The sequence below is a fragment of the Podarcis gaigeae genome, assembly GCF_964106915.1.
Source record: "Podarcis gaigeae genome assembly, chromosome: 12".
NCBI classification, from domain to species: domain Eukaryota; kingdom Metazoa; phylum Chordata; class Lepidosauria; order Squamata; family Lacertidae; genus Podarcis; species Podarcis gaigeae.
This window is the reverse complement of record NC_139688.1, coordinates 35734725-35806813: the sequence shown is the minus strand read 5'-3', so window position 1 is coordinate 35806813 and position 72089 is coordinate 35734725. Positions and strand designations below refer to the sequence as shown.

The 72089-nt window shown below is 42.7% G+C and overlaps 1 protein-coding gene across 1 annotated transcript; it reads right to left on the bottom strand.

The window, feature by feature from the left end:
* Positions 1-27212: 27212 nt before the first annotated feature.
* NPY (neuropeptide Y) lies at positions 27213-44943 on the bottom strand. The gene is made up of 4 exons (XM_083706185.1): positions 44822-44943; positions 43016-43203; positions 29743-29823; positions 27213-27511 (listed from the first exon to the last, which is right to left on the bottom strand). Exons 2-4 carry the CDS (start codon positions 43201-43203, stop codon positions 27487-27489), a joined length of 294 nt encoding a protein of 97 aa, XP_083562311.1. The 5' UTR covers positions 44822-44943; the 3' UTR covers positions 27213-27486.
* Positions 44944-72089: the final 27146 nt, after the last annotated feature.

Below are 72089 nucleotides of genomic sequence, written 5' to 3'. Positions count from 1 at the left end.
CAATCACTCAAGACCCCGTTACCTTGAGACTCTGACCTTCCCATAACTTCACAGGGCCTTTGTAGAACTAAGATTCCAACACCCTCAGCATATTTAGAGGAAGATATCAGGGAATTTCCCATGTGGATCACAAATGTGCACATGGATGCAGTCAGGTAGGGGACATCACACAGTATCTGCTGATTTGCCCCCTGTATACAACGTCCAAAGGAGAATTTATATCACCAATTCTTAATTGGCTTCCGGGTCGATCAGCACAGGAAGTGACAATTGAACTCCTAACAGATAAACACACCAGGTAGCCAAATTTGCGCCGGCAGCCCAGAATCTCCGTTCCAGCTAGGTGAATGCACTCCAGGTTTTAAAATTTGATGTTGTAAATTTCTTTTTATGTTGTAAACTGCTAGAGGCCACGTTGTATGATCTTAGAGGGAAGTTTTCCTTTTGTTCTGTATCATCCATTGTAAAGGCCTTTGGCTATATACAATAAAATTGACCAGACCGTGTTGGGGAAGGCTAGTTTGGCATTACATGCAGATGAGGCAGGTGAGCAACCTCAGTAGCAAGCTATTGTTCTGCAATCAGCAGAAAGAATTCTTTAAAACTTTCCCCTGTAGCATGCAGTGTCAGCAATGACTTTGTAAATGCTGACAAGAGGAGAGAGAGAGAGAAAGAAAATGAGCAAGCAAGCTAGGTATATGAGGTGACAAGTGGCGCAATTGCATTTGGATAACTGCCTTCATTTAATTACCTGTATTCCTTCCCACCTTTCCTTTCGATAAGCATAATCATTAAGTGCTGAAAGAACAATTCAGGTAGATATTATTAGTATGAAGCTGACCAGAGTTTGCTCCCACTTATTCATATAGATAGGAATATCTATATGGGGCGGGGGGAGTCATGCTCCTGAAATTTGCTTCTAAATTTCTCCCTGGAGGTCTGAATTACCTGGCCTCTATTTCTGAAGTAGGATCAATGTGCTACGAATCCTAACAAATCATTCTTCCAGATATACTGAATGCTGTGTCTGTGCCATTATGCCACCACTTTCCCATTATTTTGGTTATTTTATCACCTCTACACAGAAGAAATGTGTGCAGTGGCGTAGCGTGGGGGGTGCAGGGGGGCGGCCGCACCAGGTGCAACATCTGGGGGTTAGGGTTAGGGGGCGCAAATCCACGGGTAAGGGGGCGCAAATCCACGGGTTAGGGGGCGCAAATTACTTGCCTTGCCCTGGGTGCTGACAACCCACGCTACGCCACTGAATGTGTGTGCATATTGATACTCCACCCCCCAAACACCACCAACTATTCACAACATTTTATATGTGTGGGGGGGTGCATGAAGATTTTTTGTTTTGTTTATTTATTTATCCTATAGGCAGAAGCTACCCAAGTGGTATGCAATTAGATAAGACAAGATAAAATACAAAAATGCAGACTCTGAAAACAATAAAACAAGTACTACGCTTTAGGGAATGCCTTCTTAAACAATAGCGTCTTTAGCAGCCACCTAAATAACAAGACATGAAGCACATCTCTAATTTCAGCTTGTAATTTATTCTAGAGGGCTGGAGATGCAATACTAAAAGCCCAACATCTAGTACCAAGTTCACTTCTGGGACATGTCATACTCTTTGCAGTACTATCTGAGAAGCACAGTTGCTTGTAATATTGCCTTAGTTAACCCAGTTCTGATTTGTTTAGGGCTTTAGAAATTAAAAGTAAATCCCTGAATTGCGCCTGGTAATATATTATCAACCAGAGCTGCTCCCTTAGCAGAGGCGTTCTATCGTGTTGATGGAACACCCCAGCTGAAAACCCAGTGGCTGCATTCTGCAATGGCTGTAGTCTCTGAGTTAAGATCAGGGGTTATTACAGCACAATGCAGTAATCCAGACTTGAGACTACCAATGTGAGGACCACAGCGGCCAAGCTATATCTCAGCATGGTCATCAACACTCAGGCATTTTAGCAATGTTCAATTGTGCATCTGCACACAGCTGACTCTCAATGCAAACCACTGCAATCAGGAGATGGTTAACAGACGATGTGTTGTTTTTACACCAGCTGTGGACTCCTCAGAGGAGTTTACACCAAGGAACTCCTCAAGTGGCCACATCCTGACCATCTGTTTTAACTGTCAGTCCAAATATTTCTCTGGTAAATAACACACCTCAGTGTTCCTTTAGAACAACGATTAGCTCTGATCACGGATAGCATAATCACGATAATAGCGCAGAAAGCAATTTCTCGGCTTGGTGTGAAATTATAAAGAATAAATTGCGTAATTGGCATAACCAAGTGACCTCTTTTCTCCGAGTGGTTCTTAGCTGACAAGTTTGGAGAGCCATTAATTATCTGTTTGTCATCTCCGCCTCCAGCTGAGGCAGAGCTTGGCAGATGATGGCGTCGAAGTGCAAGGTGGGTGGCGTAATTTGCATTCACTGTTGCCGTACCTCTTAATTTTTCCTTTGTCTTCCCGTAAGTCTGAAAAGATATTGCTGTGCCGCTCCAGAGACTGGCCCCTCGGAAGCTCGTCGCAATCAACCAGTGAGTCAGTTTCATCAAATCATTGCCATTCAGAGCAGAATTGTTCCCTGCGTGTGCTTATCCCCCAGTATTTTACATCTTGCTTTTTGAAATGAAACAACATGTGTGCTGGAGGCATGTAATTTCTGCTGATCAAGGCTATCAGCCCTGTGCTAGTCAGGCTGCTCACCACTGAAAACCTGAGGAAGACCCCATGACTGTCGATCCTGACCTTTGCTTCTCTCAATTGCCTACATCATTCATGTGCAGAATCATTTTATTTTATACATATTAGTTGCACCTGGGGTGGGTAAATGTTTGTCTGCCAAAGACCACATTCCCTCAGGGCTAATTTGTTAGGGGGTAGTGGTGGGCGGAGCCAAATCTAGCTATGGGCGGAGCCAGAACCAGTGGTGGGTGGGGTCAGAACCAATGGTGGGCAGGGCCATCTTTCTCTCTTTCCTTCTGCCACCCCATTCTATTTCTCTCCCTCCCCCCTCTCTATCTCTCCCTCCCTCTTTCTCCATGCCCAGAAGACTGAGGAGGGGAGAAGGGGAAACAATTCTGCTTGCTAGAAGTCTGAACTAGTAGGTTGCAGAGCAGCAGGTTGCTCACTCCTGATTTACACTTCTGTTCCTTGGTGTGATGGTCTGAAATAATACAGGAACGGAGACACAGCCGTCATTCAAAATTCAGATTTCTCTGAATTTTTCAGTGTAGTTCTCCAGCCAAGTGATGTGTACAAAACTCCATGTACAGGGCTGGAATACATGAGCATGAAAATACAGTGAAAATAACATCGAAAAAACAGCACGATGTTAGAGAAATCACTTTGTAGGAACATGTGTGGTAGGAAATATTGCGTAGAAAGGTATAGGAGGGAAAATTCGCTTCTGAATTTTCATGAGAACCCACCCCCTCCACACACACACACACAATGCAAACTGATACAGAAAGTCTGGGAAAACGAGAAAAAAAGAGAACCCAAATTTGGCATATTTGCCCATCCCAGTCCCTCTTTTTGTAATGGAAACTTGTTTGGGTCCTACCCTCTGCAGCAAAAGAAAAAATGTTCCATCAATGTTCAAAGACTATATTGTATCTGGCTGTGATATAGTCATCACCAGGCTATTCATCCCCAGTTCGTTCAACTTTTCCACGTTGGGTCAGTTTAAACTAACCCATGTAACTGAAGCACGCAGCCTTGCTTTCCACAATGTGTAAATGTTCTTTAACTGCTTTGTAACACAGTACCTTAGAGGGCTGAGTGCAATTAGGCCTCCTGCTGTAACAATCATTGAACATCTCTGGTTGAAGCCCCCAAAACTATTAGTTTCACGAGAGGCAAAGTAATTTTAAAAGCTTACTCACAGCAAGAGGCTAACAACAAGCAAGATGCAAGAGGAATCAGTTTCGGAATATGATTTATGCGTACCTGCCCTAAATGAAACAGTGATGAAAGTCGTTTAGGGAAACACATGCAGCATTTTGCAACCACTGACTGCAGAGTAGTCACCTGAAATACAGTCAAATTGTTCTTATAATAATAATAATTTTTTTATTTGTACCCCAGCCTCTCCAGCCGGAGCCAGGCTCAGGGCGGCTAACATCATAAAACTAACACAGTATACAAAGCACATAAAAACATAAAAGCAGGCAATCAATTAATTAAAATACATCTTAAAATTAGTTCAGAGCAAATTAAAATATGGACAGATGGCAGTCCATGGGTAAAATTGAGAGTAATATTCTCCAGGGCCCACTGTTACCACTGGTCTTATAAAGGAGGCTGAGACTTAACAGGGCAACCTCACACCTAGACACAAATTCTTCTATTAAGTTAGCTTTTATTGAACAAAATAAACAATAAATAATATACCTTTTATAAGGGGCAGAGCACGTGAATGAGCAAGCCAGAATGGGCAAGAGGTCACAGCACCAAAAATACTTATTGTATTCATGGACAATGTTATCCTCCTAGTTCACAAGAGACAAGTGTCTCTATGGGTGTATTTCATTTATTTATTATCATTTATACAGCATATAGCTCTCTGATATCTACCACAGCTGTGTGAAATAGGTCATTGTCATTATTATCTGCGAGAGAGGGCAGAAACAATAAGGATATATCTTCATCTGCAAACATATATCATTATCTTTAAAGACCATTTTGCATGCGTCCAGTAAGTAAGAAGGAGACACCCTTCTTTATGAAGACCTAAGGGAATATTGCAGAGAGGACAAGAATATAGTCTCTTCAACATTGCAAACAGTTGTAGACATGGCAGAAGAGCTTAGAACCTAAGAGTAGAAAACTAGGGGAAACCCAGAGGAAGGTCCACTGATCAGAAGGATTCCTGTAAGCTAAATGCATAGGACCCACCAGGTCTAATCTGAAGTGAGATCGGCCTAGGGCTCTGTGGTGCCTATACTTCTTGTGAAGTTTAGTATATGGCAGTAGTTTTCAACCAGTGTGCCGTGGCACCCTGGGGTGCCTTGAATGGGGGTCAGGTGTGCCAAAGGCACCACAGGCTTCTGTCCCTCCTTCCTTCCTTCCCTCCCTCCTCTGATGCCTTCTCATGTCTCTGACTTCAAAGGCTTGTGTGGTTGATTGCTGCAGTGGTCCTGGCTACAAGCTACCCACGTGAATGGTGCCTCTGGGGCTGGCCAGGGGGTGCTGGTTGCCGGCAACAGAGGTGGCCTCAGAGGAAGCAAGCAGGCAGGTGAGGATTCCGAAGGAAAGGGGAGAGGAGGCTGAGGGTATCTTCCATAAGGGAGGGTGTCCAAAAGCAGGGTGAGGGGCTGACGGCTTGGCATGCAAGGGGTGACATAACTGAGACTCTGAGTGCAGTTCCCCACAGGGGAGCCGCAAAAAGAAGTTGGTCAAGGGAGCCGTGGACTCAAAAAGGTTGAAAACCTCTGGTTTATGGAATGCAAATTGGGCTACAGCTAGAGGAGTAGGCCAATGAAAATCCGTGGAACCCCCTGTTCCTTTGTGCCTTCATTATTCTTGTGGACTACCCAGTCTTTTGCCTGCTTACTCAGAAGTAAGTCTCACAATGTTTAATGGGGCTTCCTCTCTACTATGTATGCTTAGGATTGCAGCCTGAAACACGGTCTAATTAACGTGTTTTTCCTCCCAAAGAGCCACCTAGGTAAATAATACGCCAACCCTGATAGATTTTATTGCCATAAGATTGTACAGAACGCCATTAAACATCAAATTGCGCAGCAAAAAAGATGTACTTGTCTTGTACGGGGTGAAAAACTATGCCAGCATAACAGTGCGGTAGGCAATGCAATGCATCAGGTTTTTAGACATGAAATGAGCATATTGTTCAAACTGGTTCCAGATGAGCATTGCTACTGTGGAACACCATGTGTGAAATGGGGTGATTTTTCATTTTAGCAAACATTACAAGGTGTTTTTTTCACCCATTTACAATGCCTTACACAATAGCTACGAGCACACAGGAGGAACAAATTAATTTCGCTTATGGCTACGTAAATTAATTTTTTTATCTTCTCCTGCTCACTCCTATTATGTATGCAATCATTTATTTTGGAGATTGCAGGGGCAGTTCTTACGTGGTGTTTTTCTTCTGTTGTATGCCACCATTCAGAACAGTTAAGAGGCAAAGGCAGCAGTGCATTATGCACCATAGGCATACTGTTAATGACTCCTATTTGCTCAGCCGGGGTAATAACTGTGTTGTCGCAGCTGACAGGAGAAGTTGGTCAGAGTCTGATATTAGCTCTAGGCTCTCAGCACTGGAGGTGGGGTATAAACCCTAAATTAGTGGAAATAACACAGTGCCTTCTAGATGTTCTTAGGTGCAAGTGGCGCTGTGGTCTAAACCACTGAGCCTCTTGGGCTTGCTGATCAGAAGGTTGGCAGTTCGAGTCCCCATAACGGGGTTCTAAAGCACACCAGTGCAAGTAGATAAATAGGTACTGCTGCGGCGAGAAGGTAAGCAGCGTCTCCATGCGCTCTGGTTTCCATCACAATGTTCCAGTGCGCCAGAAGTGGTTTAGTCATGCTGGCCACACAACACGGAAAGCTGTCTGTGGACAAACGCCGGCTCCCTCAGCCTGAAAGCGAGATGAGCACCACAACCCCATAGTCACCTTGGACTCGACTCAACTGTCCAGGGGTCCTTTACTTTAGACTACAGCTCCCAGCCAGCATGGCCAATGGTCAGAGATGGTAGGAACTGTAGTTCAGCAGCTCCTAGAGGGCATCATGTTGGCTACTCCTGGTTTATATGGCTTCTGAAGGTGAGAAGAAGGAATAAAAGGACAATCCACTATGCATTGGAACCTTGGTCTTTTATGCTTAGGGACCGTTCACAGAGTATTTCATACCCCACAGGCAAGTGGGCAAATAATATTTTGACCAAGACCAAGATGTAGATGGAGTGAAAGTAGGTCAAAGTAGGACAACAAGAAAGATGGAAGCCACGTGAGGTTTTTAAAGTGTGACATAATTTATGGACAGCCCCTTATAACCCACAGCTACATTAATGAAAAGTGTGTATACATCACTTCTAATACATCCAATCTCCCTCAATTAAACAAAAGTAGTTTGCAGGCATTCCTTTATGAGCAATAGATGAGGGCCTTTATTTTTGCACCATGGTTCTAAAAATGAAACTCATTGTTGCTTGGTATGTTTTCCCCGTTCAATTCATCAAGTACTCTGAAGCTTGCGGCTGGATTACAAATTAAATTATCTGCTGCAGAAAATGAATTTTACACTCCTATAATAAAGAAGAAGAGAGTGGAAGGGAGAGAAGGAGAAAGGAAGCACATTATAATTTACCACCACAGGCAGGTTCATTTAAGTATAAAAGAGATGGGGTGGGTACTAATAATAATAAAAAGAAGTTTTGAAAGAAATTTTAAGATAAAGAAGAAGGAGAATAAATCAACACAGGAACATTTGCTTAATTCAGATATTTATAGTCCTATGTTGTTGAACTACAGCTCCCATCATGTTTGACCATTGGCCATGTGGAGGAAAGGCTATTGTTTAGGGTTGACATATTTCAGTGTTGAGCTATTGGGGGGGCAAAGTTATTGATCTTCTTTTTGCAAAAGCTCCTCCCCCCCAAGAAGTTTTTGAGCTATTTTTTTAGGATATTCATCAAAAAAATCTACACTTCCGATATGGGTTGCCCTACGCCCGGGTTTTCCTGGACATTTTTATCGACCTTCGGAATTTCCACCCAGACACTATTTTTGATGGACGAATACCAGATATGTCCAGGAAATTCCAGACATATGGCAGCCCTAGGGTTGTTTTCAACTTGATGGCCCATCTCCAGCCTATTGCTACTCTGAGTGGGCATTCTCCCAGCTATCTGAATACATTGTGATTAGGTGGGCAATGCCAGCTGTCATTCAAGAGACCCATCTGGGTCAGATACTCTTAAAAGTGGACTGTAGCCATACAGCCTCTTGTCCAGGCCCGGCTCACCTATGCGGCAGGGTGAGGCAACTGCCTCAGGTGGTGGATCTGCCTGGCAGTGGCAGAGCTGCATAAACACACCGCCCCATGCCACCACATGCACAAACGCTGCCACTGCCTGCCTCCTTTTACTGCCTGGGCCACTTCATTTGCAATTTTGGCTAAGGTAGCAAAACATCCTGGGCCGGCCCCAGGGTCGTAGCGTGGATTGTCAGCACCCAGGGCAAGGCAAGTAATTTGCGCCCCCTAACCCCTAACCTGCCGCCGCTGCCAGCTTCTTCTTGCTGCTGCCTGGCCTGGTCTGGTGTGGTTCTCTCCTGCGCTCAGCGCTGCGCTGGGCGGCCGCTGCACTGTCCCTCCCCCAGATAGTCCCTCGCTCTCGACTTCCGGAGGCGGCGCGAAACAGCAATGGCGGTCCTCTTTGCGCTGTGAAGAGGGGCTCCGCGAAAAAGGGTCGTCCGCTGCGGCAAAGCGGAGACCCATCAAGAAAAACCGCAGGCAGAGTGAGCCTGCGGCCGTGGGACTCGGCGGGCGCCTGGAGCCCCCCCAGAAGCTGTGAAGGAGCCTCGTAAGAGGCTCCGGAACGTGAAAGGGGGAGCGGCGCTGTGAGTTCATCGCTCTTTTCGTGGAAGCAAAGCCGCGCTGCTGCTGCTGATGAGCGCTGACCTTTCTTCTTGAAATTATCGGAATTGGAGCAACATACCCGTGAGTAAGGGTCCTAAATTTTCCAACTAAATTGAAGAAATTCGGCCGAAAGCGGGAGGCGAGTAACAGGAAGTCCGCCTTCCGACTCTGCTAATCAGATCAAAGCAAGGGCTCGGAAACGAGCTGAAGTATTTAAAAAGGGATTGTTAAAGTGGAAGAAAGGGTGCATTGAGAGACTCTGTATTTTGAAGCCAAAAAGGAAAAGAACTGTGGGTTGTATAGACTTTTATTCTTTAGAACTATCCTCCAATCTTTGGGCTAAACGGGGGTGAAAGAGATAACCCCGTCACCGGGCTGCCAGTGCATAGAAAAAGAACTGTCAAACTGCTGTCAAACTGACGATATTGTTGCAGAGATCGAAATTGTTGCATAGACTGAGATACTAATATTAAACATTGTTACATGGACTTGTATTGATACTTTATGGCTGGATTTTAAAAAACTAGAAGTCCTGGAAACCTTCCTTTTGTGTTTTGGAATTACTAAACTCAATATGGGGAATTGAGGAACTTCAATGGCGGAAAATAGTTCCTTTCTTTTTCGAAGCTTTGGAATACTCCCCCTATAGGACTGTGGAAACATAGTTGCATGGGAACTGAGTTTTATTGAAATTTTTCGTGGTTTTTTTATTTATATTTGGGACTTGTTTTTCTCATGGGACAAAAGACCATTTGACCTTGAACAGAGGCAGGTGTGGAATGAGCGGCACAGGGAGAACAAGAGCAGCTAAAGCTAAAGATAAAGAAAAAGAGAAAAAATCTGGGCAACTTTTGCAAACAACTCTAACTCATCATCGCAGATCATCTGTCCCAACTGTGCTGACAGCACAGGAGGTGGAACTAGTGCAGCCTGCTGCAGAAGACATGGCAACTGGAGGATCTGAAACAGTTTTAAAACAAATTTTGGAACAATTGGCAGTCTTAAACCAAAAAGTGGACAATCAAACATCAAAGATTGACCAAGCTACATCCTCTATTGGCAAATTAACTGAACAGGTTTCGCAGCACACTCAGGCAATTGAGAAATTGCAAGGAGCTACGGCAGAAAACTTTAAATTAGCTGTGGAAGCCAACCAAAAAGCAGAACAGGCGAACTTAAAGGTGGATGAAATTAAAGGAGAGGTAAGACCTTTGAGAAGGCAGGTAGGGGAACAACAAGCCTATCTGGCATTGGTTGAATTGAAGAGTAAAGATAGTAATCTCAGGATAAGGGCTATCCCGGAATTGGAACAAAATAATTTAGAGGGATTTTTGACACTTTTGTTCACCAAATTCTGGGGAATTGAGGAAGAAAAGGACTTTAAAATTGTGACAGCCTTTAGACTGGGAAAATCAGTAAAGAAAGATAAGCCCAGAGACTGTTTGGTTGCTCTGAGATCAAGAGAAGAAAGGGATAAGATACTAGGCCTACATTTTAAGAAATCTTTGGAGGTAGAAGGTAAAAGGGCCGAAATTTACAGAGATATACCCAAATATCTCTTGGAACTTAGGACTACCTATATAGATTTGACCAAATTGTTGAGACACAACGGAATTCCTTACAGGTGGGAGTTTCCACAAGGACTTTCATTTACTTACAAAGGAAGGAAAATAAAGATTAAATCACCTGAAGACCAGCAGAAGTTCCTACACGACCACGAGGAGGACCTGCAAAAAGGAGCCGCAGCTTCTTGGCCTCCAGCACCACCGGGACCATCTCCAAGAGATATACCACCAGGACCAGGACCAGCATTACCTCCCCCGGGATCGGGAGGAAGCTTAGATACCCCATTGTAGAACCCGTCAACTGATTCAGGATGTCTCTGCAGCTTCTTAGTTGGAATATAAATGGCGGAAATTCCCCGGAAAAAAGAAGGAAAGTCTTTCACATTTTGAAAAAGGAACAATTGGACGTTATCTGCCTACAGGAAACACATGTGACAAGGCTCCATAGAAAAGTGTTAATTAACAAAAGACTAGGCCAAGAATTTATTTCTTCGGACAAAGTTAAGAAGAGAGGAGTGGTGATTTATGCAAAGGAGAGCCTGTCACCGAAATTTTTATTTAAAGATGAATACGGCCGAATTTTGGCGATTGAAATACAGACACAAGGAGAAAAAATTTTGATATTAGGAATATATGCTCCAAATGAGGGAAAGTCGGAATTCTTCAGGAAGCTGCATGAGACCATGCTGGATTATTTGGATTATAGCAACATCATTATGATGGGTGATATGAATGGGGTTGTCTCTGTACATATGGATAAGTCACAAAGTGCTAACATATCGAAAGACGGCAGACTACCCAAAACTTTTTTTGAAATGACAGACAATATGGACTTAGTGGACATCTGGAGGGTTAAGAACCCTCTAGGGAAAGAAGGGACTTTCTTTTCTGAAGCTCATCTGACATGGACACGAATCGACCAAATCTGGACAACTAGAGGACTGGCACCTAAGATTAGAAAAGTGGAAATCTGCCCAAAAACCTGCTCCGACCATAGTGCTTTGAAAGTGGAATTGAGACTTAACACAACCGGTACCTTCAGATGGAAAATGAATGACACCTTATTAAGAGATCAGGAGATTGTGAAGAAGGCCCAAAAAACCTTAAAGGACTATTTTGAGATAAATTTGAACACCACCGTGGAAAAAAGAACAATCTGGGACGCAAGTAAGGCAGTTATGAGAGGGTTTCTAATACAACAAAACACAATTAAGAAAAGGCTCTGGAATGAAAAGAAGGAGAAGATATTGGAGAAAATAAGAGAAGGAGAGAAAAAATTAAGATCTAGGCCTAAGTCGAAGGACGTGTTAAGAGAAGTGAAATTCTTCCAGGCGCAATATTCAAAACTGATAAACCAAGAGGTGGAATGGAAAATTAAACAAATGAAACAAAGATCCTTCGAATCGGCGAATAAGTGTGGGAAACTGCTAGCTTGGCAGTTGAAAAAGAGACAAAAGCTTAATACGGTTACAAATCTAGAGATTGAAGGGAGAATGGTTCAGAAACCTGAGGAAATCAGAAAGTGCTTCCAGAGGTATTTCAAAGAACTTTATACACAAGGGCCGCAAAAAGCCTCAGAGGTGGATCAATTTCTAAAAACTAATGGATTACAAAAAATACCCCTGGAAATGAGAACAAACCTGAATTGTAATATTACACAGCAAGAAATTGAAAGTGCCATTCAAAATCTTCAACTTGGCAAGTCCCCAGGCCCGGACGGCTTAACCTCCAAATATTATAAAGTTTTAAAGGACTATTTGATACAACCTTTGATGGAGGTTTGCAACCAGATAATGGAGGGAGGGAGGGCACCGGAAACGTGGAAAGAAGCTTTCATCACATTGGTACCTAAATCAGAGACTGATAAGACCCAACTTAAGAACTACCGCCCCATCTCACTCCTAAATGTGGATTATAAAATTTTTGCAGATATTTTGGCAAATAGACTTAAAAAAGTACTAAATGAAGTGATTCACAAAGACCAGGCTGGCTTTCTCCCTGGTAGGCATTTGTTTGACAACACAAGAAACATTATTGACATTTTGGAACTTCTACAAACAAATCTGAATACCAGAGCGGTTTTGATTTTTGTTGATGCAGAGAAGGCCTTTGATAATATTTCTTGGATGTTTATGAAGAAAAATTTGGAAGGGATGGGAGTGGGGCGGGGGTTCGAAAATGGTATAGAAGCAATCTACACAGAACAAAAAGCTAAATTGATAGTAAACAATGTGGTGACAGAGGAGTTTAAAATTGAAAAAGGGACACGCCAGGGGTGCCCCCTATCCCCCCTATTGTTTATTTCAGTCCTGGAGGTGTTGCTAAATATGATTAGAAAGGACCGGTTGGTCCAGGGGATTGAGGTCGGAGTGAAACAATATAAATTGAAAGCATTTGCAGATGACTTGGTATTAACACTTCAGGAACCAGCCTCCAGCACTAAAAGAGTGTTAGAATTAATTTCTGATTTTGGTCGGGTGGCGGGGTTTAAGTTAAATAAGCAAAAAACCAAGGTTTTAGCAAAAAATTTGACAGTTACAGAAACAGATGAGTTCTCTAAAGAAACGGAGCTGAATGTGGTTAAAAAAGTAAAATACCTAGGGGTGTACTTGACCTCCAAAAATTTGAATTTGTTTAAAGATAATTATGAGAAATGCTGGTCAGAAATCAAAAGAGACTTGGATATATGGTCAAGACTGAAACTTTCCTTGTTAGGCCGAATAGCTGCTGTAAAGATGAATGTATTGCCGAAAATGTTATTTTTGTTTCAGGCCCTACAGATCGTGGACAAGGTGGAATGTTTTGGAAAGTGGCAGAAGGATATTTCTAAGTTTGTTTGGCAGGGCAAAAAGCCCCGAATAAAGTTTAAAATATTAACTGATGCGAAAGAAAGAGGGGGATTTGCCCTGCCAGACTTGAGGCTATATTATGAATCTGCAGCCTTCTGCTGGTTGAAAGATTGGATTTTATTGGAGAACACTGATGTCCTGGATCTGGAAGGGTTTGACAATGCGTTTGGGTGGCATGCATATTTGTGGTATGACAAGGCCAAAGTGCACAAATTGTTTAAAAACCATATTGTCAGAAGAGCAATTTGGAGGGTCTGGATAAAATACAAAGACTTATTGGAGAGTAAAACTCCGAGGTGGCTCTCACCGGTGGAGGCCAAGGCACGTAAGAGACCCAACATGGAGGCCCATTGGCCTAAATATTGGGAAATAATTGAAAAAACTGGAGACAATTGGAGGTTGCTAAGTTTGGAGAAATTGAAAACTAAGGTACGAGATTGGTTGCACTATGCGCAAATTCAAGAGGTATTTAAAATAGATAAAAAAGTTGGATTCCAGGTGGAAAAATCGAAACTAGAGACTGAATTGTTAGAGCCAAAAAGTAAACTACTTTCGAGAATGTATAACTTGCTGCTTAAGTGGAATACACAGGATGAGACAGTCAAATCCGCTATGATAAAATGGGCTCAGGATGTGGGGCACAACATTATGTTTGCAGACTGGGAAAGGTTATGGAACACCGGTTTGAAATTCACGGCATGTACTGCCTTGAAGGAAAATATTATGAAAATGGTATACCGGTGGTACATGACCCCAGTCAAGTTAGCCAAGATATATCATCTGTCTGACAACAAATGTTGGAAATGTGGAGAGGCGGAAGGGACATTCTTCCATCTCTGGTGGACCTGCCCGAAAGTGAAGGCCTTCTGGGAAATGATCCATAATGAACTAAAAAAGGTATTGAGATTTACCTTACCTAAAAAACCAGAGGCCTTCCTTCTGGGCATGGTGGACCAGAGAGTGCTTAAGAAGGACAGAACCTTTTTTATGTATGCTACCACAGCAGCAAGGATCCTGATTGCAAAATACTGGAAGATACAAGATCTACCCACGCTGGAGGAATGGCAATCGCAGTTGATGGACTATATGGAACTGGCTGAAATGACTGGCAGAATCCGAGACGCGGGAGAAGAAACAACTGAGGAGGATTGGGAAAAGTTTAAGGACTACTTGAAAAAACACTATAAGTTGTATGAATGTTAAAAAAAAAAAAAATGCACCTTTCAGGAAATTCTAGCTTCAGCAAATGTAAGTTATTGGAATGAAAATTAAGACACAAGAATTCAGAGGTAAAATAATGAAATAACTTTATTGTGTTAAATATAAAACGTATAAGAATTGAGCGACAGTAAAATTGAAAATAGGGAACATGATAAAATGGAAGTTACAATAAGTTTTGAAATAAGTTAACAAATTGCTGATGCTTTATAAGACAGAGAACGCAGGGTTCGGAGGACGAGGGGAAGTCCTATAGAATAGAAGGAAAAAGAATATGGAAACTTGTTATCTATACCCTATTTTCTTATAACCACTCTTTATTCTTTTTTCTGTATTTCTAAAAAGCAATAAAAATATTTATATAAAAAAAAAAAAACAGATAGTCCCTCGCTCTCTCCCCCCACCGCACGCCTGGCACCCACCCCCTCCACAGTGGGCGGCAACCCGGCGGCTCGGATCGGATTCGCACAGCCAGCACTGCAGTGAGAGAGAGTGAGCCAGGTAGGGGCAGAGAGCTGTGAGTGCGAGCGCGCCCCCCAGATGTTGCGCCCGGTGCGGCCGGCCCCCCCTGCACCCCCCACGCTACGCCACTGGCCGGCCCCGCTCTTGTCCTTCCTCTCAGCTGACCATCAAAACAGCCACTTGAGGAGACCCAAAACCTGGTTGTAAAGCATATGGGGTAGGATGGGTGAGCTTAGACTAGGCTATTTCCATTATTTTCTCGAAGTAATCTCCTGCCTCTGCCAACTGTCCATCTTATTTCTGTTTACGTCATAATATTGGCTGCTGGGCTCTTATCTACATTTTTGACAGACTGCAAAGGATTTTTCCTCTCACATGCCTAGACCCTTTTGGTGTTGTGCTTGAAATGTGTGTCTGAGTCGGGGTCTCACAGGGGAAAGCAAACTATGTTAGACTCAGGGAAGAGAAGACTTGGGTAGGGCTGGTATTTCTTCTGTCTCCCTTCCTAAATACCTGCTTTGGACTCCTCAGAAATCATTCCCATCTCAGGGTACAGATTACTGAGGGAAATGTCATGGCTGCCTTCTTGATAGCCTCTGACAGTGCTGGCCTACCCAGGCTGGAGGTAGTGGAAAGAAAGGAATTAAAGGTTTTTCTCCCCATCCATTGCAACGATATTGCGATAACCATGAAGAACAGGGAAAAGCAGAAGCATTTCTGACACAGGAGGAGCTGCAGCAAAATGAGCCTACCTTGGCACATGAACAGCATTTCTGGTTCAGCCAGATAAGGTAGTCCGGTTGCAGCTGGAGTTTTATGCAGTTCTAAATACGATTCATCACTTCAATGTAGATTTATCTTAAGAAAAACAGTGCATCAAACACATAGTTTACACATCAGACGTCATCATACCATTTTCTTCATTCCTCAGTGTTGGTTTGGAGGCAGGACACAACAGCAAATTACCACACCACCCCCCGCACTCTGCCAGCTATAAACGTAAAAAGCACTGTTCATCATTTCTGAGAGACTTCGCTCACCCACTCAGTTTGACTGATGTGCTTTGCCTGAAAAGAGGCATCCCAGTCTAGCCGTGGCTGCTAACGTTCTGTGAATAATTTTCATTTTCTGCCCTTAACATCAGTTGATTGGGGATCCTGTCTGTAGCTTCAGGGGCTTGTGAGAAGCGGTGCGATAAGGAGCAGCCCTGACGTGCTAACTCGCAGCCAAATTAATAGCAGTTGTTGGGAAATAGTTTAGGCGGTGACTAACTTTCTCACGGCGACAAGCTCAAAGAGACTTTGCGCCATCAATTTCCAACAAAGTTTTAGCATACGGTTTCAGTGATAACCCACGCTCATTAAATAATCTGAGTTTTCTATAAAAAAAACAAACCCACATGTCCTTTTGAATAGAATATGATGTTTCTGATATTAGTTTCAAGCCTGTGAGATCTGCCTGCGCAAGGAGGAAATTAATTTGCATTTGTCCTGGCTCCCGGAAGGCACTTAAGTCCCACCTTTTATCAACAACAGAATGAAGAGATGATGGTGCCTGTATCACACAAACCAATCACCTCCGTCTTACCAGATTTCCCCTCCAATGTGTCTTCAAGCATCTGTGGTAGAAAATATATACATCTGGATCAAAGCGTGTTTGAAGAGCAAATAAATATGAGAACAGCAGCCACTTCAGTACTTCAACATTTCCGCTTGCTTCCATGCTCTTTTCCCTCATAAGCAAACAGTTTGCTCTAAGACATAAAGGCACTAATATTAATGGAATCTGTAAATTTCCACTGGGCAATTAATATTAGAATCCAAAATCTTGCAGCGTTGTCTGAAATACACCTGTTATAGCTCGGAATCTTTTTCTGAACATGAGTCCACATAAAAGGAGGGAAATAATGAACTCGTCCATTGCCGTCCTCAGGCTTCCATAACAGGTTAAGTAACTTTTGAAGGAAATCCTATCCCTTCTTAGCCTCCTTTCCCCCCTGAGCCAAATTGGCCTTGGATGCTCTTTTAAGCTTTCGCCCATTCTTGGGATCATTCCGGTAGCTCCTCTTTGTATTTGTCCAGGTTGCCTTTATCATTTTTGTACAGGCGTGATTAAGGCCAAGGCTGCACGCAAGCCTGTGCTGAAACAGCAGCTCCCAACTTATTTATATTTTTTACTCCTTTTTATGTTGCCCGGATTCCCATGCAGTCCGGCAGAAGTACTTATGAGCTGTTTCAACACTGATTGAGGCATCAGTCTTGCCCCATCTCCCATCCATCAAGCAGTGTCTCTGCCTTAAAAAAAGTGCATGGGCATTCAATCAACCAAATGTTCTTTTGCCCCCTTGTTTATTGACTTTCACCAAGGAAAGGGAAATCAATGTTAAACAGTTGCAAAATTGCTCTGAAAATGGGAGAGAGGGAGGATTAAGAAATCTGAGTGCGTAAGGATTTGCTGTATCTGATTGGGTAAAGAGGAACACAAAAAAGGGAGGCGTGAGGAAGTCAAGAAAGGAAGTTAATTAAGTATGATCGAAAAAGTTGGAGTTTTTATGTTTTCGTATTTGGCTGGGTGGAATTTTTCTTTACTGTATTTTATATTTTTGTGTTTTGATCTGTTCTGTGTGTTACTTTTGATTATGCTTTATTTCTTTTTACATTTTTTCTACTTCTGTGGTGGTTATGTACTTTTATTTTTTGTAAAAACCTAATAAATATATTAAAAAAAGAAAGAAATCTGAGTGCGAAGCCAGACACTGCTGTGCACAGCCAAATTCCGAAACGAATTGGTGGAACTGTTGGGTTTTTTATGTTGTTGACCCAGAAGAGGAACAAGTTTGTATGTTGTGTAGTAAGTACACCTCTTGAGCAAATCCATCTCAGCTCAACCACTTGAACCAGAGTAGGCATTTTTAAAATATTAAGACTTTCCTGTCAATTCTGCAACCAAAATTCCACCATCCCTTTTCTCCCTGTATTGTTCCCATCTTATGAGTCTCCAACCATGGCAAAAGAAAAAAAATTCAAATCCAAAAAAAAAAAACCCAACAACACCAAACCCCACAGTATTATTATGGATAGTTGCAGAGCAGTAACCGCCTTAGTCTTTTGCAGCAAAGTCAACACTGACTCTTGTGACGTGTTACAGAACTACTCTAAACTTTCATGGACTAGGGCTTATATCACAAAAAATTAAGTGTTTACAATGCCAGTGTTGTTATGACTAGACATAACTGATAGTGGTGCTGAGCTAAAATTTCCTGAGGTTCCATTCTCATTGTGAAATTTGCCATCTTAGGGGTGGGAGAGATGGTTATAAATGAGCTCTTCCTTCCCATTACTTTTCTCCATCTGCTGCTTTAGTACCTTTAATAAAGAACTTGAAAGGCATTGTTATGTATTCAGTGGTCTGTGTTTGCCCGAGCTTGAGTCTGAACTAAGGATTCTGAGCTCCTGTGTTCTGATTCGATACATGATGTCCAATCACAGAACATTTCAGGATCTGGGCCACTGCCATTGGCCCTTGAACTCTGAGTCATGATTTGCAGCTTGGAAGTTTAGGCAGCCAATCACGTTGGGAGTGGGAGTGGCCCAGGCTTTCAGAAATGTATGTAAGCAGTTGCTTTGCCCCTGTTTCCCAGTTATGAAGTTTAATAAAGGTTCTTGCTTTTCTCACTGTGTCTTGCCATGTGGCAACCCACCTGCACTCCAGGCAGCTTATTCAGTGCCTGATTCCAGTCAATCCAGGATCACAGAGTGAACATGATGGCACAGGTAACTAGGTTTGGACTATGTGGTAACACAAGGCAAACAAAGTCTCCCTTTCCTCTCACTTTGAACCAAGAAAAAGGAATGAAGCCGTGGGGCTTCATTCTCTACCAGTGCTACAGGGTAGAATGTGTTTGGGGAGATGCATTTGAACTCATATTCAGATACACAACACATTGAAAGGAATGCATTACAAACAGATGGCAGCCACACTCGGATGAACATCTATGCTTTATCAAATATGGGTGTTATCCATCCATTACGTGCAGTAGGATTTGCATTCATATGTTCCTCCAGATGCACAGTCCCCATCAATTTCCCTTTACAATTAGTCAACTATATGCAACTGAGCTAAGAGGGACGTGGGTGGCGCTGTGCGTTAAACCACAGAGCCTAGGACTTGCCAATCAGAAGGTCGGCAGTTCGAATCCCCACGACAGGGTGAGCTCCCGTTGCTCGGTCCCTGCTCCTGCCAACCTAGCAGTTCAAAAGCATGTCAAAGTGCAAGTAGATAAATAGGTACTGCTCCTGCGGGAAGGTAAACGGTGTTTCTGTGCGCTGCTCTGGTTTGCCAGAAGCGGCTTAGTCATGCTGGCCACATGACCCGGAAGCTGTACGTCGGCTCCCTCGGCCAATAAAGCGAGATGAACGCCGCAACCCCAGAGTCGGTTACGGCAGGACCTAATGGTCAGGGGTCCCTTTACCTTTACCTTTTATGCAACTGAGCATCAGGATGAAGGCACATGGACCCCGTTGTGTTGACAACACTGGTGCATTGCCACTTCCTCTGATTTTTGCATTCTTTCAGTAGGAGGCACAAAAATGGCTGAAAGGAGGATGTCATTGTGTGAGGGCAATCCATCATCCCTGTTCCAGCTCAATGCAAAGTAGGGCTGCTGCTGTTAGTCTCACATGTTTTAACATGCACTTTGGATGATACAACATCTCCCAATTTCTATAAAGTTAAAAGACAAGCATACATTGCAGTATTAGAGGCTGAAATTTCAGTCTCACTGCATATCAGTCTCACTTTTATTCTAGCCCGCACTTTTGGAAGGAAATCCATATTATGTTTGTAATGATTCTGCAGTGCAACATCACTTAACAGTGTTATCTCATGAGCTAGTTAACATTACTAGGTAACATTAGAGGTAACATTAGAGGATAAACCACACGAGACTTGGATCCATTGTGGTTTATGTCATTCATTAGTCTTTGACTCTTGGTTGTTGGTTGCCGTCATGGATTTTAAAGAGCTGGGAGAAAGTTTGATCTATTCATTGATTTGTTTTCTACCTTCAGAACCACTGCAATACAATGAGAACAGGTAAAAACCACACACATTAGGGAAAAGAAGTGGAGCTTTCTTTTGTAATTAGGTTTCAGACCGTAATAAAGCAATCCTATACATGTCTGCTCAGAAGTCCCACTTAGTCCAGAGGAAGACTCACTGGTTAGTGGATATTGGCTCGCTGTTAAATATTATCAAGGCTGGGATTAAGATGAAGCATCCTTCTCTATGGGACTTGCCAGTGGCTGCGCTGCCATTTCAAAGATCACTTTCCATTCTTTTTAAAAGAAAGAAATGGAGCGATGCAAATGAAATTATTCACACCATGGCCCCATTATTTGATGCCTGTCACTTCAGCCATTCAACGGCAGGCCATCTTTTCCTGTAATTGCTAAGTGGAAAGAGCAATAATTTTCCATCACAACTCAGCAACTGATTGAGCTGCCTGCATAATTGCTGTTGAAGTGCCCAGCCACTTTTGTATCATGATGACAGTAGCCATAGACATGATTCTTCAGTGCTTCTGTTCTGTACTTGCATCATCAATGAATCAGGGTGCTTCACAATTGAATTAAAGAATACTAAGGTCAATCCAACAGCCAGTGGAGAGGACAAAGAGCTACGAGGAGTTACTTCTTAGGCTGCTGTGAGTTACAACAAGGGCGGGCCCATCAGGGCCAACCCTACCATTAGGCAGATTGAGACGCCTGTCTCAAGGGGCAGTTTCTGAGGGATACAATGGGGACAGAGCTGTGTGCACTATAGAATCTGTCCAGTATATCCTAAGTTAGATGGCTGTCCACAGGTGCTGTAGAGCATGCTGTCCCATCACCAGCATTGTGGGAGACCAGTTGACATCTATACATGGGATGTTTGCCTCAGGCAGCAAAATATCTTGGGCCAGTTCTGGGGCTATTTGTCAACTCTGTGCCTTACAGCACAGTTCTTTGTAAGTCTACTCACTATTCTGGAACCATTGGAAATCCACACACAGTGGATGCTTGGTAAAGGCAGTATAGAGATCCCTAAATACAATGAATAAATAAGGCCCACTGAGTTCGAGGGCGGGCCTTACTCTCAGTAAAATGGATCTACGTTTTGAAGTAAGTTAAGCAATGCACATTACTATCTATAAAGGCCACCATCACCCATACAACCATTCAGCCCAGAGTCTAAAATTACCTAACTGCACTACTGATTGTAGCCTTAGTTAAGCATGAATTAGTCATTAGGATAAATACATTATAGCAGAGTCAAGACTTCAGTTAAATTAGGGGATGTGCTGTAATGTAATTTGGCCAGCGTCACTGCCTCATAGTGAAGAGTGTGGGCTTCTTCATGCATGCACTTGATATCTCTTCCGTCATAGCAAGAGATAATGGCTCTTTAAACATAACAGATAGTTCCTTAAGGAAGAATCTATATAAACTGAAACATGTTTAGTTTGTAAAGCTTAGTTTTATTTTTAAAAAAATTAAACCACTTTAAGAATACTTTTGATCAAATCAGCTGCCAAAAAAATGATAAAGAAATATAATTGTAGAACTCCTCAATTCTGCTTCACTTTTGATTGAAGTCACCAAATTTGCAAGGCATTTAACAAGGGTGAAGAGGTTAGGTAGAGTTTTATCCATGATCATGCATGACATCATGGGCACTATCCAGTAGGTGCTTGTGGCTATCATGCAATTACAGTCCATGAAATATTCACAGCAGTGCTCGTTGGTAGAAAAATGGCATTTTCCCAGCAGCAATACTCCGGTCTGAGTGCTAGGTGGAACAAAATCTCCTGTCACCTCAAACAGAAATGCAACATTGAGACACCACAGCATTCCTTTTGAGAGAAAATGTTCAAGTGCTCCAAAGCAGCTGAATAATGACTCATTTTTTTGTATTAAAATGAATAATCTGAAAACGCCTGAATTATTTTAATGAATAACTCATCTTTCAGTTATCTATTAATGATTACATTGGCTATTCTTTTGTCAAGAAAACTCCTTCTAGAAGGAGAACGCCATGCCCTGTTGCATCACTAATCCAGAACTATGACCAAAAATGCCTTAATCTGGGGTTTTGAGGTACATTCAGAACACCATCTGAAAATAAATCTGGTATGTTCAGAGATGAGGAATCCCTCTTGTTCGCCTGGCTGGGGAGGGATGGATTTGTGCATAGGTGCAAACTCTAGTACGTGGGGACAGGACGGAGCCCCCCCTTGAAGGCCTGGGCCTTGATGGGCCTCCCTGTGGTGGTGGGAGGAGTCACCAGGCCTCACAGTCCAACATCACACAGATGTGTCACATGTGTGACATCATGCACACATGGTGAAGTGCCTGCCCCCCCAAAAAAAAAATCTTGGGCGGAACTTGCTGCCTCTGGATGTGTGCGTTTGTGTGAAAACTAGCCCACTATACATAGGGGCCCTACACATCCCTGGCATGTGGCCCTTGAAAAGTTGCCCAGAAGTGAATGTGGCCCTCCCGTAGAAAAAGATGTACAAATCAAAGGATCTTTGTGCATTCAGGCAGCTTCCTGTGATGCATAAATGAAAGAGTTGCCGTACCAGACGATGTTGTAGAAATCAGTGCGAACTCTCGTCTTTTTGTCCTATGCTTTTAAATGGTTTTAAGAATTGTCCGTGCTGTTTTTAATAGGATTGTTCATTTATCTATTTAAAAATATTTACAGTGTGTGTTTAGTTCTGTTTTCAATTATGCTGTGAGCCACCTTGGGTGTGCACTGGGAGAATATAAACAGAATAAAGAAATGAAATTATAAATACAACAAATATAAATCAACTGTGTATATTTGGGTAGAGGTAGATATAACAGAAACATTTAGTTTTGCAGCTTGTATTGAACACCCCCCCCCCAAACATTTAGCAAAAAGATATTCTGAGATGGCAGCAATTGATAAGGTCTGCAGGTGGCATTTTGACAGATCTTCTACATACCATGTATTGGACACGTAAGGGGTTATTATGTTGGCTGAAGAATGGAGGAAGATGGCTTTTGAATAAGCGGATCAGAGGCTTCGGCTGAATTCCCTTAGGAAAAACAAAATTTTGCCCAAAAAGCTCCAGAAAGTGGCTGTTAAAGTGATTGCTGCCCTGCCCTGGGTCAACTGCCCAGTGAGGACCCGCAATCAGTATGCTCTGCCATCCCGTCCCTAAGCTGTAGTGTGGTGATGGATGCTAAGCTGAGTTGTCTTCCGCCATCTGGCTGACCACGCGCAGCTCACTGGAGTAAAGAGAGCAATGTGGTGAGCCACCACAAGGTTAGCAGAGCACATAGGAAATATAGGGACAAAGATGTGGATTACAGTGGCACCTCTGGTTATGAACTTAATTCGTTCCGGAGGTCTGCTCTTAACCTAAAACCGTTCTTAACCTGAGGTACCACTTTAGCTACTGGGGCCTCCCACTGCCGACATGCACGCAATTTCTGTTCTCATTCTGAGGTAAAGTTCTTAACCCGAGGTACTACTTCCGGGTTAGCGGAGTCTGCAACCTGAAGTGTTTGTAACCCGAGGTGTTTGTAACCCGAGGTACCACTGTATACTCATGTCTGGTGGTGTCAGGATACTGTCAGAGGCTCCCGACTGGTTGCCCAGGAAAGTATAGAGATAAGGAAAAGTTTCTTAATGTCCTTTTTTATTTCATTCTTTACAGAGAGAGGCTGTAGAACCCAGCCTCTTGGATAACGGTGTTGTCCCAAGTTAATCTCCAACCCATCCCTCCCACTTCCTCATTTGTCACTTCTACGGGTGCTGCTAAGTCCCCTCTGTCTTTGAGCTCTTTGCTCTCCTACTTTTAAGACTCGCCAGGTTCTGGGAGATGGAGGGTCTGGAATGCTTTCTAATGACAACGTGTCAGCCAGGTGTTGCTCTGGCTCTCCCATGATTTCCCAATTTCCCCTGTCATCTGCTTCTGAGCTGCTACTTCCCTCAAACCCCTGTTGTAAATCTACACTGTCTTCCACTTCCTCCTCCCTGTAAGGGTCAGGATGGGGAGGCAGTCTCCACCATTCCTCCTCTGCCCAGTCCCTGAGAGATAGATGCTTTGGGACTAACTTATTGAGCTTTTACAATAAATAATTGGGCACCGTATACAAATGAACCCACTTACAGTTCTTTTGGGTTGGTAGAAAAAAAATCAGAATTTAGTCGGGAGTTTTGTTAACTGAGGCTCAAACATTAATAGCAGATAAATGGTGTGCTCTGATCATCCCAACCGAATCAGAATTGTTTAGTAAAATTGGTATAATCTGCCAATAATGGCAAAATGAAAGGAAATGGTTCACTTAAGGGAAGGTAGATAAAGAAATGAGCAGTGTGGGAATCAACGCTGCCCTTTATTAAGTATGTGGAATGATAACATCAAATAAAATCATTTAAAGCTATTCCCTGCTGTCATAATTGATCCATTGTTACTTCAATCATTTATTCATACAATAAAAATTTTATTATATATGTGTTGTATTGAATACATAATTTTAATGTTGATGTAGAATCATCCAGAAGGGAGCAAGTTGATTTTTGAGGGAACATTAGATTGTACAGTAGTGTGTAACATGTTATATGCAGAGTTTTTTTGGTTTTTGTATGTTTATATAAATGAATCAGTAAAAACCGAAAAGTAGATCATCTGTGATAATTGCCCACCTATCAATTTCACTGTATGTACAATTTCACTGCGACACCATGGCCAGTCATTGAGAAATAGACATGTGCTGCCATCATGCATGAGCTTAATGCAATTCCCTATGGAGAGCTGCTCCTTGGGAAGAACCCCTTGCCTTCCATAAGAGTCCTCACTGAGATGGAATGAAGGCAAGAATATGTTGCTTTCTTAAATAACTCAGAGCAATATGGCTGAGTACCTGTTACATAAGCATAACTCAAGGTGTAATCCATCGTACGTTGACAGAGCAGCCATGAAGCGTGTATTTCACCACCACCACACTTCCTCAGTATGCATGTACTGAAATGCTGGTCTGCCACGAGGAATGGGAGTCCCACACGCACCTCCCACTGCACATGTGTAGGTGAGAGGAAGATCTGAGAGTGTCAGGAGGAGGGGACGGTCTTGTTGAGCCCTGTGCTGATCTCTCCACTTGAGTGTCTGCCTCCATGTGGTTAGGGAACCACTCTCTAATTTTTCACATTTGGAAATATCGCAGAAACCTTCCCAGTTGTGGCATTCCCGGTTGTATCTGGAAATGGCACCGTTTTGTAAAATCTTTTTGATTATGCATTGTGAACCTCAAATAGTAGGAGTGTTTGATTGAGCAAGGCCTGCAACAAAACATTGCAGGGAACACTTTTCATGTATAGGATCTAGCACATGGGTAGGGAAACTAAGGCCCGGGGCTGGATCCGGCCCAATAGCCTTCTCAATCCAGCCTGTGGACAATCCGGAAATCAGTGTGTTTTTACATGAATAGAATGTGTCCTTTTATTTAAAATGCATCTCTGGGTTATTTGTGGGGCCTTCCTTGTGTTTTTACACGAGTAGAATGTTTGCTTTTATTTAAAATGCATTTCTGGGTTATTTGTGGAGCACAGGAATTTGTTCATTTATTTTTTCAAAATATATTCTGGCTCCCCACAATGTATCAGGGTCAGTGGACCAGCCCCCTGCTGAAAAAGTTTGCTGACCCCTGATCTAGACAGACAACTACCCGCAGTCTGCCTACTTCCACGATAGCCCATTCAATCTCCCCTCTGTCCCCTCTATCTCCCCTCCCAGTAGCAGACGGTGGGGCAGCAGCAACCACCTCACCTCCCATCACCAGCACCATTGCAGCTTCCCAGGAGGGGGAGAGGGGAGTAGGCAGTGAGACCAGAACACTGCAAACGCACCAAGGGAGCCAATCCATGCTTCCACCAGTGCATTTGCACAACAACAATCTCACAGCCACCTTCCCTCACCTCCAGGGAAGCAATAGCAATGCCAGTGATGAGAGAGCAGGTAAACGCCCCACCTTGGGACCACAACTGCTTCTCACAATAATCAGCCAGAATTCCATGGCTGCTAAATATGCTCAGTTCTCATGGGATGGTTCTGGTTGTCCCCCTGCATAAGGTTGCTTTCTAAAGGTTTTTTAAAAACTTCTGCAGACTTACAGTTCTTCTGGTCCTGGTGCTCCTTCCCTCCTTTTCACAGATGGTGATGTTTTGGCTAAATAAGGTTCCATGCTTAGAGAATTGTTGGAGTAGGCGGACTGTTTCATAATAAGGTAAAAGGTAAAAGGGAGCAGCGTTTGTCCACAGACAGGTTTCCGTGTCATGTGTCCAGCATGCCTAAACCGCTTCTGGTGCAACGGGACACCGTGACAGAAACCAGAGCACACGGAAATGCCATTTACCTTTCTGCCACAGTGGTACCTATTTATCTACTTGCACTGGTGTGCTTTCGAACTGCTAGGTTGTTAGGAGCTGGGACAGAGCAATGGGAGCTCACCCTGTCGCCGGAATTCAAAACCCCAACGTTCTGATTGGCAAGCCCAAGAGGCTCAGTGGTTTAGACCAGAGTGCTACAGGAAGATAAGAAGAGCATTACTGGATCAGACCAAATGCCTATCTAGTCTAGCATCCTGTTCCCACATGCCAACCACATATCTATGAATATCCCTCCAGCAGGACATGAAGGCAATATCTGTTTGATATTCAAAAGCACATGGCCTCCAATCCTGGTGGTTGTATGTATAAATATAGAAGCCTCCCTCGATTTGGTGCCCTCCAAATATTTTGAACTACAACTCCCATCAGCTCCAGACAGCACTTGCTTGCCTGCTGGGAATGAGAGTCTTGAGAGCCATCAGGTCATATGGAAGCCCATCAGCCATGAATGGTAGTGCCACCAGGGTTGAAGGAAGGAAGGAAGGAAGGAAGGAAGGAAAAAGGAGGGGTTACCAGGATCCTGGCAGGCCATACTTCAGGGCTGGTGGCCTATATTTAGTTCCATTTAGTTGTGGAGATCTGCACTAAATGTTCAATGCTTTGAGCAACACAAATATTTCCTAAACTCATCCTTCTGTTATCTTAAATAAAAAATAAGGATTCTTTTTTTCAAAACAAAGCAGCAATAGGTTTAGAGCACTTTTTCAAATTGGTTTTGATAGTCTAATTCACTGGCTCAGGGAAAGTTTCTGTCCTCTAAAAATGCTATCAATATTAAGAGATTTGTCAAAGCAATAAATAATATTCTGTACACTGATTAATAAAATAAGCACTTTCCACATTTTTTTATTTTTATTTTTTTATCTCAGTTGCATCATGGGCAATAATTGTAATGGAACAAATAATGTTCTATAAAATAAATATTAAAAGTGAGTCCCAAGGCCAGAAAAATTGTCAAACAAATGTCACTTTTTACAACTACTGTACTGAAGTTGGTGCTATGATTGTTGTTCATGCTACTTGAGACAGTAAAGAGGTTGTAATTCATTTTTAATAGCTTTTAAAAAAAGAAACCCTTGCCCATTATAATGGGCCTTTTTTGACACACACATTTAAAATGTTACCATTTGGAGTGCACAAGTAATTTATTTAAACAAATGTATGTACAAGGAGAAGGAAGGGAGAACTCTACAGAATTCAGTACGATGGCTGCATGCATTTGGCGGGTGTGATACTTCCAGCTGGTCTTCTTAGCAATGGGACATGAAGTGAAAACTAGGAAAAATACTGAAGGTGGTTCATTCCCATCACCACATGGAAGGATCTTCGTACCTGTAGCACAGAGAAAAACATATCCTGGTGGTCAGTGAGAGAATAGAAATATTTAAACTCTTTTTCAGGACTTCTATAAGTTCACTCAAAGACATATATGATGAGTTACCATGTGCAACCCAGTTCATAGACAAGGAGGGTTACAAGTGAGATTTGTACACCAAATAATGAAAATAATAGTTTTATTTTAAGAATGTTCTAGGTTGAATCCAGTGAAACCTTCCATGAACAGAACAATTTCTGCTTACACCACAGAATTTCTCTTCCTTCTCCACCCTCCCACATGCACTGCCCTGAATCTGTTCTGGTAGATTTGGGAAGTACCCAGAGCACATAGGGCCCAGTACCACACAGAGGGAGAAGAAGTTCTGTGGTGTGAGGGGGAGATGTTTTGCTCACACAATGACTTTGTTGGATGCAGGGACAGATGGATGAGGAGCCCATGAAGAACTTTCAAAGAGGAGGATGCTGTTCAACACAGGATGAGCCGAGTGTCTGAAGCTCTGGTGTTAATTTCCTAGGAAGGCATGGAAGACACATTGCCTGCCCATATATATCATGTGCCATCTTCCTGGAAAGGAGAGTCCTCCACTCTGATTTAGGCGTCTGAATTTAATCCTACTGTAATGCAGCCAATCCAGTAAAATCATTGGTTTATATACCATTGAAGAAGACCACAAGGTTGAAATGCACCTGGGAACTGAATTGTTGCTTTTTTATCTTTAATTTACTTTAAAATATTCATAGGTCACTTCTCAGGGCAATTCCCATCCAAAGTGGCTTTCCAACAGCAAAAGAAAAAAGTAATAAAAATAGAAGTCAGCAACATGAATAACAAAAAACAACAAATGTATTTGAAATCAAAAGACCAATAGAACATAGCATTGCTCACCATATTAATTGGTGACTAGACTTATTTCTCTCTGTCTGTGTTGCAGATAATCACATTATTTTGTTAACAATGTGTTGAAAATTGGATTCCGTGTGTGTGTGTGTGTGTGTGTGTGTGTGTGTGTGTAGTATTCTAGTTTTGCCTTTAAAGTTTGATTATTTGCAAGCTGCAGTAGATGGAGTAAAAACTGTTGAATTATATTATAACGGATTGTTCCTTGCACTGAAGTGAATCTCACTACTGGCTGGTATCTGACTAAGTCTTCCTTAGTGTAGACCCATTGAAACCAATGGACTTAAGTTAATCAGATTCAACCAATTTTAAACATGCGTTTTTCACAGAATTCTTGAGCACTTGCTTAGTTCTCGGCCATTGAACCCACTGGCTTAGCTTTGGCAGAACATCATCCTGTTTGAATAAGGTAGATGCATGATGGCTTGGATGAAATTATATTCAGAGAGGGGGGGGAGACAGAAGATATTTGCAATTCATTAAAGCCCAGTTCTTCGTGTAACACTCTGTATCACAATTGCAGAATCTGTTTGTACCACAATTGCAGAATCTCTTGTATCTATAGCTCTATTCTGGCATTATTTGGTTCAGTGTTTGTCAACATAGGACAGGCATAGGCAAACTCGGCCCTCCAGATGTTTTGAGACTACAGTTCCCATCACCCATGACCACTGGTCCTGTTAGCTAGGGATGATGGGAGTTGTAGTTCCAAAACATCTGGAGGGCCGAGTTTGCCTATGCCTGACATAGGAACACGGAGTGAGGTCATGTTGAGTAGACCCCCTTCGGACAATGTATGTTCCTTCCTCAACAACTGTGTGTACAGCATGGTCGTACATAGGGTGGAGACCATCGCATGTATATGTTGTATGCATGAAGGCTTCCCAGAGATCTGGAACCCTGTGGTTCTAGATCTTGGAGAACCCTATTCAAACAACTATGCATGCAAAGTCCCAATTCCCTACAGGCATTCATGGTTGTTGGGGGAGAAGCATGCAATGTTGTGGGTGGGGTAATTCATCATGATCCTACTATTTGGTCTCACATTGATGAAGATTTATGTAAACTTTTTGGCATGTAAAATTTTTTGAATGTAAACTTCAACAAATTCTATAGTAACTCCCTCCCCTCCCCCCCAGCCACCGCCCTTTAGCTTTAAAGCAGGGGTCCAGAACTGGACACGGTTCTAGAATGTACAAAGTAAAAAAATAACCTCTTATTTGTTCAATTTTTATTTTTTTTTTACAAAAAGAAGGGTTGGTAGTTTAGAGCAAGGGCTTAAACAACTCAGTGATAATAATGATCACAAAAAGACTTTTATACATACCTAGATCTAGGAATATTTTCTGTGCTTTCTCTCAACAAGAGGTCGGAGAGCAGTGTCTCTGGGCTGGATCGCTTTCCATACCTGTTGAATCAGTTTTGTTTTTAAAAAAGAAGTATCTTAAAAACAGATTAAGTTGAAACATTTCAATGTAAAAACATGACAAGAATTAAACCAGTCAAATGTGTTATGTGGTGCTTCAGCCACACAGCACTTTCCTCAAATTTCCCATATAATGCAATGTGAACACACATAGAGGTCATAGTTCTGTGGTAGAAGCACATCTGCTGCTTGTAGGCCATCTCCCTGGCATCTCCACTAAAAGAATCAGATAGCAACCAATGTGAAAGACCCCTGCCTGAGAGCCCAGAACAGATGCCCACCCAGATGTTGCTAGACCAGAAGACGATCATCTGGTGGGGTGAAGCCACAGCAATAGCCTCCTGGCCGTAGCATTGAATTCTTGTGCTTTCTTCTCCACCCTTCCCCACAAGTCACAAGCTGTTATCAAGTTGGTTCTAATAATCTGCACTTTCGGTTTTGTCGTTATCCTAGTGTGGTGAGCATGGCTAAAGAGTTAGTGCAAGTCAGCTAATCTGAGTTTTGCTTCTTTGAATTACACTGGCTGGTGGGGTAGCTATTATAGCTTGCTAACAATGCGTTGGGTACTGTGCAGAAGACAAGTCATGCATTACTAAAAACCAGTGCTTTTTTTCAGGGTGTATTCAAGGGTATGCAGTACCGGCACCTTTTTTTTCAAGATGAAAAGCACTGGTTAAAAGTGTAGCACTTACTGTAACAACTTCATGGTAAGTACCAGCACTTATACTTCTAGAAAAAAAAGCACTGACTAAAACCACTTATCAATTTTCTTGGTCTAATCCCCTATAGAGCTGAATTTATTTATTTTTTAGTGCGGGAGTGATGGGTAAAAGAGAGGTTTTTTTAAAAAAAGACAATACCTTATTCAACAAGGGACACTTTGTTCAAAGACGTGACACAGACAGAGGAAAAAACTGAAAGCGTCTAACTCACACAGATAAAATTCACAATGATCCTCGGTACATAACAAGCAGAATGCTAAAAAATGTAACTGCTTAAAATTTCCAGAGGGCACAAAACACTACAGCTTGACTTTTGTGTGCTTCATTGTGTGAGGAATACAGACTGTGAAGAGTGTTGGGAGGGCTACACAGTGTTGGGAGTTGTGTTCAGAAGGCTGGCTTTGTACTTTTCTCAGATAAAGCAAACTTTCTTCAACACCATCGCCTCCCTCTTACTAAACTGGCAGGGGGAGGGAGTGGCATTCTGTGGTTCTCCCCGGTGCCAAAATGTCTTGGGCTGACCCGACACATGACTCTCCCAGCTCCTCCACCATCTTGCAGCTGTTCTCCACTTTCCAGCAGCGGCTGCGTGAAGCAGCTGCTCCAAAATCACAGAACTGTAGAGTTGGAAGGGACCCTGAGGGTCATCTAGTCCAACCCCTGCAATGACGGAATATGCAGCTGTCCCATATGAGAGTAGGATAGTACGTACCCTGGAAACGATCTCTTTCAGCTTCTGCCTTCTGGAAGAAGGTACAGGATTATAAAGACTAGGACTAGCTGCCTGAGAAACAGTTTTTATCCAAACGCGATTTTGGTTTTAAACGCAGTGTAAGGTAGTCTCTGTGGGAGTATATTGTATTTAATTATGGGGTATCAGAGTTTTTAGGGAGTTAACCAGGCTGGGATGGCAGGCTTGTTGGTTTTTGAATGTCTGATGTAGATTTTTTCAATTTTGTTGTTCTGTATGGGACAATGACAATAAAGATTATTGTATCGTATCAAACCTGCAACCTTGGCATTATCAGCACCATGCTCTAACCAACTGAGCTATTGCTCACTTCTATTAGAACATATTTGCCCTGTTTTATTTGTTGCATTAAAAAAAACCCCAAACCCATCCTTCCCTCAAGGAGCCCAGGCCGATCACATAATTCCATCTTCCTCACAACAAGCTTGGGAAGGAGGGAGGGAGTCAGGGAGGGAGGTAGGTTAGGTTTTGAGTGTGTTACTAGAAGTAATATGTATGCCATATATCATTCAGCCTTACAGAAACCAAAGTTTCCAGAGAGGGAGCAGAGGCTGAAAGACGGAATTTTAAAACCCTCTAGACTTTGGGGGGGGGTTAAAGTGTGGCATACCTGAGAGGGCAGAAGTACAAATTATTAAACATGTACAGTGGTACCTCCGGTTACGTAAACTTCAGGATGTGAAAGCGGCAAACCCGAAAATATTTTACCAGGTTTTGCCGTGCGGTCCTCAGGTTGCGGAAACCTCAGGATCCAACCAGACCTCTGGAACGGATCCCATCCGCAACTGGAGGTACCACTGTATTAGAATTCCCGTGGTACTGTAGAACAAAGTCTAACTAAGCCCAATAAACTGTCTCCAGAGGACTAAAAAAAAAACCCAGTCAGAAGATCCTGGGGAGCTCAAAAACAGGACAAGATGGTGATAAACATCCTCTGCTTGTATCATTTGACCATTGATGGACACGATCATGTAAATGGCACAGGAAGGCCCATAGCTCAGTGATACAGCACATGCACTGCTTGAAAAACATCCTAGATTCAATCCCCAACTTTGCTAGGTAGGCTCAAAAAGACCTACAGTGGTACCTTCGTTCCTGAATGGCATAGTTGCCGAACAAATCAGCTCCCGAACACCAGAAACCTGGAAGTAAGTGTTCCTGTTTGTGAACGTTTTTCGGAAGCCGAACGTCCAACACGGTTTCTGCTTGAGCTCAGATAGCTCCTGCAGCCAATGGGAAGCTTATATCTGAAACCTTGGAGAGCCACTGTCAGTCTGGGTAGCAGATAATACTGAACTACAGGGACCAGTGGTCTGACTCAATAAAATAAGTCTTCTTTCTGCATTTCCAAGAACCTATTTTCAGTATTAAAAACAAAAAAATTCCCCATTGCAGTTGTACATACTAGCTTCACTATAACAAAGGCATTCCCTTTTGCATTTAGCCAATGAGATTTCTTTATGCCATACAGACAAAGCATTTCTGAAGTGAAGAATCTGAAGAGAACCAGCTGCTTTAATCAGCCACCCATACAATAATTTAATGAAGCATAATGCTAAACTCAAATGTTCCTCTAGCCCCAAATGATCTGAGGCTTGCTTCTGCTTCCTTTCTCCAGTGAACTGAGACATGGCCAGAGCTTCAGCGGTAGAATGAGTTAATATCCTTAAGGAAAATGCCTGGGCTTTTTATATTAGTTTACCAAATTAAAACTCTGATCCTGCTGCCCATTATGAGCCAAAACCCTTGTTGATGTCAATTAATAGTACTTCTGGATGATGTCTTTCACAATAAAGAGGAGATTCAGCTGCAGTAAATATAATGGAATTCAAGCAAAATTGCCACCCACTCTTGCTTGAATGCTATAAACCAGGACCCCAATTTAAAAGGAGAAAAACAGCTCTAATACCATGAGACTCGGTTCATTTGTTAGGTTGCATCTTGCAGTCCCAAAACATATGTGTTCTCTAGAATTTCCCCCTCACCATGAGATTTTTTTAAAAAAAACCATAATAATAATAATAATAATAATAATAATAATAATGTATTATTTATATCCCGCCCATCTGGCTGGGTTTTCCCAGCCACTGTGGGCAGCTCCCAACAGAACACCAGTAACAATAATAAAAAAGCAACAACATCAAACATTAAAAGCTTCCCTAAACAGGGCTGCCTTCAGATGTCTTCTAAAAGTCAGATAGTTGTTTGTTTCCTGGACATCTGAAGGGAGGGCCTTCCACAGGGCAGGTGCCACTACCAAGAAGGCCCTCTGCCTGGTTCAACAAGGAGTCTTATGGAACTATTTTTAAAAGAACAAACTGGAAACCTACCTTTACCTGTGGGTTGTTGTTTTTTTACATCATCTCATGAGTGAATAACCCTAACCAACCCTTTGTCTGTTGACTCGGAAAGAAATCCTATTGAATTCCATGGGGTTTACTCCTCCTAGGTATCTCGCTGCTTAGGATGGCAGCCAAAGACTGTTTTGATTTCTAGTTCTAGTCTTTGATTTCCAAGAAGAACTAATGTTGGCAAGATGCTTTTACTAGAGGTGGATTCAGATGATCATGTTATTTGTGGAACGATTGCCAGGGATCGGGGCGAAATTTGGTTCGCTTCACTATGCAATTCACAGTTCCTGAACCAACAGGCCAACTGAATGTGATGCAGCTGTGCTTTCCAGCTCACACTCTGCCTCCACTGTCTGAGGCAGCAAAGCTTCTAAATTCCAGGACCCAAGAAGTGGGTCTTGCCTGGGGGCTTCTCACAGGCAATTGGCCGGCCACTGTGTGAAAAGGATGTGGGGCTAGAGGGACTATTGGCCTACTCCAGCAGGGTCTTCTTATGTTCTCTCCTCTGAATGTTACGGTGCAGTTCTCTAACCCAAAGATTGTGCATAGATCAGGAAAGAGGGAGCACAAAAATGCATGTTGCAACACACCAATATACCGTATGTTTTGCTCTATAAGGCTCACCTTTTCCCACCTAAAAAGAAAGGGGAAATGTGTGTGCGTCTTATGAAGTGAATGCAGGCTGCGCAGCTATCCCAGAAGCCAGAACAGCAAGAGGGATTGCTGCTTTCACTGCGCAGTGATCCCTCTTGCTGTTCTGGCTTCTGAGATTCAAAATATTTTTTTTTGTTGTTGTTGTTTTCCTCCTCCAAAAACTAGGTGCATCTTGTGGTCTGGTGCATCTTACAGAGCGAAAAATACGGTACATTATGTTGCAGAAAACATGTGTTTTAAATGGGCCTTGAATGTGTGGTATGAACGCAGCCGACGTCACAAATCCAACATCACTGACAGGCACTGCTGGAGTTTCATGAACTGCTAGAGTGCTGCTGAGCCACGTCACATGGGGAGAAGGAAGAGGCTGTGGGGAGGGCTGAAAGCAAAGCTTTTGAGCTGCAAAAATCTGCCAGTGTGCTTTTTGTGGGGCACACTCTTCTTGTTGCTGGTAAGGGGTATTTGAATGTTCTGTTGTAAGAAACGCTTTTGAGATATTTCTCATGGTGTAAGATATTTGGCACATAGAAATCCCTCAGAGGGTACGTTCACAATGTACACACCAGAAGGCCCTGCATTATGGGGATTAAATGGGTTATTTCTGTTAGAATTCCTGCTCCATGGTTGCAGTCATGGGATTGTTGTCTATCACATGATGGTATATGTTTTGACTCCACAGAGTGGGAAGTGACGGAGACAGGATGTTTGTGTTCCTGTGTTCCGTGAAGTGGGACTATTGTCCTTTGTTCTTTTTCTCTTTGCTGTCTGATGCTAGAGAGAGAGGGAGCCATGCTGCAGTGCTCCGTGTGTGTTTATATGTAAATAAAATAGGTTAGCCAAAATGCTGAGTTGCTGAGGTCTGTCACGCAATTGTCATGATGCGCAAACTCTGTGGATCCCTAAGTGTGCCGGTGTCTGTTGGCATCGGTCGCTGTGATATTCAGGATGAAGAAAGCTTTCGAAGCTCCGGAACGAACGACCAGGAGGGAGAGAACATGCCAGTCAGGCATGTGTCTCTGCCAGAGTCCTACTCGAGTGTAGGCTGAACTCCTGACAAGTTCTGTCTGTTGCTGGTCTGGCTGTTCCTCAGACACTACAGCCCTAAGCCTGTATAGGTGATTCTTAGAAACCAAACAAGGCACAGAGGATGGTTGGAAAGCCAGCTTCTCCCCTCTCTCTGTTGCATCATCTCCCACTGTGGGAAAAACTCAGATGAGACATGAATCAGACCAGAGGCCCATCGAGTTGCAGCTACCAACCAAACACCCATGGGAAGCCCACAAGGAGGGCATGAGCAGAGTGGCACTCTCCCACTCAAGATCCTGTCATCACGATACCACCTTCAACACTGAAGGCGGTTTATAGCCATCATGGTTAGTCACCACTGAGAGCCTGATCCTGCCCCCCACCTCCTGCAGTTTTCCGATTGCCTTTTTTAAAAAGCCATCAATGTTGGCAGCCATCACTGCATCTTGTGGCAATGAATTCCATAGCTCATCTATGCCCTCAGTCTTCTACCATTCAGCTTCGTTGGGTGGTCTGGGCTGTACATTGTGTGAGAGGAAGAAAATTGTCTCCCATTCTGCTTTCCCTACACTATGCACAATTTGGCAAACATCAGTCACATCCACCTTTGCTCTCCTTTTTTCCACAAAGCCCCAAACCTTGTAGCCTGTACACTTGGATCCTATCAAAGGAGCAGAGGGACACAGGGCTGAGATCCTGTTATGCTAGAGACAGAGCAAGGCATGGATCTTTCTCCTCCAGCTTGTGTGTTCTTCTACAAAAGGAGATGAGGGCTTGAAACAGACAGAGGTTTGGTTTTCCCATTTGTTCTCGTTTGCCTTATTGGTGTTCTTTGTTGAAAAGTGGTACATTCCACCCTCTCTTAAAACCTTTTCACATGCAAGGCTTAAATCAGGTTTTGTTTCAATTGTTCCTTAATGGAAATGTACAACTTACGCTGGTTGTGATGTGCATTTCACTTCCAAAAAAACCTGTCTGTTTTCTATCCAGGATTAATATTTACATACGGCGAAAATTGTGAACGGAAAGCTAAGGGCATTCCCGCCCCCCCCCCAAAAAAAGTCTTCTGTAGAAGTGGTCTAACAGACAAAATATACTGGTGGAAACATTTTCCCACTTTGTCCTCTTCTCATGCCTGGCACTTTGATGTGGATCAATTAATCTGAATCATAAAATTGTAACATCAGAAGGAACCCTAAGGGTCATCTGGTTCAACTCCTGCAATGCAGGAATCTTAACTAAAGCATCCATAACAAGTGACCATCCAACCTCTGCTTAGAAATCTCCAAGGAAGGAGAGTCCATCACCTTCCAAGGGAATCAGTTCCACTGTTGAACAGCTCTTATTCCATCATTTCTAAATGCTTTGCTATTTGTTCCTTATTAAGGAATGGTTGCTTATCTTGTATTAAAATGCTGTAAGGTATTCCTTTTTTCAAGTTAATAAAGAAATACAGTTAGCTCCTTTTCTCTTCCTTTATTTCTCTTTTTGTTTCACAACACACACAGTGACGGGGAGCTGGCTCTTCTGCCCAGAGATGGACAAAATGGGCCAATTTCAGTTTTTCTCTGTTCCTAATTTTTCCACTATTATGTTCTGCCCACCACATTTCTGCATCAGTCTGGCAAATATTTTTGTCAACACGTTCGGTGTGCCTTTCTCCTAATATACACATTTCTGTATGGTTTTCCCTAATATAATGCAAGTTTGTAAGCTTTTTTCATTAACGTATGTGAGTTTATGTGTACTCTCACCTAATACACCCATTTTCAGGTACGTGTTTTGGCATTGCAAAATCCTTTCTTTAAAAAAAATCACATTTCAAAGGATATCTACATTTCAATTCACGTGTTGCTTTCGGAAGTGTGAATAATCAGGTAGATTTGCATTAAAATATGAACCGAATTTCTCTCTCACCCAGTTCCAGTGTGTGGCATATATGCAATTTTCTTACAGTACCACAATCTGTTCCACTTTTTTTTTTTTTTATCTCTTCAAATACCAAACCCTACAAAGAGCTGGATTTTCACACAAGGCTGGATTGTCCAGAAGAACAATCCTGACTTGCTCTTTGCATGAACACATGGAGAGATGTGATAAAAAATAAAAGGACAAGTGAATACAGGCAATAGTAAATATACCTGAAAAAATTGCAACGATTACTGGAAGTTGTGCTTGTTATATCTAAAATCCATTGGCTCACACGGTAGACTTATTCTTGTGAGCACATGCCATTAAACTCCTTTTGATGAGAGGCCTCTCCAGTGGGCTCTTCATTGGGGGGTTGGGGGGGCATATTTTATTGCACAGACACTAAGTCACCAGTTTGCTAAGGCGTCTTTAACAAGATGAAATGATCATTCTGCCTTCTAATTCAATCCCCCCCAACTGTGAGAGCACAGAACCAGTGGCAACCTAATTAAAACTATCTCCTCTGGTTTGAATAGTAACTCAATTAGGACATGAACCAAACCTGGACTGTGTTGTAATCACTTCCTGGGACTAAATGGGACAACATCTAATGACCATTTGAATTAAGTTATTGTGGGCATCCAAATGGAGAGATTATTCATGGGAATTTTAGTTTTTATTTGAACTCTGAAATTGATGCGATAGAAGAATATCTCTCTCCCATCGACCAGGATGCAATCTTTTTTCCCCTTTTCCTAAAAGGATATTCCAGCCTAATCTTTATCTTACATACATTCTAAAGGCCTGTAACTGAAGATATTTAATTTCTTCTCCTTCCATTTTTAAAAAATCCACTTTTTAACAAAAAAACACTTTAAAAGTGGAGAATAATGAAACCATTAATTACTATAAAATATAAGACAAAATTTATCCAAAATAGTCACTACATCAGAAAAAGGGATATATAATCCAAAGTTGTTTTTTTAAAAAACCAAAACATTATTTTATTTTATTTTTTATTTTTTATTTTTTTAATCTACTGCTTGCCTAAACAAAAACGTTTGAACTGTTTGACTGAATGGATCAAGATTCTGAACCTGCTGAATCTAAGGCAGCACAAAGCTCCTCTACTATAGGAACACAGGCGAGGAATAAGTGTCATTGGAGAATGAATGAAGCATTTCTATAATGCATGCTTTTGTGACCAGCTTCCCAGAGAGTTTGCTAAATGGCATTTTTTGCACATGGAACATTAAACCGTCTAAGCCTATGATTGTTTATTCAAATTATGAACGTATGGAACAAATATCCTGCCCTGCACTTTCTGCAACAAGTCTCAGGCTTCTAGTCCTTACATTTATAGATACCTCCATTAAGCTGGAATGAAGGGGGAGGGAGTTTTAGAAGATGACAGTGGTTTGGAAGAGGCTTTGCTTCCCACGATGAACACCAGGGGTAGCCAATATGGTACTCTCCAGATGTGCGAATTCAACACCCATCTACCCTCTCCAGCTTGGCCAATGGTCAGGGATGATGGGAGTTGTAGTCCAACAACATCTGGGAAGCTCCAGGTTAAAAATAATTTCTTAAAGTGCGTGTCTTTGTTTCTCAGTTTGATCCATTTACAAATTTACATGGTTTTGTATGTATTGTGTTTTTTTGTGCATTGTGACTTGCAGTTATTTTTATTGATTATTGTTTAGTAATTATGTAATGCAATTGTTAAGAGTGGATTTCTGTGTAATTATTATTTGCTGGTATTTTGAGAGTTGTTTTTTTTAAATCTTTTTTATTAAGTTTCATTTTCAGTACAGCACCAAAAAGGACAGTTAAACAAAAGAATACTCCAAAAAAGAGAGAAAAAAAGAAGAAGAAAAAGAAAAAACAAACTAATACAAACACCAGTTCAAAATACACCGACTGACTTCCTTCCCTGTTGATTTCGGATTTCTAATTTTAAATAAACCCTCATTTTTAACAGCTGGTATTGGTTATTAGTTTATACATCGAAAGTTTTATAACATACCTGCTGTAGTTGGTAAGTTTCTATAATTGCCTTCAATATAGATCATAAATTTATTCCAATCATTCTTTAACTTTGTATTTTTCTGATTTCTAATTCTCTGCGTCATTTTTGCCAATTCGACAAATTCGAATAATTTGGTTTGCCAGTCCCTCACTGTTGGTATATTTGTGCTTTTCCAATTTTGCGCGATTAACATTCTGGCCGCTGCTGTTGCATATTGGAATAGAGTTTTATCTTCTTTTTTAATTTCTTCTCCAATAATACCTAATAAGAAGGCTTCTGGTTTTTTAGGGAATGTGTATCTAAGAATTTTTTTTAATTCGTTGTATATCAACTTCCAAAATTTTTTGACTTCCTCACATCCCCACCACATATGTATAAAATTGCCTTCTTTTAATTTGCACTTCCAGCAGGCCTTATTTCCAGTCTTGTACATCTTACTTAGTTTTTCTGGTGTAATATACCACCTATATATCATCTTCTCTAGGTTTTCTCTAATTGTGACGCTTGCCGTGAAATTTAATCCCTCATTCCATAGTTTTGACCATTTTTCATATTCTATGTTATGCCCCAGATCTATCGCCCAATTAACCATAACCTCTTTAATCTCTTCGTCTTTTGTATCCCATTCCAGTAAAATATCGTACATTTTAGATAGTAACTTAGTTTTACTTTCAATTATTTCGATCTGGAATTTGGATTTCTTTTCATTCATTCCGATTTTTTTATCTCTTGTCCATATTGCATTTATTTGATGGTATTGCATCCAGCCTGTTAATCTTCCTCTCAGCTCCTCATATGGTCTTAATTTCCAGCTATCTTCGGATCTTATCAATAAATCTTCATATGTCAATCTTTCCTCTTCCATATTTATCTTTTTGATTAGTAGGATATCAATTGGGGACAGCCACCAAGGTGTTCTCCACTCTAACAGCTTTTTGTTTTTTTACCAAACTTCAAGCAATGGGCCCCTAATGATATGACTTGAGAACCCTTTATGGGCCCTCTCTTTGTTTGACCACAGGTAGGCGTGCCATCCGAACCTGTTGTCAGCCCCTTCCAAATCTAGTAAGTGTGTATTTTCTAGGGTTATCCAGTCCTTAATCCAACATAAGCAGGCAGCCTCGTAATATAATCTTAAATTTGGGACTCCAAAACCTCCTCTCTCTTTTTTGTCCGTTAATAGTTTAAATCTAATCCTCGGCCTTCTCCCCTGCCATATAAATCTTGAGAGGGTTCTCTGCCAATCCCTAAACATTTTAAGCCCTCTGATTACTGGGATGTTCTGGAATAAGAACAGCATTTTTGGGAGAACAATCATTTTTATTGCCTCCATCCTACCCATCCATGAGATTTTAATTCTGTCCCAAGCCTCTAAGTTTTTTTTAATTTCTTTCCATGTTACCAAATAGTTGTCCTGGATTAAATTTATATTTTTTGGTGTAAGCCATATTCCTAAGTATTTTATTTTTTTAGCCACCTTGATTCCAAATTGTCTCTCTAATTTTTCTTTTTCATCATTTCCCATGTTCTTTATCAGCATTTTTGTCTTTAATCTATTCAATTTAAAGCCGGATAGCCTGCCGAATTCCTCTATTATCTCCAGCGCTTTGCTAATACTATCTTTTGGGTCTTCTAGAGACAACACCAAGTCATCTGCGTAGGCTTTAAGTTTGTATTCTTTTCTTCCTACTTTGATCCCTTGGATCTCTGGAATCGATCTTATTTTATTCGCTAATACTTCTAATACCATAATGAATAAAAGCGGGGAGAGAGGGCATCCCTGCCTTGTTCCTTTTTCGATTTTAAATGTAGGTGTTAAGTTATTATTTATTACCAATTTGGCAGATTGAGCTGAGTATATTGCCTCTATTCCTTTCATAAATTTGCCTTCTATCCCTGCCTTCTCTAAAGATTTTAATAAGAACGACCAAGAGACATTATCGAACGCCTTTTCCGCGTCTATAAAGATCAATGCCGCTGGTACATCATTGTTAACCTCTAAATATTCAATTATATTTAAGATATGTCTCACATTGTCTTTCAAAAATCTGTTTGGGAGGAATTCCGCCTGGTCTTTATGGACTAAATTTATTAAACACTTTTTCAATCTATCAGCCATGATATCAACAAAAATTTTGTAATCATTATTCAACAGGGATATCGGCCTATAGTTCTTTATATTCAATTTGTCCGTGTCTGATTTAGGGATTAATGTTATATGTGCCTCCCTCCAAGACTCAGGTATAGTCCCTCCTCCTAAGATGTTATTCATGGTATCACAAAGCGTTGGTAGCAATTGATCTCCTAAAACTTTATAGTATTTAGCCGAAAGGCCGTCCGGTCCCGGTGCCTTACCCAATTTCATTTTTTTTATCGCTTTCTGAATTTCTTCTATTTTTATTGGTTTGTTTAGTTGAGATCTTTCTTCTTCTGTTACGGTCTTCCCTTTGCATTTCTCAAAATATTTTTCTAGTATTTTGAGAGTTATTTTTATTGGCTGCTTTTATATTCTGATGAATTATTGAATATTACTTTATTTGATGTAAGTTGCTTATTGTATTTTTATTATGACATTGTTTGTATTGGAACAAATTATCATAAAGTGTGTGGTCTTTTATTTTTTGTAAACTGCCTTGAGTATAGCAATACAGAAAGGCAGTATACAAATTAAAAGTGAAATGAAGTGAAAATGAAACATCAGTTGCCCCTTGAGGGGTGAGATTACTCAGTCATCATCAGCAGCACCAACTGCACAGCCACTGAGGGAGAAATAATAGCATTGCTTCGCACCTGAACTATTGCATTGCAACTATGAGGAACAGCTGTCTGCTTAAATTGCAACAGATGATCACTATTAGGAATGAGGAAGGATTAGGGTGATAATAGAAAAAATGCATGAATACAGCAGTTAGGAATGAACCACATATGGATTCCCAGAAGTAAAGGGATGAGCAAATAGCAAGTATGCAAACACCCCTGAGATTGCTATAGGTTCTAGGATCCTATGCCTTTATTTAATTGTTGAGTAGAAGGGAAGATGTTCACCAGGTGCAGCTTGCCCTGCCATAGTGCTGCAGTAGTGACAAATGTGCAATGGTAAAAATAATGATGATGATGATGATGATAAAAAATGCCTTTCTACACAACGAAGTAGGACCTAATAGCAATTTAGCAATTCAAGGTAAAAAATAAGCAATAGGCTGCATTTTTTCATTTTTATATTTCCATGCGGGATGAGTGGGTGTGCCACTAGAGCAAAACACCCTTCAGCTGTTTTGGGACTACAATCCCCATCATCCCTGACCACTGGTCCTGTTAGCTAGGGATGATGGGAGTTGTAGTCCCAAAACATCTGGAGGGCCAAGTTTGGGGGTGTCTGCACTAGAATGAGGCTGGGAGCCCTTCAAATATGTAGATCTTCCTACGTGCATTGCACATTCTGGACTTGGGCAGGCTATAAATCAGGGATGGCTAACCTATGGTCCTCCGTATCATGTTGGATGACGAATCCCATCATCCCTGACCACTGACAATGCTGATGGGAGCTAGGATGCAACATCATTTGGTGTTGGGCACAGGTTAGCCACCATGAAACTCACCATGAAGAACTAACATTGTATTGCATCCGGCAATTGTATAATGGATCTGTGATACGTGGTAGGTGTCCTTAACCATGATGTCGCTCTTGCCACCCAGAGTGACGGTGGCGATGCCCCCCTTTGGCACCTACCTCTGTCGTGTGATGAGGTTGATGTAATGCCTCAGTGCCGAGTAGTATCTGGCCATGTCTTCTGCGGGAGCATCCTCGCCAGGGCTGTCCGGTTTGGATGGATACGCTTCTGCCAGAGTCCCCAGGCAGATCAGCAGGCACAGGGCAAGCGTCATCACAGACAGCCACAACCGCATCATCCCTTGCATCTGTAGGAGACCAGGGAAGGATGCTGGGTGGAAGGGTGAGGCAAGGCAAGGCAAGGCAGAAAGCATCACATTAAATGTTTCTCGCTAACCATTGTTTTGGGGACAGTGAAACGAGTGGTCCCCAGTCCCTTGTTGTATTCGGAAGAACCCATCAACTAGCAAAACTACTCTGATTTATGGAATATTGTCTGTCCTTGGCTAAATTTCTTCTAAAGCAAGACTTGCTGGGAGTTGGGTCTGCTTGGAGAACAAGCTAAATGACCACCTAGTGTGCCAATTGGTTGTAGTTTCTTAAGGGGGAAGGATAAGTGTGGTTTGTAGGTTTTATGGTTTGAACCGACCGCACTGTGCCCCTCACTGGAAAAAAAATGAAGGGGGCATAGACATCTTTTAAATAGCTAAATAAAATTAATGACTCAGGACATGCTCCAAGACTGCATCGTGGTGGTGTTGAAAATGGATTCTGGGAGCAGGTCGGAGCAAGGCAAACTAAATTCAGCCCTGTATTTCCCATATTTAGAATCAATATTAGACGACATTCCTTTTGGTTGTACGTTTGTTCCTTAATTAAAGCTTCAAAGGATTTTACAGAGTTCATAAGTCGTTCTTTCATTTCTGCTGAGTAAAGAATAAATCTAGGAAGCTTAACAGCTTTCCCCTTCTTTTCTCCAAGTACATTGCTTCAGTCAACATTCTGGTTTTAGTTTATTTTATAGTCTCTCTTAAATTCTCTCTTAAAAATCAATCAATCAATCAATCAATCATGGAAATCCCAACAATCTTTCCCCAAGGTTCCTTTAGAAAAAGGAACAAACCCCACTGAACTGGCAAGTTTTTTTCCTTTGGAAAAGCGAGTTTATGTTTGTAATAAGCAGTGTGGGGAAGAACTATTGGTTCCTCTGGCTCAGCATTGTGGACAAAAGCAGGTGTTTTGCTCTGCCACTGAACTAGAAGACAATAGACAACAATTGATGGGTTCCAAATGTTATTATGCCCCAGATCAACCATTCGTTTTCCTCCTAGTGGTTCATCATCACCTTTCCCAGTGAAACGGCTCAAACAGCCAGTGTCCATAGGAAGGGAACTCCAATCCCTGAAAAGCAGGCAAACGTGGGAAGGAAAAAGTTATTTTCACAAAGGGAATTTGTTTAAAATCCAGGAATGGCGACGGAGAACTTTCAAACCGACTGGCGCCATTAAGGACTTGAATTCTGTGGGACAACCCTATCCACCGATCTACTCAAAAGTGAGTTCCGTTGATCCCAGTGGGGCTTACTCCCGAGGAAGTGGGTGCAGGCTGGCAGCCTTCTCCCGGAGCAAACTCTAACGCGAAGGAGGAGCGCGCGGAGAAAAAGTTGCAAGAAGCCTTGGAAACACGTCAAATCTTTGACGCGTGGAGAAAAGAGGGGAAACCCCGAAATGGAGAAAAAAATCTCCGCAGATTTAAGCACCGATGAGATTGGAAAGCGAAAGACAGTCGAGCTGAAACCCTAAAGAGGGGGCTTTTAGCAGATGGAGAGGAGAAGCGTCCTGGGAAACTTAGGAGGAGCAGGGCAAATGGAGACCAAGAGAGATGGGGATGTGAGATGACGAGTGGGGAGGGGAGACGAGGACTCACCGTGTGTGTGGCTGAGGTTCTCTGGCAGTGCTGCTGCTCCGGAGTGTGGCTTGGGCGTCGCTTCCTTCGCGAAGTGGCTCCGCTCTCCAGTGTGGGGCTGCGCGCCTCGGCGAGGTTTTTTATGGCTTTTCCAGCAGGCGGGAGGGGCTTCGAGCGATCACGCAGCGCTGACTCCGAGCCCCCCCCCCCCGTCTCCATCACCGCCTCTCCGCCTGCGCCCTCCTGCTGCCCTGGGATTGGCGATCGCTTGACATGGACATGGGGGGGGGGACCAGGGGAGGGAGGGGAGGGGGAGAGGGGAGGAAAGGGGGTCCGTGGGAGAGGAGCCCGACTTGCCTCAGCCATCTCCAGCCAGGCGCTAGAGGCCCCTCGATCACCCAAGAGAAAGTTTTTGGTTTGGTTTGGTTTGGCCATTTCCCCCATCAACACACTCGCAGCAATTTAGTGGAGCCAAATTGCTTCCTTAGGGCATCTGGGAAGCTGGGGGGATTTAGGAATCCTCACTCCATCCGTAAGGTCCCAGTAGTGATGTATGGAAGTGAGAGCTGGACCATAAGAAGGCTGATCGCCGAAGAATTGATGCTTTTGAATTATGGTGCTGGAGGAGACTCTTGAGAGTCCCATGGACTGCAAGAAGATCAAACCTATCCATTCTTAAGGAAATCAGCCCTGAGTGCTCACTAGAAGGACAGATCCTGAAATTGAGGCTCCAATACTTTGGCCACCTCATGAGAAGAGAAGACTCCCTGGAAAAGTCCCTGATGTTGGGAAAGATGGAGGGCACAAGGAGAAGGGGACGACAGAGGACGAGACGGTTGGATAGTGTTCCCGAAGCTACCAGCATGAGTTTGACCAAACAGCGGGAGGCAGTGGAAGACAGGAGTGCCTGGCGTGCTCTGGTCCATGGGGTCACGAAGAGTCGGACACGACTAAACGACTAAACAAAAACAACAACAACAACCCCATCCATGCCCCCTAAACAGAAAGAAATGGAGGGGAGCCGTTTCATCAATGAGAACTAGGGACACTCAGATGTCTAGTTGGCAAAGCAGGATTTGAAAGGCGGGCAAATGGCTACACACACACGAGTCTGTAGACTTCAAAGGGAGACTAAATGCTTTCCTGCTTGCACCGAGGAAATTCAAATGCTAGGACCTGACAGGCTGCATCTGAAAAGCTTCCCGCCCTCTTTCCCTCTTCCACTCCAACTTTGATCTCGAAGCAGAGAAGACAATGATCCCTTAGAGAGCTCAGCCCTTCTTGTAATCCCACGCGGCGGCTGCAGAGTGGCAAACGCACAAATCCGAAGATTGAGTCCTGCCAAATTTCGTCTACAAAGCTCCCACCAACTGAAGAGAGGCAAAGAAATACTCCTTAGCATTCCACGCAGATCTCACCAACATATCCCTAGACTTCACACATTACTTTTCGGACACAAGAGATTAATTTCCATTTTGGGGGGGAGAGCAGATGTGTGTCCTGAGTACATAAATGTATGTGCATAGCTATATATCAATTGTGGGAAGTCATTAGTCCATTGAGCTCAGTATTGCCTTCACGGACTGGCAGTGATTCTCCCGTTTCAGACAGACATTTCCTGGAGCTGCCAGTGAATCAGCCCAAGACCTTCTGCGAAGCAGATGTTCGTTGAGCTATGGAGAAAGGAGTGACCACATAGGCTGCTTCCTTGGAAAAATGCATTCACTAACCTGTGTTGTGATGCACAGTTCTAAAAGTGCAATTGTCTTTTGCTAATGAATACACTCATGCGCTGTTCCATACACAAAGCTCTCACATTTAAAGGGTAAGCTTTTGTTACATACTGTATATGGGATACAGTTACTACACCCACTGAAATATGCAACGAATTCTTCGGGCTGATATTGCTTTGAATGGCTAAATAGCAAATTGGTGTTTGTCCCAATTCCAATCAACGCCATAGAATGTGGAGATGTGAACAGGTGTGACATTGACGCATGTTATCCGCATGAGAAAGATGCTCTAGGTCTTGGGATCCTGTTTTCTGTACCTTGTGTAGACATTAGAACCACACACTGGATTCCAAATATAGCCACACCAATGATTCATATCATTGTGATAACTCACCAGATCTTTTCAGTTTATTTCTTCATTCTTCTCCATATTTTTTTTAAGCCATTCTTCAACTGAGATAAGAAATCACACTTGAAAATTCAATGAAGCTCTCATGAATGGAGTTTTGTAGAACCATAGGGTTGGAAGGGACTCTGAGGATCATCTAGTTCAACCCCCTGCAATGCAGGAAAATGCAGCTGTCCCTTACTGGGCTAGAACCTGCAACCTTGGCGTTATCAGCACCACACTCTAACCAACTAAGCTTTGTGCTTTGTTTGTTCCCCCCCATTACTTTTGAGATGGCCAAGGGGTGTGCACGGGTTCTTTTTTTTAATTCTACAAATCCTCTCCCAAATGGTCTGTATTCTGCAGCCTTCCTAGGTGCCTGAGCATCAATCATAGCCTAATGAAAGGTCTCACAGGACTCTTTCAGACCAGGAAGTGCAGGCAGCTGGGGAGGCTGCAGAGGGCTGCAGACATGTTTCCTGTAAAAAAAACAAAACCCCAACCTGCATCTTCCTTACCCACCTTGCCATTATAAGGTAACCTCAAAACAGGACAATGAAGAGGCTAAAGGAAGTTCCCCAAGGATGAGACAGAAAAATGGAAGCCTTTTTTTTTTCACAGATGAAGAAAACTTTGAAGCCATTGGAAGACAGATTTCATCACAACAGTAGAAATCCTACTGAGTACAGTGTGAGTCTGCTCTGAGGTTGGTTTGTATTATACTGCAGCCTTAATGTCTTCTTTCCATGGCTTTAGCATATGAGCTGCCACTGTCTGTGAGCTTTTTCCTATGCCTCAAGATCTCTTTCCAAGGTGGTTGCAGCCAGCACAGAGCAAAGGGCATTTTATTTACAGTGAACATAAATTGCTTTGCACTCTTGTAATGTGCTTACAGCAGTGAGGAAGCCTCACCAGAAACAGCACGTATATCAGGCGGGGAGAAAGTGATAGATAAGAAAGTGGCACGTGAGATGGAGTTGGGAAGGGGAGATTCTCCCTTGTTTTGCTGATAGGATACCTTGATGGCAGGTTGGAGGAATAGACTGTACCCCTTGGCATTTGCAAGCCAAAACATTGATTTTAGGCCTCTAGATCATAAGAATGTACTACCCAGGAATGCACATCAGATTTTCTTTTATTGTGTTAGCAGCATCCACATGCGACATAGACAGTTTGAGAAAGAGACTCAAATGCATTTTTTTGAATCATTTATGGAAAAAATCAAAAGCTAGCCACACTCCTAGCATACTGAAGTCCACACATTATCATGATGTTAGGAACTGCATCTGGGGGTGAGCATTCATAAATACAGTGGTGCCTCGAGTTACAAACGCCTCAGGTTACAAACTCTGCTAACCTGGGAGAGTTACCTCAAGTTGAGAACTTTGCCCCAGGATGAGAACGGAAATCATGTGCCAGCAGCGCAGCAGCAGCAAAAGGCCCCATTAACGAAAGCACGTCTCTAGTTAAGAACAGTTTCAGGTTAAGAACAGACCTCCGGAACAAATTAAGTTCGTAACTAGAGGTACCACTGTAGTAGTCAGGTGCCAGGTTTTTTGTCTGGACCAGAAGGTGAGAGGAGGGGGTTAACTGTTTAATTCCAGTATCTCCACCCCCATCTTTCTACCCGGACACTGAGGTACAGCTCAGAGGGCCTACTGGCAGTTCCTTCCCTGAGAGAAGTGAGGTTACAGGGAACCAGGCAGAGGGCCTTCTCGGTAGTGGCACCCGCCCTGTGGAATGCCCTCCCATCAGATGTCAAGGAAATAAACAACTATACAACCTTTGGAAGACATCTGAAGGCAGCCCTCTATAGGGAAGTTTTAAATGTTTGATGTTTTATCCTGCTTTTAATATTCTGTTGCAAGCTGCCCAGAATGGCTGGGGAAACACAGCCTGATGGGCATTTGTTGTTATTGTTGTTGCTGTTGTTGTTGTTATTCCCTCATGCTGTCACAAATGAAAAGTACCTCTCTCCATCCCCCACCACGCATGCGCACTGCTAGGGCTGGGTGATGTATCGATACATAGTCCAAAATCTGTTTGAAGTCCACATTGTGATAACAGTTTCATAATATTTGACATGGTGATATATTGCAATATATTGCAATGTGCGTGTGTGCTATGTAAAAAAAAATCACGATATGGGGAAAACTGTGAAGCTGATCATCACTTCTCTCATGTTGCTCTGTACTAGAAATTAATAGCTGTAACAATATGTTAAAGGGAATTAAAAATGTATCTGTTTGAGACCCCTAAGTAGCAGCAGTTGTCAGGACATTACACTGTGTGCTTCTATGTACCATATTTACTCGAATGTAATGCACACCTTTTTTGGCCAAATTACATCACAAAAATTAGGGTGAGTGTTAGATTTGAGGACACATTTATATTCGCCAGCAAATACTTTTTTGATTACAAGGTTTTGAAAATTGGTGTGTGCATTAGATACGGTGGCACATTAGATTCGTGTAAATATGGTAGTTACATCCTTATTTCAGACATTGAGATATATCGGTATCACGGTGTTTAGCTGGTGATATATCACGATGTTGAAAGCCAGGTATCACCCAGCCCTACTGACTGCTATTATTCTGGGAAGGAAAGTTCCCATAGGCACTTGGGAGTAAGTCCCATTGAATATTGGTACTTACATCAGAGTTCCTAGAATCAGGATGGAGTCATTTGTACAATTGCAGCATTTAAAACTCTGTTGCTTTTGGAAGGATTAAAGCAGGCTTACCACATACAGGGCTCCAGCGTCAGATCTCTAGCAGCTGAATTGACAATAAAGTCAATGTATGTGGATTTGATTGAATTGAATCCCAAAATATGTGGATCAAATAAATGGAAGACAACACTTTGGGTTTCACTGGGCAGTGTACTGAGAGAGAAGCCAGTCACTGGCATCTGATCCTATTGGACTGGCAGCTTGTTTTTTACTCACAGAGCACCATTTGGTTCAGAGAGGACTTTTATTTACATTGACTTATAAATAAAAGCTTTTAAAAAGAATGCTGTGTGCCCTGGTAATTGTTCCAATGGTATAATGCACCGAGATGCACAAAAATGGTTTAATTGATTCAGTCTGTAGCCCAGACATAAATGCCCATTTGCCACTGCTAGCCTTTGGATCCTGAATGAGTGGGGAGAGGGGATGGAGAGAAGAGTTTCTCATTCTCTTGCAATACTGGGACTCAGTGAAATTGATGGGAGATTCAATTGCTTCTTTACACATTCTGTAATGAATTCATGCAACTTGCTGCTGCAAGAGGTGACAAGGGGCACTGGCTTAAAGGGGAATTGCACAAATGACTATTAGCCATGATGACTATCTGGTCTATATCCAGAATATATTCCTCAATATCAGTTGCTAAGATGGGGGGGGGGGGAACAATGGGGGAAATCAATTGCCTTCGCACCCTGATTGTGAGCTACCTGGAGACATCTGGTTGGCCAGTGTGGGATACTAGACTAAAGGGACCTTTGGTTCATAGCTGGCAACTTTTCCCTTTTCTTGCGAGGAATCCTATTCGGAATAAGGGAATTTCCCTTTAAAAAAGGGAAACGTTGACAGCTATGCTTTGGTTTGATCCAGTAGTGCCTTCCTTCTGTTTGTGTACATTTCTCTTTGGTATGTGAATAGCACTGGTCTGCCTGTGTTCCTGTCTAGCACCATAACCCTAAAATAAGATGCCTTTAATTGTGGAAGCCACATATTCTGACCTAGACGTCAGATGGGCAATGTTACACATTACATTGTTATAGATTTGGGGTGGGGCTGATCCACAGAAATTAATAAATGGTAGGATTTTGATTATTTGGAGTATCAAAGGGAAGATTGCAGGCCAGTGGGAAAATGCAGGCTAATTTTCCTTTCCAAGCCAGGGCCTCACCTGGGATAGAAGCATGGACATGACAAAAGGTGTTGATGGCCCATCTAAGAGGAATTCTTGGGCCTGGGCAGACAAAGGTTGCATGTGCACACTGACATCAGTCTTGTGAGAAACAGGATGCTGAACTTGACAGGCCTTTAGTCATATTCTGCAAGGGTCTTCTTGTATTCTTATGCCATTAAAGATATGGAGCAATCTTGTGCCAACGGTTGCAGCAGGGCAGATAGTTTTTCTCATGTGAGATTCAGCTACTAAATTGGAAACAGCCCTATCATGAGTGGAAGAGGTTTTCTGATTACAGAAGGGCACTATTGGATCCAATACCATCTTCTCAGGTTCATAGGGACCCCATACTCAGGATACTATTTTTAAACTCTTCCATATGGGATGCCCTTTATTTTTAAATTCAAGACAGGGTGTGTGTGTGTGTGTGTGTGTGTGTGTGTGTGTGTGTACACATATGGGAGAGAAAAATCAACAAGTAAAACCAATCAAATAAAATCTTCAATATCCAATGACCTGAAAGAGCCAGCTCAAATATTGTACTGTACAACCATTCATAAGCACACAATTCTTCATTTTCCCAGAAGAGTTCAATCAATGGCTGGTTAAATATCAAGACTTAAGATAAGCAGCACACCCCCAAAAAAGTTGAAGGGGTTTACCCAGGAGTCGATTCGAGAATTGAAGACATGGAGTCCATTTTAATGTCACTGTTTGCATTTGTGAGGATTAATAATGACCGCCAGTATTAAAATATGCAAATCAACCCATTTTATGAGCATAAAGGTAAATTTTACATCTTAAAACCAAAGGCCAATTATAGGACTTGATTCAGAAAAGTACATATGCCTTAAATTCTATTTAGCAAAGCAGGTAAGTACAGAGGAATTTTTACAAATCCGGGAAGGTCAAATCACTTAACATGCAGGTATGCCACAAATATTTTATAATCTCCCTACAAGAAAGCATGGAGTTGTATTTCCTTTGCACAATCATAATTTGCTTTTCATTTCTTACATATCAAATCATTCACAAATTCTGCTGCTATGATGAAGCAAGAGGATCAAACTCAAAATGGGCTTTGGTCTTCAAATGTTAAGCAGTGCAGCAATCACCAAATGCACAGAGCTACTATTTGCATAGTACAGGGCAGCAAAAACATTGGTGCTCCTATGGACAGAGTGAGGCACCTTTAATCAACACTGAAGAACATAAATAAATGGTTTGTCTGTCCCCAGATTCTCGGGTGAGCAGCTATATATTCTGGAGTGAGCAGCTGAGAAGACTGTGTATATATCCATCATATCCCCTAAATCGGATTAGGGGAACCAGGGACAGATTCGGTCCACTGTTCTGTTCCAGGCAGTGGTACCAACTTGGGGGCAGAAAGGTGTTCTAGCCAAAGTGGAGGCATGGATTAGATTTACTAGTCCTATGCTATGGTTTTCCCAGTAGTGATGTATGGAAGTGAGAGCTGGACCATAAAGAAGGCTGATCGCCGAAGAATTGATGCTTTTGAATTATGGTGCTGGAGGTGCTGAGAGTCCCATGGACTGCAAGAAATCAAACCTATCCATTCTTAAGGAAAGCAGCCCTGAGTCCTCACTGGAAGAACAGATCCTGAAGCTGAGGCTCCAATACTTCGGCTACCTCATGGGAAGAGAAGACTCCCTGGAAAAGACCCTGGTGTTGGGAAAGATGGAGGGCAAAGGGAGAAGGGGATGGCAGAGGACAACATGGTTGGACAGTGTTCTCGAAGCTCCCAGCATGAGTTTGACCAAACAGCGGGAGGCAGTGGAAGACAGGAGTGCCTGGCGTGCTCTGGTCTATGGGGTCACGAAGAGTCAGACACAACTAAATGACTAAACAACAACAACAAATCCAGGATCTAGGAAGCAACATCAAATCAAGCAAAGGTCATGTCCCATCAGTACAAATTCAAATAACCTGAAGTCAGATTTTTGATGAGCAGGGTCAAGTTTGGGTGAGCACAGTCCACAGAAGACAGTGGATCCAGATAAGCAAAGTCAGGGGAAGCAGGTATCAGAATTGAAAAAAGGCAAACAAGCCAAGTGGGTAGCACCTTGGAGAGCTCCAAGTGGAGCAAGCTGGAGCTCAGACAGGGAAAACTTGAATACTGCTCCAACCACCAGCAAACCCAAACTGAGCCTATTGAAAGAGTGTAGCTTCCAGCTTGCTCTGACCCTGAGGGGTGGAGCCTCAGCTCTTAAAGGGGCCCAGCCTGTTTTACGAGCCATCTACTCTGGTGGCGTGAAGGAGTCTGTGGTTCAACTATGGCTTCTAAGCTGGTCCTCAGAGTCTGAAGAAGGCAATGCAACCTCTTCAGCCTGGAGCGACATTGGCATCATGTCCTCATCTGGCACTCACTATGGGTTTTATATGGTCCATATTGAAAAACTAACACAATGGCACCACCTAGCCTTTGAGTCTTGCAGGAGTCAGGCTCAGTCCGAAGCCCACTGACCTGAGGACAAGCCCCACTGAATTCAATAGGATGAACTTTTGAGTAGACATGGTAAGGTTCGTGCTCATAGTCACTCAGGGTAGTCACTCACTTTTCTCTATAGTTATCACAGAGCTCAGGGGAGAAGCCCATACCACACTATGGGTAGCCGAGATCTGACTGTCTCCCACACAACTTTTCTACCAAAATATACTACTGAGTGGTTCCTAAACTTAAAAACCTTAGGCTGCAATTCTCTACACCAGGTGTGAGGAACTTTGGACCTTGAGATGTGTCTGAACTATAACTCCCATGGGTCATTCTTGCTGGAGCCAATGAGAGTTATAGTTGAGCAATATCTGGTGGACCAAAGGTTCCTCACGCTCTGCATGCTTACCTGGGAATAACCCAGATAATAAAACCAATGGGACTTATTTCAGAGACGGTATGTATCCTGGCTACAGGATGAGGAAGATATGGTGTTGATATAGCCAAGCTGCTTTTTGCTCTGTGAGTGCATGGAGGGGGAAATGATTGCAGCTCACCCAGTTATTTAAAACAATTTGTTACATTTTGTTCGGGTGGTCTAATACCATCGTAGGAACAGGAAGTTGCCTTATACCAAGTCAAACTAGTGGTCCATCTATCTTAGCATTGTCCGCAATGGCAGCGACTCTCCAAGATTTCAGTACAGCATTTGCAAAATGTGCAGGACCTCAGCCTCTGTATCTTGTACTGCAATTGCTAATAGCCACATTATACTGTGCAGTACTGTTACAACATAGACTATGCAGTGGTACTGCAACGTCATCAAATTAGCATTGATACATGGCTATAAAAGATGCATGAATAAAGGCCAGTCTTAGTTCGTTCTTCTGTTTACTTGCTCATCACAATGCTTACATCAAGACCATCAAATGATCTTAGTGTGCCCTTAACACCATTTGTGAGCTGAGAGCAGATGGCCCTGGCATTAGGTGCTGAAAATAGCCAACATTAAAAGCAGCAGAGAGCCAATCAAACCTCACTTGCATATATAAAAGCATGGGCCATTAGAACTCCATTCCTTTCAGAGTGGTTGGCAAGAATCACAAGTTAGAAACTTTTGAAATAAGGGCATAAGGTTCATAGATGTCCAAGTAATTGAGTCGTTGATATACAGGCATCCATGTGCAGGATAAGTCTAATTTGAAGACCAAATGAAAAACAAAATATTTCAAACCCATTTGAATGCATTCTGGACAGGGGACGAATAAGCAAAGACCAGCAATTTCCACTCCTCTTTCCCTTAGAAGGGAACCTCCTGCTCCCTGACCCAGTCCCTTTTTGTATGCTGTGTTTATTTCCTACATGATCACCTAAATCACCTACTGATTTAAAAAAAAAACTAGGAGAGTTGGGGGTTCTTCCTGCTCTTCTCGTTAAAGATACACTGGAGGGAAAACACAATTGCCTTATATGTACTCCGCAGTTCAAATACACCTCTGTAACTATACACCTCACATAACTGTTGTGTTATGTGAGCAACACACTGGATGCCAAGGGGGCAGACTGGAAAACAAAAGAGAGAGAAGGTCAGGCTGGGTCTCTGCATGAATCCAAGGCTGCTGCTAAGGGGGTAGCAAGACCCTTTGGGGATGCTGTGAACCCCTCCATCATAGGCTCAGGTTGTATATATGTGTAAACAAACCAAATAGAGTGCTACCTTAGTTCTCAAACTTAATCTGTTCCGGAAGTCCGTTCCAAAACCAAAGTGTTCCAAAACCAAGACACACTTTCCCATAGAAAGTAATGCAAAATGGATCAATCCATTCCAGACTTTCAATAACAATCCCTCAATGGGGTTTCAGAGTTTTTAGGGGTTTTTGAATGTTTTATGTAGTTTTTCAGTTTCATTGTTCTGCATGGGACAATGACAATAAAGATATCTATCTATCTATCAAGCAACAATTTAATATGAATTTTACTATCTAACAAGACCGTTGGTCCATAAAATGAAAGCAATAAACAATGTACTGCAGTCACACAATCAGTAGCTGAACTTGGTTCCACACAGTCACACACACACAAAAAGAGCCACAAAAACGCAAAATAAATAGCAAAATCAGACAGACCTTGGCGTAACACTCCAAACGGAAGTGTGGCACTCAAATCAGAAGCGTAACACTCACAACGGAGTACGTTCGACTTCTGAAAAAAATTCGCAAACTGGAACACTTACTTCCGGGTTTGCAGTGTTTGGTTCCAATTTGTTTAGAACTTGGTTTGAGAACCAAGGTATTACTGTATCCTAAGGACGCCACAGTCTCTGCTGTGCCTCACAAAGGAAACACAGGCCCCAGGGAAGCATGTGGAACCCTGGAATTTCCCACCGCTTAGAGACTGGGGTGGCGCACAATAATATGTATCTGGTTGCAAGATTTATTTAATGCATTCTTCACTGGTTTCTAAATCAACATGAAACACTCGCTGACATTTAATGTTGTGACTAATATCTCCTAAACTATCCAAAGAACATTCACATGCCCATATTTCCCAACATTTCCCATAGGATATCAGGGTACACAGAAACTCTCGTAGAAAGAGTCAATTATTGTTAAAGCCATTGGACCAAGTCAATCTTTAACCCACTTTGATTTGTTCCAGCAGCATTACACAAGTAGATAGTGAATTAGCTGGCGTGCTGGTGGTCAGCCCATTATTTTGTTCCCTTTTCAGATTTCCCTTTACAGAATTATAAACTAAAACATCATAGGGGTACATAAATAAGGTAGGGCCACAGTACTAGACCTCTCACAGGTCTAGTAATGTGAACCTACTTAATTTGCACTTCCCAATAACATCCAGGCTGACATGCGGCTACCCTTTCAAAATCTCACTTCCCCAAATTTTATGATGTGATTCTCTGACCAAACTCAAACATACAAAAACTTGTGAATTAGGGTCATGTCCATAAAATTGCATATGATAGTGAAAATAATGTACCAAAATACATTACATTAGGGTACATTGCTTGCAAAATGGTTCTGTTGGGTAAATGTCATATAAAAAAAAATTATATATGAGGAGAAATGTGGACTAAAATGCTGATGATTTTTTGTGAGGGCTTAAGAAAAACAAGACGGAAATGTTGGTGATCTGAATTTAATCCTGGGAAAATGAGGAATTGAAATTCATTCCTCCCCATTCCTCCCCAGCTTTCACCAAAACTATATATTTTATAGCAAGAAATGTCATCTAAGAATGTAGCGATTCATTTTTTTAGATTTTGCTGAAGAACTCTGTGTTATCAACATCATTTTATGTGGACCACAGTTTAAGCAGACAATTCTAAAGCACAGTGGACAGAATTTGCAGCAGTTTCTTGATTCGGTTTCTAGGATGCTGTTTAAATAGTGTGTGAGGTGAGTTGTGTGTATTTGACAGTATTGGCATATGAAGTCTCCTGGGCTTTTTACCCTAATGCTTAATTTATCCCAGTAGATTTGAAACAAGACAGACACTATCACCCTAAGTCACCTGTTTGCCACTGACTGACTTGGAGTAAATGCCATTGTTTAGAACATCTTGACTTTTTGGCTTTTGGACTGTGGTTCTAATCATTTCACACCTTCCTCTGAGGCAATAATCTAATCCCTTTATAGGCACAAGTTTCACTGCTAAGACAAATGCTGCCCATTATTATCATGTTGGTGGTTTCTGGAGTCCAGTCTGTTCTCAGATCAGTTCTCGCCAATGTTGGATTTTGCAGCACATCTGTACAAAATAGTTATCTTTTAAATGAGCCTTTGATTGTAAGCATTGGCTAGACAGCAGGTAGAGCATCATTTAACAAAGCCTCATCACAACATTCCTCATCCTTTCTCCTTCAAAAGAACCAAGAATCGATGCGTATCAATGCAATATTTTTCCAATGCCCAATAGCCTTCTTGTTTAGAGAAGGGTATCCTGGTTAACAGAGATAGAATTCAGATTCTAACATCTCCAAAGCCCAATGGAGTCAGGTCAGGATTGGACAACCATTTTGTCTGTTGAGGACCACATTTCCATGGGGGCAACCTGTCAAACTCCACATGCCAACAGGGAGTGGATGCAGAGTCAAAAATGGGAAGGGCTGCAGCCAAAAGCAGCTAAAGGCCCATGGAGCTGTTCCATCTCCTCTCCCTTTCTTGCTCTCCCCCTCTTCTCCTTTATGCTATCCCCTTTCTCCCCTCTTTACCAGCTGCATGAAATTAGGCAAAATGGTTACATTAAATTGTATGTGGCCCTAGGGCCACAGGCAGCTGTTCCTTGCACTAACATTTCAGCTGCTTGGTATACAGGTTGGTAAACCTATCAATAGCATCAGAGCAGCTAATCCAGGCATTCCCAACCTGCAACCCTCCAATTGTTTTGGCCTACAACTCCCATGATCCCTAGCTAACGGGACCAGTGGTCAGGGATGATGGGAATTGTAGTCCAAAACATCTGGAGGGCCGAAGGTTGGGGATGCCTGAGCTAATCCAATGGGAGCAAGGCAAGCCTTCCCATGCATAACATTTTACCAGAAAGTACACTGCATGTACCATTACACCCCAACCCCACCCTCACCAGAGAGACACAAACCTTCCAATACACACTCATAATGATCAGTTTTTCAAATCAACACCCACTGTCAGAGCTGTGTTACCTGAGCCCCAAGTTGGGATTCATTTTCATTGATTCTCTCTTGGCTGCTTGCATATTCAGCCATCTTCCAGAAGAGGGCACTGAGCTGAGTATGGAATAACTTTGCAGGCTCTAGGAGAGTGATGGCCTTGAAGCATTGGTTGGTACTGCAGTCTCAGAAGGAGTCTTCATGCATCAGCTGATCATAACTTGTACTTTCTGATTCAGAAGACCTGTTGGACCTGGTACCATGTTGAGAAGTGCATTCCATGTTTTCTAGCAGCAACAAGTCAATGCACACGTACTCATAATAAGCTAAGTCCCACGAGCATGCTTAGAATTTCTGCCTAGCACATACCTGCAGTATCTGCAGAAGTCCAACCCAGGCTTTACCTATGACTCAAGCTGCAATCTTGTGCACTGATAATGGGGAATCTGTGGTTCTACAGATGTTGTTGGTCTCCAGCTCCCATTATCCCTGACCACTGGCCATGTTGGGTGGGCCTGATGGCAGTTGGAATCCTACAACATCTGGAGGGCCACAAGCTTCCCATCCCTGCTATATATACTTACCTGGAATAATCCCCATTGTTTAATATGTTTTCATTGCATTATAAATATGGTAGAGCATGTTGATACTCTTAAAATACATGTCTAATAAATCAAATCAATTGAATTAAATATCACTTCTGCGTAAACCTGGATAGGATTATGTTCTCTTACTTCACAATTTGAACCTGGTCATGCATCCATGAAAAAGCCTGGCAAGACTCACTCTACATATTTGTTTGTGCTAAAGAAGTTTTAATAAAACCAGATTGTTGGCTTAAAGATCTTGCTGCATTTTTCTGGCTCCATGGGAAAAATCTCATAGGTCAAGCTGCTGACTAGCAATAGAGAACAGAGCACACGTTTGCAAGACTGGAAGTATCTCATTTCCATAAAAGGGGGGTTAATATGGTTGATGAAATGAATACGTCCGGATCATCGGTGTTATATTAAATGAAAATATGAAAAGTGAAACCCAAGGCTGTAAGAAAGGATGTGTAATCCAAGAACTAATTCATGTACAAATTCGTGTCTATAAAACAATAGGGGATTTTTCTCAATTATCTAATAAACGGAGAGAACAAATTACTTCCCACCCACTGTTTTCATGGTTTAAAACATTTCTTTATTGGCATGCACATTTTAATTCAAGCCTTATTCTCTTAATGTCAGCCAAATCAATCTCTTTATTGCTAAGAAGTCTCCAGGGGCTCATGGCAGGGAGTGCTTCGAACAGAACCAACGATGCGCTCTTAAAAAACGGCAAGTGCAATAATCAGTGTGGATGACACAGCCCACCTAATAGGTCTGGTCATTAATGACTTGGCCAAGTTCCATTTGAGTTCAGTTTGTCAGGGTTTGGAAAAGAGGCTTCACAGGCATGATACTAGTAGTGGATTTTGCCCAGACTATTTCTGAGATATATATGCACAACACTGTCCAATTAAAAAGCTTCCATATGCCTAACCACCAAAGCACCAACATTTTGATAACAGTAATAGGTGCCCAACTGGATGAGATTAATTTGATCGGTAAGATCCCACTAGCTTTGGAAATTGAGACTAGGATCTTGAGCGAGGATGGATTATTGGATCTCCTCCACCCTCTATGGGCCAACTTGCACAGATGGGCAGGGTCACCACCTGTCAATCACCTGGCATCATTAGGACATCTGATCACACCTTCAGAGAGGCCTGCTGCAACTGTCAACCAGCTGATCAGGAATCCCCTCTGAACTCCATTTGCAGGCATGGTTTGGATTCCGACAGCACCTGGCATTTTTTCTCTGAGGACCAGCAAGGTGTCTGCAGAGGGGAAATGTTGATTTCCACACATGGTTTGAATCTAAGCTGTGCCTGTTGCGAATGAGCAAAGCAGGGCTCACTGTGACCTCCTTTGACAGGACTTCAAAGTGAGCATTCAGTCCAATCTGCACCTTCAGTGAAACTCACTTTCAGCCCCAATTAGCTGATCAGCCCTCTCAGCTTTCTGAGGGAGAACTGTCTAGGGCAGCCAATCACACTGGGGCCCACTATCAGTACCAAGCAGCTGATCAGCGCTGTCAGTAAGCTGGTTCATTGGAAAGGAACTATCAGAAGTACAGCCTTACCTGCTCTATACTTGATGTCACATACAATATCAGGTGTGTAAGATTCTGGGGATTTTTGCCGGCAAAATTGGGGCCCAGGACCAAGCTGAATTAGGCCCACAACCTGGAGGTTCCACACCCTTATCTAGAGATACTTTAAGTACAATAAAGGATACACTCAGTGAGATATCTAGGTCTCCTAACAACTCTCAGCACCTTTAACAAACTACAGTTCTCAGAATTCTTTGGGGGAACCCAAGGCTCTTTAAAGTGCTATCATAGTGCTTTAAATGTATGGTGTGAATATGGCCTGGCTTATTTTGGCTGTGTTTTCATTAGGAAAGCACATTCAAATGAAAGGAAATACCTTCATTCTTTTAAAGCAAACCACAATCTCATCATCCACTGCTAGGATACTACCCCAAATAACACATTGTTTTTTGAGATATTATGTACCACTGGATCTTGCGTAGCTGTGCATTGACAAAGAACAATTCCCACCACCACCACCCCCCCAAAAAAAAACCCTGTGTGGTCAGGCAAATTATTTTCAAATCAGTTCCTGTTTGTTGTTCTGCTCGAGTAGCTGGTATCTTTAGAAAACATCCTTTCCCTTTCTGCCAACAGACAACAACTGCCTCTATTTTCACGGGAAAGGAAACCCCTTCCCATTTTGTTTCCCGTTTTATAGCTTTAAAAAAACAACAACAACCCTCATGTACGTTTGCCAAACTTAGACCATTTAATGCATATATTTCTAAACTCAATTTATTAATTTATTCTAGTTAATAAATAAATTAGCAATGTCAGTTGAAACATGTCTATTCAAACTGTTAATCTAATGACCAATTGCCTGGGAATTTATCTTGGGGTTTTGTGTCGACAGTCCAGAACACTGGGCTCCAATGCACACAGAAGATCTGATACAACAACAGATGCCCCATTCACTTCCATGGATACTTTTATCTGCACAATTTCCCTTGGTGCATTAGAGCCTCAGTCAGTGTTTCCAGTGGTCAGGGATGAGGAGAGTTGTCCTTGATGTCAGGGACTGGTTGGACACTGAGAAGTGGTGGCTGGATTCTGAGGCGTAGGCACTGGGAGAAGTGAGGTTGGAGACTGGCTTGGAAGAAGGGAATCAGTGATTTGGGGAAACCTGTAGCAGCCGGGAGACAAGAGTCAGAGGCAGGAGAAGCTGCAGGATTGGAGAGGAAGAGATAGGTGAGGCTGAGTTAAGAGTCAAGGGCTTCCACACCTTCTCCTCCTCCTCCTGCCTCCACATCTCATTGTCTCCCAGGACCAGGAGAGGAGTGAACCAGGAGGAGCAGAAGTTACATGCAGGCATAGTCTTTGCCTGCTTGTGCGTAGCTCAGTTGAGGGAGATATATAAGCTGAGGTTGGAGGTGGGACCTCTCTGTTGCGGCAACCTTCCAAGACTTGGACATCACTCCTGAAGGCGCACTCTTCCATTGTCTTCCGAGACAGACGGATGCCAACAACAGTTGAGACAAATGCATGTGAAGCTCTTTGAAAACCTGAAAATGCTGTACAAATGTTCCATGGTATGATTAAGTGATGGTAGACAAGTTGTCCTGTGCTATGCAGTTTTCTCGGCCGGCTTAGCTTGGCCTGATCATTTGCAATCACCACAAGTGGCTTCTCAATCTCACCATCACTTTCCATGTGTCTGTAGCACTTGGAATACCTGCCAGAGACCAATGTTCTGTCTGGAAGCTTGTGTGCCAGCAGAGGAGGAAAAGAACGAGCTGTTTAAAATCTGAACACAGAGATAAGCAGTTTAAATTGTTTGAAGCCAGCTGCTGTGAAAGCAAGTCTGGAGAAGTGGCATGGATGTTATGCTGTTTGGAAGTGCAATAGGCCTATCTATGGGCTTGCTGGCTTCACCATACCATGATCTGTGCACAGCCTGTGAGTTTGCAGATGATCAGATGCTGCCATATAAACCACAAGACTTCAATGTTATCTTTTTCGCGAGGAAAGGAGTCCTGGGATTCCTCTCTGCTCTTGTTCGGGGAAGCAGGGAGTATGAAAAAATAAAGGCTTCTTGGTCTTGGATCACGTTCTCTGGGTAAACGTGATCAATGGTTCACTAGATTGTGCACAGACAAAATCCCCCACTTCATTAGTCTTCAGCCAGCAGGTCAGAGAACCCACAAGGGGGTCATGGGGAACAGATCCCAACAGTGGCATTACAACATTTGGGTTTTTAACGAAAAAGAAAGGAATTCTGGGGTAACGAAGGAGAATGTGAAGATGCGGTTATGTCTGTATTGCAATTAGAGCAATTCTCTACTGGTTTAATGTTCTATGGATTTCCTCCAGGGCCATTCCTAACATTAGGCTGAGTGAGACAGCTGCTTCAGGTGGCAACAGAGTGGATGTTGCAAACCATAAGCCAGTTGCTGCCCCCTACAAGGACCACAGGTGAGAATGATGGCAAAGGAATAATTAATTGTATTGAGAAGAGGTCGACTGGGAGAGATTGGACAGCATAAAAGTGGCAATTGGATTCAGAACATTCAGCTTGTAAGAAACTTGCTGCGCAGCTGAAAGTTATTTTAGCCCTGAATAAGCAACCTCTTTCTTTCAACTTGGCTGCAGTGATAATTAAATCAGCTTGGTTTATCATTAGGAGTAGTGACTTACTACAATCCCCTTACACCTACACTCAGCTGCCAAATAACACTCCTTTGAGGCCAAGAAGGCACATGATAAACCGTGAAAGGCGATTCCCCACAGCAAAAGAGTCAGAATACTCAATTATTTTAATGGCAAAATGCATGCGAGAGTATTGCCAACAAAAGGAAATGAAACAGTCTTGGCCCAACTCGAGACAACGTCAGAGCTCTCCCACTGTGCATTCTTTGACAAATTGCAATAAATTAGCAAGCAATATACGCCGTGCGTCTAAAAATAGAGGAGTGGATGTTGCAAACCATAAGCCAAATCCCGCAATCATTTCTTGAAATTAGTGTTTTGGCTGAGAATTCCTCCCCCCCCCCCAAAAAAAAAAAAAAAATTCCAAGATCATGCATGCAAACAAATATAAACCCAATAAAACCATTTGTTTTCATCATTTCATGCGTCTTGATATCTCAGTGGAGGGTTCCAGATGGGGCCATAATATGGCAAACAGGTCACTGGCAGAAGGTTGTTCTCCACAGAATCATAAAATTGCAGAGCTGGAAGGGACCGCAAGGTCCAACCCCCTGGAATGCAGGATTCTTTACTTCTTTTAATTTACTGGATTTTCCCTGGAAAGGGTTGATCTGGATTAAATGGAGGAAAAATACGGGCTGGCATAAAGAGCACCGATCCCACAGTAAACACCCATCTGGGAAGCAGCCTAGGTTTACGTTCCCACAAATCAGGTGATAGTCAGTGCATGTAAAAGGTGGCAAGGAGGCTCAGAATAATGTCTGCTGGCCAGACCTTCTGCTCTCCAGTGAATAAGTACTGACAGCCTGACACTGCTTGTCCCCTCCACTTCCCCCTCCATGATGCTGCTTCTACTTCTTACATTGGCAGAGTTGCTGCTGCTCTCCTTGCCTGCTCAGCGTGCAGAGGTCTAGCTGACCCACTGGCCAATAGCACATGTTTATAAGACAGAGGAGGAGTGGGGAGTTAAGGCCAACCATGAGCACGACAAGGGGACCATCCCAAGGGCCCATACAAACCTGGAACGAGCCTTGAATAGAGGGCACGGACCGTTGGTGTGATGCCCACTACCAATACATGCTGAATTTTTCCTGATTTGCTCAAAGTTTAAGCAACCTGGGTGTGAAGAGCTCAGTGCCACTTCTGTTATGTATTCAGTGGTCTGTGTTTTCCTGAGCTTGAGTCTGGACTAAGGATTCTGAGCCCCTGTGTTCTGATTCAATACAGGATATCCAACCACAGAACATTTCAGGATTTGGGCCTCTGCCATTGGCCCTTGAACTCCGAGTCATGATTCGCAGCTTGGAAGTTTAGACAGCCAATCATGTTGGGAGTGGGAGTGGCCCAGGCCTTCAGAAATCTATATAGGCAGTTGCTTTGCACCTGCTGTCCAGTTCTGTTAATTCAGTAAAGGTTCCTGCTGCCATAACTGTGTCTTGCTTTGTGGGAACACACCTACACTTCAACCTCCATCCAACCTGCATCACTGTCAGGGTTGGAGTCAGGTGCAGGTCAGCAACAGCACAATAAATCACCTGAAGCCGGTGAAGTAGACTATTCAAGGAAACAACCACAGGCTGTGTCTGTGCACTACCCTCGGCTCTGCCCATTTCATTTCTCTGTGTGTTCTAGGACAGTGGTTTTCAACCAGTGTGCCATGGCACACACTGAAGTGCCTCGAATGATGGTCAGGGGTGCCATGGGCAACACTGGCCTCTGTCCCTCTTTCCTTCCCTCCCTTCCTCTGATGGCCTCTCCTAAAGGGTTGCACAGCTATTTGTTTCATCAGCTCTGGCTACAAGCTCCCCAAGCGAATGGTGCCTCTGGGGCTGGCCAGGGGCTGCTTCGCAGGCCCCTGTGGGGCAGTGTGAGGTGGCACCTCTCTTTGGGCAGGGAGGCAGCATAGAGACCAGGGGTAGCAGGTGCAGCTGCCCAGAGGGCTCCCAATGAGAGGGGAGAAGAGAGGAGGCTGAGGGAACACGCCACAAGGGAGGGTGTTTGAAAAGGGGTGAGGGGCTGCTGGCTCTGCAGGCAAGGGGTGGCAAAACTAGGCTTCTGAGTCCCACAGGGGTAGCTGGTCAAAGGAGCCGTGGACCCAGAAAGGGTGAAAACCTGTTCTAGGAGACCAAGGGAGAGGGGAGCTGGTTGTGGCAGGATGAGGGGCCTCCCTAGCTTCTGCCTCGGAGTCTGAACTGCACTCTGTCATAGCCTCTTCTTGTTCACTAAATCCTGTCACGTCTTCCGCCTCTGATACCTCCTCCTCCCAGTCTGCACCTTCTCCCACTCATCATCATCCCACCACCAATTTCCTGGCTCTGAGCCTCCTTCCCCTGGCGGCTCCCCGGCTGGTGTCTCCCACCTCTCCTCTGCATCTAGCCAGTCCATGACAATCACCTTATGGCATTTGAAAAGCAGCAGACTTGACAAATCCACAGTCATCTGCAGAACTGAAACACCAGCCTCTTATCCTGCTGGAGAAAACGGAATTAGAAAGCAGGAAGCAGGTTGGGGCAAGTTTCAAAGAAGATTTTACACCATGGACGCTTGGATTTTTCACACCAATACTGCAGAGGAATCAGTAAACTGTAAAGGAAAACCTTGGTAGGTCTCCCTTTCCCTACTCACATATTACCTTGGCGATTTCTGTGTTAGTAGTTTGAATAAACTTTTCTCCTGCTCTCTCTTCTCCCTGGCCTGAAACTTAGCAGTCATGGACTACATTAGGACAACTGAATGGCAGGTGGAAAAAAGGAACAATCTGTTGAAAAGTTCCACTTGGATTATAACAAGAAATCAATCACTTGTTTTGCTCGCTTGTTCCTAAGGCTGACAGGCATACAGAGTGCGAATCTATAAAGCCTGCACCTGGTCAGGAAACTGTGAAATAGGACAACAAATTCTCTTTCGGTAATAATTATGCTTCCCATTTAATCGTCTGCATCACGCTCAACAAAATGGAAGCTGCAGCAATGTAAATGAGGAAGGCATTTAAATCAGGAATTCGTTCCACACACAACACTTCAATTCGTATGGTGATGAATTCTTACCATTTGTTTGAAATTCCAGCTGATGCTGTCAGTATTTAGAATTAAGGTTAGAAACTAAGTACAGTATAAAACTGACTAGCGACAAGCAACATAAAATGTGTCATTTTCTTTGCTGCAGGGCTGAATATAGATTCTTGATGGTTTGAATCATGACTCAAAACCCTCAAATGCAGATACAATTAAAATATTACTAGTTATTATCTATTCAGAACAGTCACTTTTCTGCTTCTCCGTCACAAATTTAGCTCTCCGATTGCTGGCCTAACAACAGATGGGACAGCTGCCAATCTTATCACACAAGAGGGCCATTTAGGTCTGTTCAAATCCTTTACGCCCCACCTAGGATGCTTCCAGACAACCTGTTTATTGAGGATTCATCCTCATATATTTGCATAGGATGTTGAATATGTAGTGCACATTCATTCTGATATGTTTGTGGGGAAGCTAGATGACATTGCACCAAAGCACATGGTGTCCCAATGCAATTTCACATCACTTTCCTTATCGCAAAAAGTCCAATCCTTTGAGGAAGTGGGTTTCATGTGCATGAGTTCCCAATGAACTACAATTGCACGACCCAAATTTGCTGGTATGTGATGGAACTCCCCTACCTACTGGTCTCCTAGAAGTGCCCCATCAGGGTGTGTACACACAACATTTTATTCCAGAATCAATGGAGTACATGTTTTTTCTATGTGGTCCATGCACAATTGAGATCCGTTGCGTATTTTTTTGCCTCTAAAAAGCACCTCTCGAGAAACTGCTTTCATTCCGAAAATAGATTGAACTTGCATGACCACACAGCATGCCCATTTGGAAACAGATGAAATAGGTCCCAGCAATGAAGGATGATCCACATCGACCCAAATACATTGTGGAGGGGGCATGTACAAAGACTGCAATCCCCACTTTCTATTTGAGTTACCTGTGACAAATGCAAGGAAGAAAGACACAGATAATCAAGAGGAGACTTTCTGAATGTATAGCAAAGCAGGATCTAGATTCAATTTTACATTAGGTAAAAAAAAAGTCTTTAAAATGCATTATAACACTGTGACGCCACGTAGCACTGTAGAGTTCAATCCTTTGGCAACTTGATTTCCCATTATGAGCTTTACAACACCTTTTCCTGAAACGGTGTGTTTTTTTTAATGTGTCTGTCAGTTTGCATTTCTTGGTACAGAAAGTATTGATCTGATGTGTAGAGATCTTTCCTATTCTAATCAATTCAACAGGGTTCTGGAAGCTTCTCTGTGTGAAAGAAAGAAGCAATAGGTTCATGATGTTTGGGTTATACCTTCAGAGAAGCTGAGTACAGCTGGCTTAAACTGGTTCTGTTATCTCTTCTGTCAAGGTCATGCTGACTATAAAAGTAGGGCCAGAAGGAGCCTAGGTTTCACTTTCTGTTTCTTTCTTTCTCTCTTCCTTCTTGTGTGGTGTTCTGTACATAGTGTGTTTAGTGTTGATGTTTAGACTGATTATAAGTTATTTAAAGTTTAAGTGAAGTCTGCTGCAACTGGATTTCTTATGGGCAGTGCCAATTCTGATTGTATTGGATTTGTGCCCATTATGTTCATTTGCCTTCAGTAGCCGTAAAGCTCTGCTGGATGAAATACAAATGCCTCTGGTCTATTTTTGGGGAATCCTGTAATGTTTTTACTTTGCTAGCTATATATTGGAATCTGCACTGGATCATATTGAATAGAATTTCATGACAGTGTCTAGCTCCAGCCCTGGACTGAAATCAGCATGTTGAGGATGAGCATGAAAAATTCCAGATTAAGGAAAACTACATTTTGGTGCTGCAAATGGGTGAGTGTGTGCTCAGCCTAAGAGTTACTCCAACTTTCTTCCAAAAACATGCTGGTGCAATAAAATACCCAAATCATCCTAACCTAGAAAGGGTCTAGAAGTACCTCCAGTCTCTTAACGTGTTGTTGTTGTTGTTGTTTAGTCGTTTAGTCGTGTCCGACTCTTCGTGACCCCATGGACCAGAGCACGCCAGGCACTTCTGTCTTCCACTGTCTCCCGCAGTTTGGTCAGACTTAACGTGTTACACTTGGCCTAATAATAATTTATTATTTATACCCCGCCCATCTGGCTGGGCTTCCCCAGCCACTCTGGGAGGCTTCCAAAAGAATATTAAAATACTGTGATACATCAAACATTAAAAGCTTCCCTAAACAGGGCTGCCTTCACATGTCTTCTAAAAGTCTGGTAGTTGTTGTTCTCTTTGACATCTGGTGGGAGGGCGTTCCACAGGGAGGGCGCCACTACCAAGAAGGCCCTCTGCCTGGTTCCCTGTAACTTGGCTTCTCGCAGTGAGGGAACTGCCAGAAGGAAGCTACTTTATACCAGATCCACTTAGTAGAGTGGTGCGCCCCTGGTCGATCCTGGTCAATTGCATAATCCTGAGTGATCACCCCCCCAAAAAGCTCAACAGCTGGTCTGACTCCCCCAAAAAAGCTCAGCAATTTTGGTTAAGCCAATGGGTAGATCACTGCCAGTGTTTTTGTAGTGGGAGTAGATCACAGTCTCTTGAAAGTTGGACATCCCTGATCTAATGGATTTCAGGACCCCTCATCTGCTATCTGATTCTTCTTCATGCTAAGCAAGTGTCCTAGCATAGAGCTATAGTGCTCCCCTTCACAGTCTTACCCAGAAGTCAAGTAACAAAAAAAAAGAGGTTGAGGATGAGCTGTCAGGGACTGGGCAGAGGAGGAATGGTGGAGACTGTCTCCCCAGCCTGACCCTTCCAGAGAAGAAGAAGACAGTTCAGAAATTACAACATTTGAGGGAGATCACAGCTCAGAGACAGATGAGGGGGAAAGCAGGGAAATAATGGGAAAGGAGGAAGAAGATGAAGCACCAAAGGGGGACAGCTGACAAGACACAGTGTCTTTAGAAAGCATTCCAGACCCCCCTCTCCCAGAACCCGGCGAGCATTGAAAGTAGGAGAGCAGAGAGCTCAGAGGCAGAGGGCACGTAGCAGCACCCGTAGTGATGACGCATGAAAGAAGAGAGTGACGGGGTGGAGACTCGGGGCAACACTATTATTCCAAGAGGCTACATTTCCAAGACTCTTTCTGTGAATATTGAATAAAAAGGAGTTGGTAAGAACTTTTCCTTGTCTTATCTGTTCCTGGCCACCGGCCGTGGGGGTTGGATCCACACAAGCACCTCATGTCTATGTATTGATCTAAATAATACTGATTTTTAACAACAATAGAAAGGGGTGAACAAGATATTTGAGGCATTTGTGCTTTTCAATAGCATTTGGAGGAAACATAACAATGGATCAAATCCTGTTTAATTATATTGTAAGCTTTAAAATGTCAATCTAGCGTTTTCATTCGACCACAAAAGGCCCATCCATTATTATTTTTAACAATTGTAGGATATTTTCTATCCCAGATAAAGACCCATAAAGATGTTAGAAGTTGTTCCCAGATTTGCTTCTAAGAAATAATATATTAGAAAGGCTACAGAAACCCAAATAATTAAATACTCAGTAAGCTGGAATTGTCATTATCATCCAACCAGATACGATAAAGAAAAAAGAGCTGCAGAAGTTGTCTGGATGTGTGTGTTCGCATATGCAGGCATTATAGTAAATACCCATGCCTTTCCTTATGTTGTTTTGAAGCAGTTAAGCTTTCAGTTTATAATGGGTGGAAATTACAGTGCAGACTTTGCTTCAGATAACATTCACGGCTAGTAAATGGGGAACTCTAAATATCAGAAAAACAAAGCTTCAGAACAAAATATAGAGAACGTAGGAAGAAAGAATACTGGGGAAACCACAGACATTTATTTTTTCTTTTGGAGCAGTTTCAGAACTTATTTTATTGACAAGAATCCCGCAAAGAAGTTTTCAGAACTGTAACAGAAAACTTGTTATTACTAATTAACATCCCTTTGGAACCCATATGCCCGAATGCAGGGAGCATAACAAGAGCCTGTGCATCTACTGCTCACACACCTCTGTGCATCTACTGTTTCACATGCCTCTGGTGAACAGTTTCTCATGCACATCCAGCTTCCGCCTTTAGTCTATGCTGCCTTCCTGCCTGACTGCAATCATCCAGGCCTAGCACAGATGGTCTGGAGGAGCCATATCACCATGAGAATCTCTTTTGAGGACATGGTGGTTGTTGTTGTTTTTTCATTGTTAGAGCTAAAAGCAGAAGCTTGGGAAGTTTGTGTTTGGATATGTCCTTTAAGCAGGGATGGAGAACATTTATACCATACCCTCCAACCTTTCTCTGATGAAAAAGGGGGGTTGTCCTATTCCATTATTGTTATTGTTATTGTTGTTGTACCCTGCCCATCTGACTGGGTTGCCACAGCCATTCTGGGCAACTTCAAATGTATATTAAAACATAATAAAATATTAAACATTTTAAAAAACTTCAGGCCCTCCAAGTGTCCCTATTTTCCAAGGACAGTCTCAGATTTACAGAAGCTGTCTTGGTTTCTGATTTGATCCCAGAATGTCCAGCTTTTCCTTAGGACATCCCTCTTTTCATCAGAGAAATACTGGCAATTATGGTAGGATGTCCCTATTTTCATCAGAGAAATGTTGAGGGTATGGAGTTATCCGACCCCCGAGCCATCTGAAGGCAGCCCTGCATAGGGAAATTTTTTTAAACAGTTAATGTTTTATTATGTTTTTTATTTATGTTGGAAGCTGCCCAGAATGGCTGGGGCAACCCAGCCAGATGGGTGGGGTATAAATAGTAAATTTATTACAGTATTATAGAATAGGACACCCCTATTTTCATCAGAGAAATGTTGGAGGGTATGAAACATCCCTTTACAGGGATGCCTTCAGATGTCTCCTAAAAGTTGCACACTTACTTATTTCCTTGGCTCAAGGAATGCATAATTCCATACCTTCCAACATTTCTCTGATGAAAATAGGGACCTTCTAAGGAAAAGCGGGACATTCCGGGATCAAATTAGAAACTGGGACAGCTTCTGTAAATCCAGGACTGTCCCTGAAAAATAGGACCTTAGAGACCAACTAATTTTTTTATTGGTATGAGCTTTCATTAGCATGCACACTTCTTCAACTACGGCAGACCAACACGGTTACGTAACTGTAACCTGGAAAACAGGGACATTTGAAGGGCCTGTATTGCGTCAAGGACGGCCATAGTTCCTCAGGTGTAGCCTATCAGTAGGCACATCCTGACTGGAGATGAGGCTGGAGGAAGTAGCGGGTGGGGGTTCTGTCCAAAGTGAACCAAAAGTGAGCAGAACCAAAAGTGGGAGGTGTTTAAAAGTGGGAAAATTGACTCTCTCCACCACCTTCTGCCACTTTCTGCCACTCTCTCCACCATCACCAGTTTCCTCAGGCCTGGAAGAACGTCTGCTCACACAATGCTCTGCCATTTTCACTCATTTTGTTTCATTTTACTTTCTTTCTCACAATTCTCACAATTAATTTATTGATATTCAAGCATTCAAACTTTCAAACTTTATAATTGTTTTTTAAAAAACAAACCGGTATAGAACCACATTCATAGGGGCAAGGCCTATTGAAGAAGAGTTTCTGTGCTCACTAGGCCTGGCACTCCTGAGAAGATCCTAATTTTTTTCAATAAAGAGATAACTTGACTTACTCCGTGTGATTTATTGCTGGTTCATTTGTTCTAAATGAGCAATGCCCACAATCCACAAGGACCTCCATGAGGAAATGTCCAACATCTCTTGGACAAATCTATGTTTCACGAAAGGAATTTCAATAGTTTTTCGCAGAACTAAATTGGTTACTTCTTTCATTTATTTGGGAAGAAATTACAGCGATTACAGAGTCTAGACACCCCAATGAGAAGAGATGATGGCAGTTCCATCCTTAGTTCAGTGAAGGGCCTACTCAGAATAGCAATCCCATGAGACAGAGGAAATCATCGACTTTCTCTGCTTTTAACTGTTGGCACTGAGCCGATATGAACTATTTCAGGTGTTAACATTTCATTTTCTATAAAGTCCCCTGACAATGGTACATACATAACCAGTGACTAATCACATCTGACTGCAGAGAAGAGTTGCCTCTACCAGTTATCCCTGTGACACATGGGAAATATGTGAGGGGGTGAGCCTCGCTCTTGACAGGTTGACATTTCTGAGTCAAACTGAACATTAAAAGAATTCACTTAAGGTTTACCAAGCAATGAAGAGGCAGCTGAAGAAAAGTGAGCCTCCAAGGGCAGCACAGTTCAATCCCAATGGAGTCTTAATAAAGGGTGATTCGAACCAAATATCTGCAGAAATGAGACAGGACTGGTAT

What these genes read in the sequence shown, in the direction of transcription:
- NPY (XM_083706185.1), bottom strand. Translation starts at nt 43,203, where the DNA reads ATGCAAGGGATGATGCGGTTGTGGCTGTCTGTGATGACGCTTGCCCTG. An exon ending in AACCTCATCACACGACAGAG is followed by an intron (nt 29,824 to 43,015) that starts GTAGGTGCCAAA and finishes CTGATTCAACAG; the next exon opens with GTATGGAAAGCGATCCAGCC. An exon ending in GAAAATATTCCTAGATCTAG is followed by an intron (nt 27,512 to 29,742) that starts GTATGTATAAAA and finishes TCTGTGCTACAG; the next exon opens with GTACGAAGATCCTTCCATGT.